Source organism: Lagenorhynchus albirostris, chromosome 8 (genome assembly GCF_949774975.1).
Source record: "Lagenorhynchus albirostris chromosome 8, mLagAlb1.1, whole genome shotgun sequence".
Classification (NCBI taxonomy): Eukaryota; Metazoa; Chordata; class Mammalia; order Artiodactyla; family Delphinidae; genus Lagenorhynchus; species Lagenorhynchus albirostris.
In genome coordinates, this window is record NC_083102.1 from 89,094,768 (window position 1) to 89,166,856 (window position 72,089).

Here is a 72,089-nt window from a genome sequence, read left to right on the forward strand (position 1 = left end):
ATCTATGAGCAGGGATTCTGTGATCACTAGAATGTTATTCCTCCCTTATCAGAGGGACACGCCCAGCTGTGATAATTCTAACACCAGGGGCATATTTTGTGCAAGGAATGATCCCAAGGACTGGACAGTTCAGTCTTATCCTTGGTCATGTAACTACTCTTGGTAACTTGCTTCAAACAGGAGACAAGATGATCCCTTTGCTAGTTGGTTGGTATAACAAAGTGAGCTGGCTATAAACAGGCTGTGAGGCAAGAAAGATAAACCAGGCATTCTAGGAGGGGAGATAAGATATCCCAATAACCACCAGCGCAGTATGGAAAGTGCTAAGTGCCTCAGGGATACAAATACAATACCATACCTTGGAGTTATAAAGAAATCCACTTCAAAGCCAGATTAGTGACAACTGAAGGGGATCAAGGAATATTTCAGCCAAACTATTATAGTTGCGAGGAACAGAGACTCACTTGGTTTACTAAAAGTAGGGCTGCTGTCTTGAAATTCTTAAACATTTTTGAACAAGGAACGTGGCATTTTCATTTTCACCGGGCCCTGTAAATTATGAAGCTGGTCCTCAGTGGGACCTATGGGGTCAGGAAAGTAGGCTGGAAACAGGTTGGGGTTATGGATCTACCAGAGCACAGGTCTGTGTGGTAATTGTTCTTAGGGTCCTGGGTTCCTGAATGTCTCCCTATGATTCCTGCTACCATCAACTAATTTCCTCATGCCTTACTGCCCTTATCTTTTGGATTTTGCTTACTTATGGCTTTTGTTGGCTGGCAGTTTCTCCAGGACCTACTGCCTCAAGGTCTCTTGGCCTGCCTTCTACCACTGTGCATCTGTTTCTCTAGTTTACATTAAAATTGCCTAAGAAGGAATATGATTGGCCCAGTGTACTCAGATCCCTGCTGGGCAAAGCTCTCATCTGTTCATCTAGTTACCTGCTGGCCAGGGCTCCCTGCCACCTCACCCGTCAGCAGTGGCAGAGGGAGAAGGGTCACAAGTTACACAACCAGGAAGTTATGATTAAGGGACCACTTGGGCTACTTCCCTCCAAAGTAGTTATCGGTGGGAATCCCTGTAGGAGGGACTGTGGACGTGCTGGGCATCCTAAGATTGGCGCACCTGGTAAAGGGAATTCACATTTTCGACGACCTTGAAAGCTCAGGAAGGTATAGACACATGCAGATACGGGAAGGGCATTTCAGGGGTGGGCTGTGATGTGGAGACAGGAAGGCACAGGCCTGGAGGACAGGGTGGCTAGAGCCACAGGTATATTCATGAAGGAGGGCCTTGAATATACAGCTAAGGAACCTTCATTCTATATGGTATTGGAATGGTGGAACGAATAGGGACCTACAGTGAGAAGGTTATCTTCATTCCTATTTCACTGCCCCTGGGGCAAGTCTCTACAAAGCAGCCTGACAGATCCCCGTAGTGGAAGCTCACCAGGCTGAGGGTTCACCTCGCCCTGCTTTTCCGACTACCCCCAGCGCAAAGAATACAAGTTGTCCAACAGCTGGGGGCACAGAGACTCGGTGTGGCTGCTTCCTCTTTCCAAACAACGAAGTAGGACGCGCCCATGACAGTGGGAGACTTCCAATCACAGGTACTGACGGATTCCAGGGCTCTTCACTGATGTCCTGTCTGGCAGGAGACTGCAAAGGTCCGAGCTAACAGGTGAGGGTGTTATAGCATCCAGGGCTTTCTCCAAATCTCTTAGCTTCATTCCCACCCAAATATCTGTCAAAATGCTTTGCTCTAGCAGGAAAAGAAGTCTCCTGAATTTCAACCTGTTTCTGTTCCTTCCAACATCTCTGTGCATGAGGTGGCATAGTGAGGGCACTAAATAATTCAGTTCAATTCCATACGCAGTTGCTGGGCTGGGTACTGGGCGTACATGGGTGAATAAGACCTGCCCCTATTCTCAGGGCTCTCACAGTCTGAGTGAGGATGACCACGATGCTAACAGCAATTACCAACATGCGCTATAACAACTATGGACTGGTCACTGCTCTTACAACTTTATGTATATCAACTGATTTAATGCTTACAACAGCCCTAGGAGGTAAATACTATGATTATCTCCATCTTACAGACAAAAACCACTGAAAGATAAGTCAATGATGAGAAAAGCTACACCAGAGATATGGACAAAATGCTCTGAGAGCAAAGATAAGCACTTGACTAATTATAAATTGGGGGGCCAAGTTTATGATTTCAAGGAGGAAGTAACAACCGAGCCGAGGCTTGACAGACCAGAAGGGTCGTACAGGGTAAAAAGGACGAGGGATTATTCCAGACAGAGGGAGTGGCCTGAGGCACAGAGGAACGGAGCATGTTCCTCCTGGACCAGGCATATCTATTCGGGCTGAACCTAGAGGACACACAGGAAGGGCTGGTGCAGGTGAAGAGACTGGGAATACAACCTGAGGTCCCACATAGGAGTTTGGGTTCTACTGTAGAGTCCCATAAAGTATGAGACAGTGGGGTATGAGTGGCCTGAGCAGTGGCTTTTAAGAGAAAACTTCGGCTTAAGAATGGAGAATAGTGGGGAAGTGGGTTGGAGGCAAGGAAACAAAGGATAAAGGGAGAGGCAGTAACGGTTTCAATGGTTTGAACTGGCGCAGGGAGGAAACAGACACAACGGAACCCCAAGGTAATGCCGACGGCAGTTACTGAGGCCTTGTGGAGGTGGGGGGTAAGGCCTAAGGACGACCACTGGAAAGAGAGGCATTGAAATTTGTATTTTTCTGTGTTGAAGACCACAAAAGAATCCTAATCGAAAGGTCCTGCTTTGGCTGCTGGGACAGATGAGACCAAGGCAATGAGGAAATGAGAGAGTTGGGTGATGAAAGGGCGAGGGTGGAACATCTGCTCGGAACAGGATACATGCAAGCGGCTGTGAGAGATGCTGGCAGAGGCCTTGAAGCACACCCCCAGCAGCTCCTTTGACGGCCAGCTGCCACCAGGACCACGGTTGTGTCCTCAAGGGCAGCGGGAATAAGAAAGGAAAAGGAATGGGTGGATAAGATCTTATGCGTTTGATGCTTTGGGACGCAGAACAGTGGGTAAGTTCTCTCCACTCAGCAGAAAGAGTCAGATAGTGTCCCATTTCATTTCACCTCTCCAACCATAACTTACTGCTTGCTTTAGTATTATAAAACGAGTAGCAGGAAAAGAGAACACAAGGAAAAGAGCTTCATTTTTATTGTTATTCCAAGTGGCTGATGTGGCTCTCTTTTAAGTGGAAAAGTAAAAAAGAAAAAAACCCATTTTGAATGGAAATCATTTAAAAACATTACACGGTTGCTTGCCTTCTTAAACGGGACATATACCCATTAATTGAAAAAAATATATATATGTATGTATGTGTGTGGGTATATAGATTTATATATATATATATATACAGTTGACTTTTGCACAACACAGGTTTGAACTGCGTGGGTCCACTGATACATGCATTTTTTTTTCATTAGTAAATACTACAGTACCACATGATCTGAGGCTGGTTGAATCCATTGATACGGAGGGAAGACTGTTAATTATAAGTGGATTTTCAACTGGGCAGGGGGTTGGTGCCCCTAACACCTGTGTTGTTTAAGGGTCAACTATGTATAAACACACACACACACACATATAATTACACATATTATATATATATATATTACATGTATTATAAAGCCCTGATAATCATCCTGACGATGGAAGGTTTTCAATAAATCGGCTAATATTATTACCAACATTTTAACTTTTCTTGATCACTCAGCTGATGACTATGAAGACAAATGCTTCTATCCCATAATGATGCCGCGCATTAAGCTGCGGGGAATCCCGGCACACGCAGGTACTCAGCAGCAGTGGTCAGGATAAGTGGCCTCAAATTGCTGTGCTAACTACAGAGCTTGGGTCTTTTTTAAAAAATACAGCTGCCTTCTCCTACTGTTAGCTCTCTCACTGTTGATGGTACTTAGCACAGCATGACAGGGAAGAAGTACAGCAGAGCTAGAAATAGATGCTACCAGACAATTCTCAGCTCCAGACAGTGCGAGAGCTAGAGAAAATGCCGAGAACTTGTTCACAACCAAACTAGTCCCTTGTTGGTTCTGCCTCTTCCCTAGCGCCAACAGAACTAGGGGTATTAAATTCCTTTTCAGCTTCGACTTTCCTCACGTCCACAGCAGATTGCAGTGTGCAAAGCACAAAGTCGGCAGGTCTGACTTAGGAGAGGCTGGGACACCCTGTTCTATAAACATCTGTCATGAGACCAAAATAACTCATGTATTTGGTGGCCAAATTTAACAGTTATAAACTGTTTCCTGATTTTGGTATAGAAGCACTGGAACAAAATGTTTCTTTTTCAGGTTCTACTGTTTAAAAACATTTAAAAAATACAAATATAAATGTATTATAGAAAATACAAATATGCATAAAGAAGAAATTAAGTCACCTGTCATCTCATCACCCAATGAAAACCACTAATAACATGTTAGGACCATCCTTCTACAGAAATATATTCTTCCTTCTATTTTGCAGTTGTACACTCTCTATACTCTTTTGCAACTTTTTTTCTTATCAATACTTTGTGTCTGCATTAACAAGACAATGAACATGATTTCACATTATTCTTATTAATCATGTAACATCCTCCCATATGGATGTTACAAGTGATTGTCTTAACCTGATTGCATTTGTTTACACTTTTTCCACCTTACATTTGAGTTTCTATATTCTCATCCTCTTATATCCTTCATGTCAATCTTGTGCTTTTATTTGCCAGGTCAATAGGACGTGTATGTTTCATACATGGAGCAGTGTTTCTCCTCATTAGAAAAGTCGAGTCTCACGTTGACCTACCCTGTAGTGTTTAGACCTCCCACCACCTGGCCCACTTCCCTAGACCCTCCCAGCTTCTACCCACAGAATAGGTTTAAGTGCAGTCACCGAGCTCTTTAAGAAGGGTTGCTTGATAAGGGAAATCACCATGTCCTATCCACCCAAGACCTGACAAAGAGAAAAACACTTCTTCCCCAGGGCATACGTCCAAGTCTAATCTTTCCCAGCCATCTGACAGATACATGTTTCTGGGGAAAGAGAACAAAGGAAAGGGACAAGGGAGACAGAAAGAATGGCTGGCTCCTTCACTCCAAGTCTATTGCCACTGTGAGACAGGACATAAAGACCATGGCCTACTGGTGTTCCAGCTGTAATACTGGCCTTATTTTAGACCAAACCCAGCTCTATTTATCGTTAGTTTCAAGTCTTTAATTTTGGGGAAATGGAGAGCATAAAAGTAAGCACTGTGGTGTTAGGTATTGCTGACTAATTGGCAATTTACTGATATCTCAGGATTGACCCCAGTGGGTAAGGAGAGGCACTAAAGAGAAGGCAGCTGACATCATCAAGTGGTGGAAGAGACAGGTAAGGAAAGGTACGTAATCTTGGGTGAGTTATTGGTACCCAACTCTTCTACACATAAATTGCTGGATCTATACAAGTGAGTGGTACACATTAAGTGCTCAATAAACAGTAGCGTTTTTTCCAGCACCTCATGTAGTGTTGGGCTTATAACACTCACTTGATAAACTGTGTAGAATGGGTACTGAATGAATATAATCATTGCTGCTATAGCAGAGGTATGTATTGCAGGTGATACCGTAGTCCGAGGAAATAAACAACAACAAAAAAAGCAGACACAGTCACTGTTCTGATTCCACATTCTCAAAGCAACCTTCTGATAAATTTGGGGTGTCTCAGGGCAAGCATGCCCAAGCATTATGATTATTAGAAAAGACTGTCCCTCTTTAAAAATAAAGGAGTATTCTCTTGCTTGGGTCACTTGTAGTCACTTCTACAGAACCTGTCAAGTCTTGGTAGATCACAGCCTGTGCTCAACTAATATTTGTTGAATAGATGGATGAATGAATAAATAAATAAATAAATGAATTTGAGTCTCAATATCTTGGAAGATAAAATCATGATCTACTGTCGATCCCATATTATTGTGGTTTTCTGTATCTAAATCATAGATAAAGAGTGGTTGCTCCACTAACCAACTCTTTTGGATACAAGAAGCAGCATAAAGGAATCAATTATCAACATCATCCAGTTATAGAGTTGAAAGGAATATTAGAGTAATTCAGCAGAATAAATTATCCCTCATGAAATTTAAAATCTAAAGACACTTTCCAGGTGTTTTTCAACATCATTCTTCTCCCCACACTCTACTTCCAAGCTCTTAAACCGGCTTCTATCCTACCCTTAGCAAAGAGCTCCCATAATAGAGACTTATGTATTTTGGAATAACTTTGGAGACAGTTACAACCTTCATGAGATTCAGAATCCACAGGAATAGTGAGGCACCTAAATTTTAAGACAATTGATGCCAGAAAAACGCTGCTGCCTTTAATCACTTTACCTTGCCTGAAATGGTTTTATAATACAGAACCCCACATCCAGGTGAACCAACACTCTTACTACTGTTATTCCCCAAAAGATCAATGACTGGACTAACATTTCTAAATCTAGACAGCTATTGGCTTGATGGGAATGGCAGGGAGAGAATTACTGGCTGTTCAGGAAACTTTAAAACTGTGTGTAGGATAAATCATGATGTCATGATGAAATGATGCTGGTTGGAGTATTAAAATAATAAATCCTGGGCTTCCCTGGTGGCGCAGTGGTTGAGAGTCCGCCTGCCGATGCAGGGGACGCGGATTCGTGCCCTGGTCCGGGAGGATCCCACATGCCGCGGAGCGGCTGGGCCTGTGAGCCATGGCCGCTGGGCCTGCGCGTCCGGAGCCTGTGCTCCGCAATGGGAGAGGCCACAACAGTGAGAGGCCCGTGTACCGCAGAAAATAAAAAAAATAAAAAAATAAATCCTCACACTCTCCCCCAAAAATGATGGGATGACATGACTTCCAGGCAACTCTAGGTGCTAAAATTTGCTGATACTGTATTTACATTTTTACCTAAGGTGGCTTTGGGTAATACAATAGAATTCTATGTTTATATAATTATATATTTCTATACAGGGAGTGTGGGAGAAGGGGGCAGTGAGGAGAGAGTCATCGACAGGAGCCATTTTCAGGTATGGGTAGAATAAGCGGGTAAAAGAGGTAAGAGAAGAGTAAAATGCATTTAACAAGTCTGGAAACTATGTATACCCTTAGTTATGTTAAAAAACTAAGAACAAGAAAGAAGACTAAAAAAAACTTTAATTCCTTTGGTTGGGGAGGCTATGTACTTTCACCTAATTCAGCTCCGATACCGAAAAATATGGCTGAAGGCTTTACAAACATCACATTTATAGAAGCGTTTGAAAGAAACCTGACACTAAGATATGCAGTTTAGTGGAAAGTCCTAGACTCCAGAGGACTGAGATATAAAAATAATGATAATAATCGTAGCTACTGTTTACTCAGTATTTACTATGCTAAGACACATATGATCTCATTTAATCTTTACAACTATCCTACATTACCCTCTTTTACAGATGAGGGGATAGAGGCCTAGATTTAGTAGACTGCCCCAAATCTCATAGCTGGTAAGTGCTGATACAAGAATCACAACATAAATTCATCTACTTCAAAAAACCCAAGAATTTCTCTATCATAGATGCCTGTGTGTGAGTCTTTGCTTGGCTGCTTCCTGGCTTTTACCTGAAACAAGTAACAGACTCTTCTGACCTGTACAATGATCAAGACTTTCCTACTTCACAAGATTGTTGGGAGGATTAAGTTACCTAACATATTTCAAGTTTTTAAAATATGACTCTGCTGTAACGAGTGATAGCTGTTGCCCATGTGAATGCCACCAGCTTCTTGTGTGGGCAGGGATAACCATTCAAACTTCACGAGCATTTTTTTTTTTTTTCTCGTGGGTAAAATGAAGTTGGGCTATCAGATCTTACAAGTCCTTTCAGTTCCAACCTTCTTTGATCATTTTTCTCTGATAAAGCAACTGTATTGTAGGTAGCCAAGAATAACCCTACCAGCAGCTGGAATGAGGGATGAAGAGCTAGGAAAAGCATGCCTCTCGATGACACCTCAGTCTGGAGAGTGGGTCAGAAAGGAGACCTTTATCATCATTTCTATTTGATTTCGTCTTCACACTGGTTTGGGAGCTGTTCTTATTTCCTTTATAGAATTATAAACCACAAAGACCTTCTTGCTTAACTCAATCTCCTTGATCTCGATCTTACAGAAAAAAAAACCCAAAACAGACTCATAGTTCTACATTCATTGTAGCTAACTCTACAGAAATACATATCCTTCAAGTTGACTGACTCATTTTATCTGAATGACAGCTCTGGGTGGGTGGAGTTAAACGGTTTCCATGGTTTGTTTTATAGCATTTGGTTTATTTTTTTTTTCAGCCATGAAGAATACGTTTGGCAATGCTGGTGCTCTGTCACCATGAAAATTTAATGCCAAAGAAAACCCATGGGAAGAAAAAAGATCTATTAATGTGGTGAGAGTTGACCCACCAGCTTTACAGTTCAAAACATATTATTATAGCAGCTTGTGCTGACATATTTTGACAATTCAGAACTACTATTTACTCCATAGCCTTCACACTTTTATCAACAAGGCTTTTGTAAAACTACTTTTAATCAGCAACATCACGATTTCCAAATTCCCATAGAGTCCTAGAACAGTTGAGGAGAAGCCACAGAGAAAAGCTGAAAGATACAGTTAGCTGAAGGTCACAGGTAGAAGTATACATTTTGATTCCTTGTTTCTTCATTTAAGAAAAGAGGAAAAAAAGTCCAAAGTAAATATCAGTGTTAATAAATGTGGTTTTATTTAATAAGAATGTTGATTCTCTTGCCAGAATGTGTGTTCTGCTGTCCCTGGGTGACTGACAGTTCACCTAAAGTTCCCTGCACCCTGTCCTTCGATGTTGATTTGCTTTAGAGATAAAGGTGTGTTTTCCTGATATTCATAAAGTAATTATGTTACCAAGAGCTTGGAGTGATTCAAGATAAAAATAGAAGCTGACAGTTTGGCTGGAAGCACTGTCCTCATTCTCATGCCTCATACCCCCCCCCCACCCACCATGCCATCCCAGCCCACGCCCCATGTCCCCACTCTGACCTGTCCCCCATCGGGATCCCAAACCATCCGTGCTCACTGAAACATGACTGATTTCCCAAAAGATGGAGAATTGTATGGAATCATAGACTCTTGGTTATACTCTCCAGCTCCATTAATTTATTCATCTAGTCAACAGATACATTTGAAGGCTTACTTTATCAGGCATCCTCCATATGCTTCATTACCCCCTACAACTTACTAGTCATTTATCTACAACTTATTCATCACTTCCCAAGTGTGTATTTGGCCATGTTGACCACCTGCAAGGCTGAGGAGGCCACTGCTCCTTAAGGCAGCCTGTTACAATTTTCCAAGGCTTTGTGAGAAATCACTTGCTTATAATGAGGCAAAGTGTATCTTCCTGAAGTTTCTGCCCATTAGTATTCCTTTTCTTCCTTTTTCATAGGGGTAACTCTTTAAATATTTGAAGATGGATATCGTGCTCCCTTCAAATCATCTCTGTACCAAGTGAATCATCCTTGGTTCCTCCCGACCATTCTTTGTATGACAACACTGTGAATTCCTTTACCTTCATCTGAACAACTCTAAGCCCCTCTGAAAGTACAGTGCCAGAGAAGCCAAAAACAATCACTCCAATATGGCCAAGCTGCCCATCAAGAAGAGCAGAAACATATCTTATTTGACTACTGAGTCCTTAGGACTATGTCCTCTTCTCAGTTGTGAGCTTACAGTCATAAATGTTATAACAGCTACTATTATTGAAGGATAGACATTGTACCCAAAGAGGAAAATACTTTTGCGACATGTTATCACGTGGGATTCTTCCCCATCATCCCACAGCTGGGGCTAAGACCGCAAAGCTGAGTCATACTATGTCAAGTAACCCACCCTGCTGTCTGTGTGCAAGAAGTAGTTTGGTGCAACTATACACAGAGGACTAAGTATGATGAGAGGTGATCAGCCTCTCAAGGAGGTGTGAATATTTCCATCCCTGCCCTCAACAACCTTATGGGGGGGCTCTAAGAGAATTACTAGTAAAGGCTGGGGACGTTTGCAGGAAGAGGGACTGGTAACCCATTCTTCAACTGGACATTTGCTTCCATCCTCCCGTTCATTTCACCGCAATGTGCTTCAGCTCGTTAGAAAAAGCCCTTGCTTTTCCTGTACCTTCCACCACTCTGAAATCCCTTGATTCTACTCACCAAACTCATACTCATTTAGTTATAAAGACTGAAGATGCCTGACTTTATACTCCAGCTTCATCACTATTTATCCAGATGACCTTGGGCAATTCACTCAACCTCTCCCTGCCCCAATTCCTTTAAATCCAGAAAATGAGGGTAATGATAACTAATTCCTAGGGCTGTGGTAGGGATGTATGAGTTATCATATTTAAAGTGATTTACTAAGTGCCTTGCACATAAGAGGAGTGTCCTAAGGGTTCTCTCCTGTATTGCTCTATTATTATTAGAGACATACCTTTGTGAACCCCTTTCAATCTTAGTCTTTTTCATATAACTCTTGTTCTCTTATGGAAATTTTTTTGGACAGTTTTTCCAGCTTTTTTTCCCTTTAATTATTCTTTTTGAAAGTTAATACACAAAGTTAAAGGTGGCTGATAATAGTAGAAGCACTGAGACATCAAAGGAAAGAAAAGCAACACACTTTAAAGAGAAATTAAACAATAAAGAAAAAGGTGCTATGAACTTTAGGGACCCTAGAAATCGCCTATGGAACTATTGTATTCTCATCTTCACTCACTTCTCAAGACACTCTAACCTAACTTCAAGTCCCATCAGTGTCACCAAAACAGCTCCTGCAAGGCTCACCAATGACATCCACTTGCATTCATAAGTCACAGGACATTATATGTATATATCCATTTTTATTTATAAAAAGGTAGTAACTTTTCTACAAAGTATGTTTTTGAAAATAATTGACTATATACTATTAACATTGCTTTTTAAAACTAACTGGATCATTTAAACAAAATTGTAACATTATAAATGGATTATTCAAAATGTTAATTTTGGGGCAATTATCTATTGCTTAAGTTGGAATATCACCTCTTGTTAAAATTTTTTTATTGACGTAGAGTTGATATAAATATGTTATTTAGGTGTACTACATAGTGATCTGACAATCATACACAGTACAAAATGATTACCACAATAAGTCAAGTAACCACGTGTCATACAAAATTATTAGTGTTATTAACTACACTCCTTATGCTATATATCACTTCCCATGACTTATTTTTTAACTGTAGGTTTGTACCTCTTGATCCCCTTCACCTAATTCACCCAACCCCTCCCCTAAGGCAACCAAATGTTTGATCTTTGTATCTATAAACCTGTTTCTGTTTTGCACTGTTTGTTCCTTGGTTTGTTTTTGAGATTCCCATGTGAGACTATACAGTATCTGTCTTTCTATGACTTATTTCACTTAGGATAATACTCACTAGGTCCATTCCTGTTGTTGCCCAGCAAGATTTAATTATTTTTTATGGTTGAATTACATGCCATTTTATATTAGGCATATCTCATCTTACTGTACACTTCACTTTATTGCACTTCGTAGATTTTTTTTCATACAAACTGAAGGTTTGTGGCAACTCTGTGTCAAGCACGTCTACTGCACCATCTTTCCAACAGCGTTGGCTTACTTGGTGTCTCTGTCAATTTTGGTAATCCGTGCAATATTTCAAGCTATTATTATTACATTTGTTATGGTGATCTGTGATCAGTGATCTTTGATGTTATTGGTGCAAAAAGATCACAACTCTCTGAAGATTCAGGTGACGGTTAGCCTTTTTTTGGGGAAGCAATAATGCTCTTGCCCACTTAATAGACCACAGTATAGTGTAACATATATATAATGGGAAACCAAAAAATTCATGTGACCTAGTTTATTGCATATTCACTTTATTGTGGTGGTCTGCAACTGAACCTGCAGTATCTCTGAGGCCTGCCTGTATATAGCACATCTTCTTTATCCATCCACCTATCGAAGGACACTTAGATGCTCCCATATCTTGACTACTGTAAATAATGCTGCAACAAACATAGGGGTGAATATATCTTTTTGAATCAGTGCTTTTATTTTCGTTGGGTAAATACCCAGAACTGAAATTGTTGGATCGTATGGTAGCTCTATTTTTAATTTTGGGAGAAACCTCCATACTGTTCTCCACAGTGGCTGCACCAATTTACATTCTTACCCACAGCGCATGAGGGTTTCCTTTTCTCTACACCCTCGCCAACGCTCATTTTTTATCTTTTTGATGATGGCCATTCTGACAGGTGTCAGGTGATACTGCATTGTAGCTTTGATTTGCACTTCCCTGATAATTAGTGTTGTTGAGCATCTTATCATGTGCCTGTTGGGGTCACGGGTGGTAAGATTTAGGCTTTTGAGAAGGGAGAGACCCCCACCTACCTTCAATCTAATCCTCATAATCCAGCCCAGTTTTCCAGAAAGCTCTTCATTAGAAGATTGATCATGAGCAGTGATAACAGACACTTTGTGACACTTTCGTTTGTGACACTTTCCACTTGTTCTTTGAGATCCTTGCTTCTTCAGGAACTTCAAAGTAAAAATGAGTGGCAGGGCTAATCCAGGAGTTTAGCGTTCCTGGGTCCCATGGTTGTCATCTCAGTTACTATTGGAAAACCTCTCTGACATTGTTTTATTTATCTCATGTTACATGTGGACACCTTCCCACAGTAATGCATAGAGACCTACCCCAGCTAGGAAACTATGACTGCAGGAGACACTGTGAGGCACCCTCCAGATCCGCCCCCAGGAAAGGCTTTATTGCCCAGCCCTGGGAGAGATGTCTGCAGACAGCGTCCAGCTGTCAGTCACTTCAGGGCATGTTGAAGTTGCAGAGCACTGCCTCGCCCAAGGGCACATGCTTCCTAGGGTAGCCCGCACACAATGACTGCTCAAGTGCGGGTATAAAGATCAGGTCATTTTGGCCCTGTGCAGGATAATTCTGACAGGGCTCCCCTTGGAGTCAATCAAAGCCCTCACTGAAGAGTGTTTTGAGCAATAAAACATTGGCACAAGTCCCACAGCGTTTTCTGGGAACTCTCCATTTTCTTGATAGAAACATTACCCTATTCAAGTTGGTTTCTATGGTAAGCAGAATACTCCTCCCCCCGCCCCAATCCAACCCGCATACACACTCAAAAATATCCATATCCTAATCCCTGGAATCCCTGAGTATGTGACGTGACGTGGCAAAAGGGACACTACAGATGCGATTAAGTTACGGTTCTTGAGATGCAGAGATTACCCTGGATTATCTAGGAAAGTCCAACACAATCACAAGGGTCCTTATAAGAGAGAGACAGGAGGGTCAGAATCGGGGAAGATGTGATGACTGAAGCAAGGGTTGCAGTCAGAGAGAGAGATCTGAAGATGCAATGCTGCTCACTTGAAGATGTTGGAAGGGGCGATCAGCTAAGGCATGTCGACAGCCCCTAGTAACTGGAAAAGGCAAGGAATGGATTCTCCTGAGAGCCTCCGGAAGGAACACAGCCAGGCAAACATCTTACTTTTAGCACAGTGAAACTGATTTCAGACTTCTAGAACTGTAAGATTATAAATTTGTGTTGTTTTAAGCCTCTAAGTTTGTGGTAATCCATTACAGCAGTCATGGGAAACTAACAAAGTTCCCTTTCCCCTTTCTCCAATCTGGACTGTGGATAAAATGGAGGGAGCTGCAGCAGCTACTTTGAGACTAGGAGGAAAAAGGCCAAGAGATCCAGAGAACTTGCCTTGACATCTTTGTGCTACCTGCCACTGAACTAATGCCACCAACTGCTTACCTCCAGATTTCCTGTTTCATCAGGAAACAAAACAAAAATAAAAGACCAAAAAACACTGCTTACCTCCTGAAGTCACTTTAATTACATGTGCTTTACCTTACGGTTGAATGCAATTCCTATCTGATGCAGCAGTCAGTAAAATGACGTGGTTGAAATCTGTTTATTGTTATGGAATGATAGCCATGACAAGCATTAAGTGAAAAAAGACATGCTATAGAGTCTGAAGTATGATCCCATGACAAATGCATATATACATATGTGTACACATACATATACATGTATGTGTACACATATTTTAAAAAACTATTTCTAAGGTAATATTCTGAAATGTTAATTGTTTTCGTCATTTCTGTGTGCTTTTTAGCTTCCCTGCTATATTTAGTTTGTGCAGTAAAATTAAAGTAAGGGTTTTTAAGACTTTTTTTGAGGGAAGGAGGTAAGGGCAGAAAAGAGTCATCAGAAGCAGTTCCATGATGAGTAAGAAGTGGCAAGCATCAATGTTTATCTGTAGGTAAATGAGAAAAATTGAAAACGGCTGATAGAGGTTTTGTAATAAGAAGAGGGTGTTGCACAGGCCAGGCTAGAGGGGTGACTGTGCACTATAAATTTATTTTAGTGGAATCTCAGAAATAAAAAAGTGAAAAAGCAACCAGAGACTCCAAAAACAAACTGCTTATGTTGTATCCACAGATAATATAAAACATTTAGTCACAACTACAGACGGCAACGTTTTCTAAATACTAGCCATGCTTTTTAGAAATTATCTCATTTCAGCCGTCCCTGTTCCCCAACTCTGCTTTACTTCTCATCTGACAAGCTATATTTTTTTTACCTTTAAAATCTATCTCCCTCTACTAGAATTTAAGCACATGAAAGAAGGAAGTTTTGCCTTTCTTGTTCACTGCTTTATTCTCACCTAGAACAATGGCTGGTACACAATACTTCTCAGTAAATACTCATCCAGTGAATGAATGAACTACAGCAAGGGTTGCTAAACACTTTCTGTAAAGAGTCAGAAAAATCGTTCAGGCTCTGCAGGCCAAGAGGCAAAATCGAGGATGTTTTCTAGCACCTATTAAAAATGTAAAAACAATTCTCAGCTCACAGTTGCATACAACCAGGCAGCGGGTCAGACTCGGCCTGCAGACCATGGTTTGTCAGCTCCCGAACTGGAGGATTAACAATTCAACAAAAATGAAAACTATCCTTCAACTACCCTTAATCTCACACATCATTTCTGGTAACTTTCAGGGACTCAGCCAATCACACAAATGTGGAAGCAACACCATAGTTCCCAATTCTGTGTCTTTGCAGAACCATGGACATCACTTATGCAGGTCTAAATGTTATGAGATAATTTAAGGGGGGGGGCATTAAGTCAAAGTCGTGTTTAACTATTGGGCTGGCCAAAAAGTTCTTTCAGGTTTTTGACCAACCTGATATTACTAACGGCCTGCCCTGTTCTGTGCATCGGGCCAAGAGCTAGTGGCACACAAAGTTTAAAATCCAGCAATAAAATATATTCTTAATCCTTTGAGAAAAGCAGGCGATCAGAGACCATTCAAATCCTGCACTTAAAACTTTTCCACACAGGGTGCATGTTAAAAAAATGTGTCAGCCCGATTCTAGAATGGTGTAGTGCTAAATCTTATTCTGTTTCTCATCTTTTCCACTTACTAGGATGTTTCTTAAGTGTTACTCATGTTCCTGAATATACATTTATCTCATTGCTTTTACCTACAGCTTAATACTCCACAGGACACCTGGCACAGTTTATTTACTCTCTAGTTTGATGGTGGGCCCTTCGGTTGCTTCTAATCCCCAGAAAACACACACACACTGTAACAAACAGTCTCACACAGTCTACTTTGGGACCTGGAAGCATCAGAATGTTTTCCTCAACTGGGTGCCTCACTGGTAGCCGAGCAGGACCCTATGGGGCCTTCCCAGGACCGACCCCTCTCCCATAGCCTCTGGGGTAGCTCCTCTCTGAAGTACCCAGATAATAGTATCTCATGCATACTTCCTGAGTTTGTCAGATGCTAAAACCACCACCAAATGGAAGAAATTAACCACCTGATGATCACGAGTACGTAGTCCTCAGACCTTCAGCCGCCTAAGGAGTGATCATCAACCAATCAGAATTGTGCAGGATCTGACCACATACCCTGGGACGCCCTTCCCTCACCTTGCCTTTAAAAATTCTTTGCTGAAACCTTTCCGGGAGTACAGAGTTTTTTGGAGCACAAGCCACCCAGTCTCATTGCTCAGCCCTGCAATAAACCTTTCTCTGCTCCAAACTCCGATGTTTCGGTTTGTTTGGCCTCACTGTGCGTATGGCACACGAACTTGCATTCACTAACACCAGAAGCGCGTAAGGGTTCCCATCCCCCCGCCCCACCCACCCCCCCGCCACAAACTCAGTGATGCGTGGCTGTACGTTTCTAGTATCTGCCCTTCTCATGAGGGCAAAGTCATGACACCCTGCTCTAATTTGCTTTTCTCTGATGGCTGATGGAAATTGAGCAATTCTCTGTATTCTTGGCCATTTGGGTTTCCCCTTCTGAGACTGGCTTATTTATAACCTTTGCCCAATTTTCTGATGCTTTTCTTGCCTTGCTGTGGTTTTGTTCTGTGTTGTTTGGTTTTTTTTTTCTTGCTCTTTTAGGCATTCCGTGGCTGATAATCCTTTAGCAGTTTGGGATATTGCACACGTAAAACACATTTCCCAGCTTGTCACTTGTCACTTTCCTGCTACCTCTGTCTGTGATGACCTTCAAACTTAACTCTTGAATTTTGATGTAGTAAAATGTTGTGCTTTTAAGTTTTTTAAAAGAATACCTTCCTTATTCAAAGCTCATAAAAATTCTCCTACCTTCCCACCCCACCTCCCCTGCTTTATCATTTTACTTTGTCATATTTAGGCCTTTAATCCACTGAAGATTGCTTCTATATGTGATATGAGACCCCACCCTGTCCCCACTACTTTGGAAAGCTTCCATTATCCTATGCCAAGTTTATAGAGAGAGAGAGTTTTCGGAGGGAATGGAGGAGAAGGCAGGGAACCTGATAAACTGTGTCTAAAATATGTAAGAAAGCACAAAGGCCCACAATTGGCAAAGGCAATGCTTCAAAGAAAAGCTTAAGAAGGAGAGTTCGTGCTAACACATTTTAAAACATTTTACAATGTCATAGTAAAAAAGAAAAAAGTGGTACCTGCAAGTAGACTAAAGTAAGAAAATAGAGCTGAGAAACAGATATCTGTATTTATATATATATATATATATAGAGAGAGAGAGAGAGAGAGAGCAGATATATATACACACACATATATGTATACATACATATAAATATATATATATATATGCTCTATTTTGTTACCAAAGAACACCCCAAAATGAAAACCAAACCCCTACTGGAATTTTGATTGGAATTTCAACGAAACTGTAGACTAATTAGGGAGGCAACCGATATCTTTAAAATATTCAGTGGTTTCTTCCATGAAAAATGGAGAACCTCTCCACTAACTCAGATCTCCCTTTATCCTCTCAGGCACATTTCCAGGACCAAACAGTCCATGGATCAGGGTTCAGTTAAGAAAACAGAAACCACTAGAGACATTTCAGGTAGGAAGGGATTTAATCTACAGTATTAGAAGCCTACACGATATTTGGAAGGGTAGGAAGATTGCAGATCTTCAGCTGGCTTTCAGGAAATCCAGGAGGGCAGGGACGTTAGGAGTTGCAAGAATCTCAGGAAGAGCAGGGAAGCCACCTGAAGCACCCCGAGCTGCCACCACCTCATGCCTGCCAACTGCCTCCACTTCTGTCTACAGCCATCACCAATGCACTATGGCTTCTCCTACTATTTCTCCTTCCAAATGCCATAGAAATTCTTCTCCTTGGCAGCATCTAACCCAGTCCATCTCAGCACCACCACCCCCAACCAAACGTCTGCCAAGAAATAGAAGTGATATCAAGCTGACCAACAAAAACCCAGCACAAAAGAAAAACAGCAAGTGTCTAATACATGTTAAGCGATTTGTGATAAGTTAAAGTTTAAAATGCACAATACTGGGCTTCCCTGGTGGCGTCGTGGTTGAGAGTCCACCTGCCGATGCAGGGGACACGGGTTCGTGCCCTGGTCCGGGAAGATCCCAGATGCCATGGAGCGGCTGGGCCTGTGAGCCATGGTCGCTGAGCCTGCGCGTCCGGAGTCTGTGCTCCGCAATGGGAGAGGCCACAACAGTGAGAGGCCCGCGTACCGTGAAAAAAAAAAAGGTTCAGCAGCAGAATAGATGAAGCAAATGAAAATATCAGTGAACTGGAAGATAGGGCAGTGAACTTTAAGCAGAGGAGTATGAATGTTTTAAAAATTGAAAAAGACTGAAGAAAGCTTAAAAGACTCATCATAAGGCAGATCAATATTCACATCATAGGACTCTCAGAAGGAGAAGAGAGAACGGGGAAGAAAGCTTGTTCAAAGAAGTAACGGCTGAAAGCTTCTCTAACCTGAGGGAAGGAACAGAAATCCAGATCCAGGAAGCCCAGGAGAGGCTGAGACACAATCTCCTCATAAACTCAACCCCCAGAACAGTGACATACAATATAGGAAGGAAACTCACAACTCCCAGTTTCAAATAAGATGAACCCAAAGAGACCCACACCAAGATACATTATAATTAAAATGTGAAAAGTTAAAGACGAGGAGAGAATCTTAAAAGCATCAAGAGAAAAACAATTTTTTATATACAAGGGAACCCCCATAAGACCATCACCAGATTTTTCAGCAGAAACTTTGCAGACAGTAAAGGAGTGGCATGATATACTCAAAGTGCTGAAAATAAAAACTTACCAACCAAGAATACTCTACCCAGAAAAGTTGTTCTTATGAAATAAAGGAGAAATAAAGAGTTTCCAGACAAGGAAAAGCTGAAGAAGTTCATTACCACAAGACTGACCTTACAAGAAATGTTAAAGGGAATTCCTCAAGCTGAGACAGAAGGGTGACAAGCAGTAACAGGAAAACATATGAAAGCATAAATCTCACCAATAAAAGTAAATATATAATTCAGAATACTCTAATGCTGTAATGGTGGTGGGTAAATCACTTATAAAGCTATTGTGACGGTTAAAAGAAAAAAGTATTAGTTACTATAACTACATAATTTGCTAAGAATACACAAAATAAAAATATGTAAATTATGACATCAAAAAGATAAAACATAGGGAAGGGATTAAAAATGTACAGCTTTTGTATGCATTTGAACTTACATTGTCATCAGCTTAAAAAAGATTCATAAGGGCTTCCCTGGTGGCGCAGTGGTTGAGAGTCTGCCTGCTGATGCAGGGGACACAGGTTCATGTCCCGATCTGGGAAGATCCCACATGCTGTGAAGCGGCTAGGCCCGTGAGCCATGGCTGCTGAGCCTGCGTGTCTGGAGCCTGTGCTCCGCAACGGGAGAGGCCACAACAGTAAGAGGGCCATGTACCGCAAAAAAAAAAAAAAAAAAAGACTCATAAATATGTTTCATATAAGCCTCATGGTAACCACAAAGCAAAAAAACAAAAAAACAAACAAAAAAAAACTGTAGTAGACACAAAAAGAGAAAGAGAAAGAGAAAGGAATCTAAGCATACCACTACAGAACGTCATCAAATCACAAGGGAAGAGAGCAAGAGAAGAACAAAGGAATTACAGAACAGCCAGAAAACATTTTTAAAAATGGCAGCAGTAAATCCATACCTATCAGTAATTACTTTAAATGTAAATGGAATATATACCCTGAGAAAACCATAATTCAAAAAGAGTCATGTACCACAATGTTCACTGCAGCACTATTTACAATAGCCAGGACATGGAAGCAACCTAAGTGTCCATCAACAGATGAATGGATAAAGAAGATGTGGCACATACATACAATGGAATATTACTCAGCCATAAAAAGAAACGCAATTGAGTTATTTGTAGTGAGGTGGATGGACCTAGAGTCTGTCATACAGAGTGAAGTAAGTCAGAAAGAGAAAAACAAATACCATATGCTAACACATATATATGGAATCTAAAAAAAAAAAGGTTCTGAAGAACCCATGGGCAGGACAGGAAAAAATATGCAGAGGTAGAGAATGGACTTGAGGACACGGGGAAGGGGAAGGGTAAGCTGGGACGAAGTGAGAGAATGGCATGGACGTATGTACACTACCAAATGTAAAATAGATAGCTAGTGAGAAGCAGCCGCATAGCACAGGGAGATCAGCTCGGTGCTTTGTGACCACTTAGAGGGGTGGGGTAGGGAGGGTGTGAGGGAGACGCAAGAGGGAGGAGATATGGGGATATATGTATATGTATAGCTGATTCACTTTGTTATAAAGCAGAAACTAACACACCATTGTAAAGCAATTATACTCCAATAAAGATGTTAAAAAAATGTAAATGGAATAAATGCTCTAACTAAAAAACATCAAGTGGCTGAATGGAAAAAAGAACCCCCAAACCCAACTATATGCTGGCAACAAGAGAACTCACTTCAGCTTTAAGGATACACATAGGCTGAAAGTGAAGAGACGGAAAAGATATTGCATGCAAATAGAAACCAAAAGAGAGCAGAGGGAGCTATTCTTATATTAGGCAAAATAGATTTTAAGACTGCATTAAGAGATAAGAAAGGTAATGACATAATGATAAAGGGATCAATCCAACAGAAAGATATAACATTTGTAAATATTTATGCTCCCAACATAAGAGCACCTACATCTATAAAGCAAATATTAACAGACCTAAAGGGAGAAACAGAGAGCAAACAATAATAGTAATAGCAAGGGACTATAATACCCCATTTTCAACAATGGATAGATCATTCAGACAGCAAACCAATAAGGAAACACTGGACTTAAACAAGTTAGACCAGATAGACTTGAGACATTTATAGAACATTCCATCCAAAGGCATTTAGAATACTTATTCTTCTCAAACATACATGGAACATTCTCCAGGATAGATCATATGTTAGGACACAAAACAAGTCTCAATAAATTTAAGGTGACTGAAATTATATCAAGCATCTCTTCTGACCACAATGCTATGAAACTAGAAATAAATTACAAGAAAACTGGAAATTTCACAAATATGTGGTGAGTAAACAACATGCTCCTGAACAACCAATGGGTGAAAGAAAAAAAATCAAAGAGAAATAAAAAAACATTAAGAAACAAATGAGAATGGAAATACAACACACAAAAGCATTTGGAATGCAGCAAAAGCAGTTCTAGAAGCATCTGGAATGCAACGAAAGCAGTATCTTTCCAAGAAAGATACCAGATAAACAACCAAGGAACCAGGGGGAAAAGGAACAAATTAAACCCAAAGTTAATGGTAACCAAAACGGCTAAAATTAAAAACACTAACATCACCAAATGTTGTCAAGGATTTAGAGCAACTGTAACTCATATATAGTTGATGGGAGTGTAAAGTAATACAATCATTTCTTTTAAGTTCTACAAGTCTCTCCTACAACTAAACACACACTTACCCAATGGCTCATTAGTTCTACTTCTGGGTGTTTGCCCAAGAGAATAAACATGTGCCCACAAAAAGACTTTTGTAAGAATTAATAGATTTAATTTTAAGAGCCAAGAACTGAAATCTCGTGTTCATCAACCGGGCAATAGTGATAGTCAGTACAATGGAATATCCACAATAAAAGGCAATTAACTACTAATACTAAAAACAGTCAAAACCAAAACAAAATCTGAAAGAAGCCTTATATAAAAAAGTACATGGTGAGTAATTCCATTTATATGAAGATTCAAAACAGGTAAAACTAATCTATGGTACAAAAAACATGTTTGGGAAAGGGAATCATAGGTGATGTTAATATTCCATTTCTTTTTCATAAGATTCATAAAATTTTTTTTATTGAAGTATAGTTGATTTACTATGTTCTATTAGTTTCAGGTGTTCAAAGTGATTTACCTATACATATATATTCTTTTTCATATTCTTTTCCATTATAGTTTATTACAAGATACTGAATATAGTTCCCTGTGCTGTAGAGTAGGACCTTGCTGTTTATCTATTTTATATATAGTAGTTTGTATCTGGTAATCCCAAACTCCTAATTTATCCCTCCCCTCCTTTGGTAATCATAAGTTTGTTTTTATGTCTGTGAGTCTGTTTCTGTTTTGTAAATAAGTTCATTTGTATCACTTTTCTAGACTCCACATGTAAGTGGATATCAAATGATACTTATCTTTCTCTGACTTGCTTCACTCAGTATGCTAATCTCTAGGTCCATCCATGTTACTGCAAATGGTATTATTTTATTCTTTTTTATGGCTAACTAGTATTCCACTATCTATCTATAGATAGATATATGTTATAAACACACACACACACACACACACACACACACATCTTCTTTATCCATTCATCTGTTGATGGACATTTAGGTTGTTTCCATGTCTTTGCTATTGTAAATAGTGCTGCTATGAACATAGACGCAAAAATTCAACAAAATATAACACATAAAAAAGATCATACACCATGATCAAGCTGGATTCATCCCAGGGTCACAAGGATGGTTCAACATATGCAAATATTCTATTTCTTGATAGGTTTTTGTGTTATACACCTATATGCATTTGTTAAAATTCAGCAAATGTACATTTTAAATTTGTGCATTTTCTTGTATGTATATTTTACCTCAAAAATTTTAAAAACACCGTCAACAAACACTAAACTCCACTTTATGATGTTTATGCTGAAATATTTAGGGCATAGTGTACAGATGTCTGCAATTTACTTTGAAATGCAACAAAAAATAAGATGGATTGATGGACAGATAGTGTTGTATAGGGAAGTAGGTATTTGGTAGAGAAAGTATAATGAGTATTGAAGAGGGCAAAATAATGGTCTACCAGATATATGCACATCCTAATTCCCAGACCTGTGAATATTAAGGTTGCAGGTGGCATTAAGTTGGCTAATCATCTGATCTTGAGATGATTATCCTGGGGAGATTATCCTGGAATCCAGGTGAGCCCACTGTAATCACAAGAGTCATTAAAAGTGGAAGAGGGAAGCAGAAGGGGAGAGTCAGAGGCAGATGTAACTATGGAAGAAGGGTCAGAGAGATGCCAGTTCCTGGCTTTGAAGCTGGAGGAAGGAGGGCATAAGCCAAGGAAGGCAGGCAGTCTTTAAACTTCTGAATATAAAATATATGATTAACAATTAAGGAGAAAGTGACAAACCAGAAAAACAATTTGTAATTTTTTACAAAAATCTAATATTCTTTTTGTTGAATTAAAGTATAGCTGATGTACAATATTATATGTTACAGGTGTAAAATATAGCGATTCTCAATTTGAAAGGTTGTACTCCAGTTAGAGTTATTATAAAATATTGGTTGTATTCCCTGTGTTGTACAATATATCCTTGTAGCTTATTTTATACATAATAGTTTGTACCTCTTAATTCCCTGCCCCTATATTTCCCCTCCCCCTCCCCTCTTCCCATTGGTAATCACTAGTATTGTTCTCTGTATCTATGAGTCTGCTTTTCTGTGTGTTGTATTCACTAAATTTTTAGATTTCACATGTAAGTGACACCATACACTATGTTTTTCTCTGTGTGATTTATTTCACTGAGCATAATACCCTCCAGGTTCACCTATGTTGTGGCAAATAGCAAAATTTCATTTTTTTATGGCTGAGTTGTATTCCATTGTATATATGTACCACATCTTCTTTATCCATTCATCAGTTGATGGACACTTGGGTTGCTTCTGCTAGAACTCAATGAATTCAGTAAAGTTGCAGGTTACAAAATTAATATGCAGATATCTGTTGTGTTTATATATACTTGCAACAAACTATCAGATAGAGAAATTAAGGAAACAATCCCATTTACCATCACAACAAAGAGAATAAAATACCTAGGAATAAACCCACCTAAGGACAAAAGACCTATACTTTGAAAACTATAAGACACTGACAAAAGAAATTGAAGATGACACAAACAGATGGAAAGATATATCACGTTTTTAGACTGGAAGAATATTGTTAAAATGACCATACTACCCAAGGCAATCTACAGATTCAATGCAATCCTTATCAAAATACCAACGGCATTCACAGACCTAAAACAAATCATTTAAAAATTTGTATGGAAACACAAAAGGCCCTGAATAGGAAAACAATCTTAAGCAGAACAGAGCTAGAGGAATCACATTCCCTGGCTTCATACTACTACAAAGCTATAGTAATCAAAACAGTATGGTACTGTCACCAAAAGAGATACATAGATCAATGGAACAGGACAGAGCGCCCAGAAATAAACCCACACACTTATGGTCAATTCACCTACGACAAAGGAGGCAAGAATATACAATGGAGAAAAGACAGTCTCTTCAATAAGTGGTGCTGGGAAAACTGGAAAACTACATGTAAAAGAATGAGAGTAGAACATCTGTAGTACCATATACAAAAATAAGCTCAAAACGGACTAAAGACCTAAAAGTAAGACTGGAAACCATAAAACTTTTAAAGGAAAACATAGGCAGAACGCTCTGACGTAAATCACAGCAATAAATCCAAAAACAGAGGGGATATATGTATACGTACAGCTGATTCACTTCTACTGTATTTTTACTGTACTTTGCTGTACAGTAAAAACTAACACAACATTGTAAAGCAACTATACTCCAACAAAAATGAAAAAAATATACTGTACTGTGTATCTGACATTGCTAAAGAGTAGATCTTAAATGTTCTCACCACAAGAAAAAAAATTGTGTACCTATGTGTGGTGATGGATGTTAACTAAACTTATTGTGGTGACTGTTTTGCAATATATCAAATATTGAATCATTATGTTGTACACCTGACACTAACATAATATTATATGCCAATTATGTATTTTTAAAAACTAGGGAAATCTGAATAAACTATATGGATTTTAGTTAATAATAATAAAAAATTAAATCGAAGCAATATTTTTTGGGGTCTGTCTCCTAAAGCAAAGGAAACAAAAGCAAAAATTAAAAAACGGGACCTACTTAAACTTAAAAGCTTTTACACAGCAAAGGGAACCAGAGACAAAACGTAAAGACAACCTACTAAATGCAAGAAAATATTTGCAAGTGACATGACCGATAAGAGGTTAATATCCAAAATATATAAACAGCTCATACAACTCAACATCAGAAAACAAACAACCCAATTAAAAACTGGGCAGAAGGCCTTGAATAGACATTATTCCAAAGAGGAAATGCAGATGGCCAGCAGGCACATGAAAAGATGCTCAACATTGCTAATCATCAGGGAAATAGAAACCAAAATCACAATGAGGTATCATCTCACACCTGTAAGAATGGCTACCATCACAAAGAACACAAACAACAAACGTTGGTGAGGATGTAGAGAAAAGGCAACCTTCATATGCTCTTGGTGGGAATGTAAATTGGTGCACACTGTGGAAAACAGCATGGAGTTTTCTCAAAAGTCTAATATTTTTAATACATTTTTTAAAATTTCCAATCAGTCTGAGATAAAAACCCTTATAGTAAAAAAGATTGAAAAAACAGAAACAAAATCAAAATCATTTACTAATAGGCAATCATCTTGTAAATAAAATATCTGCCCCTTACCAGTACTTGAGTCTATGCAAATTGAAACGGGAATTAAACAAGGTCTTGGCAAAGACTGACTTTTATCATAATACGCTGTGTTGGTAAAAACACAGTGAGGTATAGCCTCATGTACTCCTGGTGGGAGTGAAAAAATATTCAGCCTTCCTGAAGTATAACTCTAATAAAGGGTCTTAAATGTGTTCATTCTCTATGAACTGAATATTCAACTTTCAAAGATTATTTTATAAGGGATGTGGGGAAAAAAGGTTTTGAGTATATTCATTAAAACATTGTAACTTAAAACACCGGAAACAATCTAAACATTTAACAATAAAAGATTAAATTATGCTTTATACATAAAATCGAAAACTATGCCACCATTGACAGTAAAAGTTTTGACAAACATTTAAGGACAGAAAATGATATTGCTGGGTGAAAAGCAGAAAACAGGGCCATACACAAGGTATTCCCATTTTTGTTTAAAACTATCAATATTTGTATACATAATATATATTTGAAAGGTCAGACACCTAATTTTAAGTTGTGGTTATCTCTGGGTGGTAGGACTAAGAATTTCTTTTTACTTTCTTTTTAACAGTTTATGCGACATTACTACTGCACCAGAGTGTAAGCCCCTGGAGTGTAGCAGCTATGTCTTGTTCACTATTGAGTATCTTCAGCTTCTAACAGTGTCTGTCATAGGAAGGGAGCCCAACAAACCTTAATGGACTTAAAGATTTAATAGTTTTCTCTGTATTGCCAAATTTTCTGTAATCAAAGCTATTTAATTATAAAAATTCTATTTCAATACAAGTATCTTCCTTTTTTAGGAAAAAAAAACAGTAAGACAAAACACAGCTAGATTTATCAGTAAAAATTTAGCACAATTCAAATGCCCAGTATTATGTCTTTTAACTTATGTTTTTAGGAAGTGTTTGGTGACCACTGGAAAATGCTTACTATGTAATGTTAAGGAAAATTAGGAAATGAAATTGTACATGTAATGTGATCTTCATGTGAAAAAAATCTGAGAGACGAGACTTAAAATGTAGGAATATTAACAGTACTTGTTTCTGGGTGCTGGAATTATTGAAATGATTTTTTTCCCTTCTTTATCCTTGACCTCCTTTCCAAATTTCCTAGTGTAAGAATGTATTATTCACATAATCATAAAATGTTTAGGTTAAACTCTTTTCCCTTTCAGGGAGGACATGTATGTAGGGAAGAGAGGGCAACAAATTATCTAAGTTGAAAAAGTAAGACAGCATCAAACACAGAACTTAATGATCAGATTGAAATCAGAAATCCATGCCAACGTTTCTGTGCATGGTTATATGAAGGATTTGGGGGGAGGGACGGAAGGGGATGAGCTAGAAGGTCAGAAGCTCAAGGCTTCACACCTCAACTGCATCCCGCTTCCAGGGTCATCACATGTCCATGGCCTGCGTCACTCCAACTGAAGGTATGAAGGAGCTTGTGAGGAAAGGAAACCTGCCTACTTTCTCTACCAGGAAGTTCCTCAACCAAGAGCAGGTAGTGTGCATGCTGGGGAGACTCTAACTAGTCCCTTCAGCCTACTGGGTTCTACCCTATTTACCAAGTATCTTGAGACGGTTCTCCACCCTACTACAGCTTCCCAGGTCATACCTGGTCTAAGTCAGTGCAGAGAACCCAAGTGTGGCTCCCCATCGGAGCAGCAGCTCCATTATTTTCCCTCTAGGATGGGGCCAGCATTTGGGGGAAAAGAAAAGGAAAACATATGTCTTATGTTGGTTCTGCTTCATTTTTACAATGAATTTCATTTTTCTGCAATTAAGTGTAAGCCAGCTTTACTCCCTATAGTCGTACTTGCTGTGTCTATTTTAAACATTCTCTTTTATTTTATTTATTTATTTATTTTTTGCGGTACGCAGGCCTTTCACTGTCGTGGCCTCTCCCGTTGCGGAGCACAGGCTCCGGACGCGCAAGCTCAGCGGCCATGGCTTACGGGCCCAGCCGCTCCGCGGCACGTGGGATCCTCCCGGACCGGGGCATGAACCCGTGTCCCCTGCATCGGCAGGCGGACTCTCAACCACTGTGCCACCAGGGAAGCCCTAAACATTCTCTTTTAAAGCGTTAACCATAAGTTGATTGAATTAATGGGAAAAAAAGGATGTGAGGTCAGCAATCATACAACTTCTCTAGACAGATCTCAGAAAGCTGGGAATAAGCAATCCAACTTGAAAATCAATTACATGAGAAGCATTAAGACACTTTCTCTTTAATCTTTTCAGAGTATATCAAAACCCTGGCTTCAGGCCAGAACTGGAGAGTGCTTGTACGCTAGTGAGCAGGAAACCTATTCCAAGTAAATTACATCACTCTCTCTCTTAAATGTCAGAACAGTAAGTGCAGCATCTCCTGAGACCCACAAACACTCAGCCTATGGAGACATCCCCAATCCATCCAAAGGCTTTCCAGACAATGTGTCCCACTAGTCCCCTCTTTTCACTGTTTATTAAGGTTATAGGTTGCATCTAATCTGAACACTTACCAGACCATTTTCACCAGAGCTCTTAAACCCACCTTCCTCCAAGTCCTTTCAGGACTTTGGGGCTCATAATGGGATTCACCATATTTGGACCCAAAGAGTGGTAGTCATTGCCCTGCAATCCCTAAGGAGAAGCAGGACACCCATCTGAGATAAGTGAGCAGAGAGCCAACAGAAAGTACCCAGCTTTCTTCAGGCTCAGAGAAATTTCTAAGAAGAGGACAGTCGAGCTCAGTGACATACCCAATGCAGTTCCCAAAAGCAAGGCTCTGGGATAAAAAGGAGAAAGCTGGTATTGAAAGAGCAGGACCTCCCACTGAGTTGGCATAACCATAACTCAGAGTGGACTGGGGAGGCCCAGGCACACAGGGCCAGTGTCAGTGGTACCCAAGAGCAGGTGGACTTTGGTTGTTGAATGGCATCAAAAGCTCTGGGGCTGAGAGATGTTACATGTGTGTGCCAAGCATGTCACAACCAGCAAGGCATGTAGTAGGTGATCACTGCTTTGGGTACATGTATGAACCAATTAAGCTTAATTAACTAAACCTAATTAAGCTGTAATCCAGGCTTTTGATTTTCCAGCAGTGGGTATGGCTCAGGAGATTTGGGTTTTACCTATTTAGGGGAACTCTTATAAACCAATGTATAAATCTGATTCTTAGCCAGTAGGGAGGGTGTTGGTCTGGAGAAAAGATACATTTTATTTTGTTGACCTTCTTGACCCATCCCATTTTAGCTAAAGCCAATAATTAAATGAAGAGTTTTGTTTGGTGACCCACATCATAGTTTTGCATTGTCTACGTACTCAACAATTTTAGATCAAAAGTTGTAGTTGTCACTTGCTGTGTCACTATGTTTGTGTGAAAGCAATACTGAGATTGACAGCCAGAACTCAGGGAGAATTTTGGCTGTTCCCCCCAATATTCTTTCCACAGTTAGTTAATCCATCGTCAGAGCATGGGACCCTAAACATACACACACCCCCACACACACCACCACCACCACCTCCTCCTCCATATCAAGATAACCCTATACAGTTAACCTAGTCTTCCTGCTGGTACTTAATCCCTCATCTGCTGGGTGACAGATTAAACGAGGGTGCACTAGAGCTATTATCTAGGGAAGAGAGCTGGCCAGAAACTCTACATTGCTGTTTTACCTACATGAGTGGACTGAATCACCAAAGACTGACATCAAGTGAAATGTCACTTATTCCTATTCAGAAAAAACACAAGTGCCCAGTGGGCAGGATCCTTATGAGAGCTCAGAGTATTCTCTCTACAAAGAAATCTATTTGCAGAGAAGATTTATAATCAGAAGACTGTTGGATGAGCATCCAGTCTAAGAAAGAGGGGTACCTTTATGGTATTACTGATGGGTGCCCTCAAGTTTTGTTAGATTGCCGTCTCCCTTTCCACTGTGGGCACATTCCAACAATCTCATGGGTGGCCTGGAAAGTCAGGGCTTCCCCCACCCCACCCCACCCCCCACTCAGTGTTGAAGGTACACCAACACATTCTACTCTGTGACCCTCTTCTCCATAGTCCATGGACACCAACCTTCTACTGAGATGTTCTGGCTCATGTAATCTGGCCTCAGCTCCCTTAATTCCTACAACCTTTTAGTCACCAATTTCTTTAGAGAGCTTACTTCTACTGATCATTGATGTCACCTCTTATATATAGGTTCTTCCTAATTTCAGTCTAAAGAATACGTTTAAGTTCTTATTTAATGCTTTGCTCTTTTAATTATCTTTGCATCAAAAACAGATCACAATTTGCTATTACATGATGTGGATGCTTCTCTCAACTGTCAATGGTAGGGCTGTACTGGTTAATTGAAGACAAGAGGGACTCAATCCTTGATTATACAACACCTTAACTCAAAGTTCACCAACCAACAATTTTTCCTTTGGCCACCATGAACTTACTATCATTCTTTCCTTAAGTTTGGTTATGATAAGCAGACATCCATTCAAGTGAGCTTAAGTGAAAAGGGGGGTTTCTCAGAAGGACACCTCTCATAGAAACTAGTATGACCAGGCCAAAACTGGAGGGGAACTAGGACTTGGAAGTGAGTTCTGAGACTGCTCTGAGTGGTTTGATAGTCTTTCATCTCTCTCTGATGATCAAGGGCTATGTGACCACCTCATCCTGCATCTGCATCTTCTCTCACATTGGTCAGTTTCCTTTATGTTGTATGGCCCAACTAGGCTATCAGACCCAAGTCAACAGGATCTAGATAACCCGACAGCCCCATATTCCAAAAATGATTGAAGATGGATGTCAAGATGCTTGTATGCATGAGGGTCAAAATCGGATTCAAGTAAATAAGACAAAACTACTAAATGGGACTGAGGTATAAATATGGCTCTGAACTTATAGGAATTTTTCTTAGATGAGGATTTTTTAAATCTATTTGATTTTTTATACATATACACATTGTATTCATTTCCTATGGCTGCCATAACAAAGTGCCACAAACTGGGTGGATTAAAATAACAAGTTGTTTTTTGTCATACAGTTCTGGAGGCTAGAAGTCTGAAATCAAGGTGCCTACAGGGCCTTGCCCACTCTGAAACCCCTCCTTGCCTATTCCTACCTTTTGGTGGTTTGTCAGCAGTCTTCGGCATTCTTTGGCTTGTAAATGCATCACTCCAATCCTCTGTCTTTACATGGTGTTCTCCCTGTGTGTCTTCATAGCATCTTCCCTCTTTGTCTGAGTGTATTCAAACATCCCCTTTCTATAAGGACACTAGTCATATTGGATTAAGGCCCATCCTAATGACCTCACTTTGATTTGATTATCTCTGTTAAGACCAGATTTCCAAGTAAGGTTACATTCTGGGGTACTGGGGGTTAGAACTTCAACATATCTTCTTTGGGGGAAAATAATTCAATCCATAAAACATATATAATTGTATGACAATGAAAGATCAGATAGAGAAATTAAAGAAACTCCCATTTACCATCACATTAAAAAGAATAAAATACCTAGGAATAAACCCACCTAAGGAGACAAAAGTCCTGTACTCTGAAAACTTCAAGATGCTGATAAAAGCAACTGAAGACAAACAGGTAGAGATATATACCATGTTCTTGGATTGGAAGAATCAATGCTGTAAAAATGACCATACTAGCCAAGGCAATCTACAGATGCAATGCAATCCCTGTCAAATTATCAATGGCATTTTTCACACAACTGGAACAAAAACTTTTAAGCTTTATATAGAAACACAAAAGACCCCAAATAGCTAAAGCAATCTTGAGAAAGAAAAATGGAGCTAGAGGAATCAGGCTCCCTGACTTCAGACTATACAACAAAGTTACAGCAATCAAAATAGTATGGTACTGGTGCAAAAACAGAAATAGTTCAATGGAATAGAATATAAAGTCCAGAGATAAACCCACACACCTATGGTCAATTAATCTATGACAAAGGGGCAAGAATATACAGTGCTGAAAAGACAGCCTCTTCAATAAATGGTGCTGGGAAAACTGGACAGCTACATGTGAGAGAATGAAATTAGAACATTCCCTAACACCATACATTTAGGTCTTTAATCCATTTGGAGTTTATTTTTATGTAAGACTGAACACTATAAAACTTTTAGAAGAAAACATAGGCAGAACACTCTGACATAAATTGTGGCAATATCATTTTGGATCCACTTCAAGAGTAATAAGAATAAACAAATGGGACCTATTTAAACCTAAAAGCTTCTGCACAGCAAAGGAAACCATTAACAAAACAAAAAGACAGCCCACAGAATGGGAGAAAATACTTGCAAACAAAGGGACTGACAAGGGATTAATCTCCAAGATATACCAACAGCTCAAGTAGCTCTACATCAAAACAAACAAACAAACAACAACAAGCACCCAATCAAAAAATGGGCAGTAGATCTAAAGAGACATTTCTCCAAAGAAGACATACAGATCACCAAAAAGCACCTGAAAAGATGCTCAACATCACTAATTATCAGAGAAATGCAAATCAAAGCTACAATGAGGTATCGCCTCACACTGGTCAGAATGCCATCATCAAAAAGTCTACCAACAATAAATGCTGGAGAGGGTGTGGAGAAAACAACTACACTGCTGGGTGGGAATGTGAATTGGTACAATCACTATGGAGAACAGTAGGGAGATTCTTTAAAAAACTAAAAGTAGAACTACCATATGATCCAGCAATCCCACTCCTGGGCATATATCTGGAGAAAACCATAATTTGAAAAGATACATGCACCCCAGCATTCATGGCAGCACTATTTACAATAGCCAAGACATGGAAGCAAGCTAAATATCCATGGGCAGAGAAATAGATAAAGAAGATGTGGTACATATGTAAAAGGGAATATTACTCAGCCATTAAAAAAGAACAAAATAATGTCACTGGCAGTAACATGGATGGATCTAGAGATTATCCTCCTAAGTGAGGTCAGTCAGAGAAAGACAAATATCATATGGTCTCATATGTGGAATCTAATTTTTAAAAATGGTACAAATGAGCTTATTTACAAAACAACCAGACTTACAGATATTGAAAACAAACTTATGGTTACCAAAGGGGAAACATGAGGGGGAGGGATAAATCAGGAGCTTGTGATTAACATACACACATTACTCTATAGAAGATAGATAACCAGCAAGGACCTACTGTATAGCACAGAGAACTCTACTCAGTATGCTGTGATAAGCTAGATGAGAAAAGAATCTGAAAAAGAATGAATACAAGTATAACTGAATCACTTTGTTGTACACCTGAAACTAACACAACATTGTAAGACAACTATATTCCAATAAAATTAAAAAATAATGAAATCAACCCCCCAAAACATATATAATTGTATGTAAAGGCATACATATGATCATATGCATAGACTTATTTCTAGTGAAGTTTTTTTGTTTTGTTTTGTTACCTTGGCTTTGTCTCTCCTTCTCCTCCCTCAACCGAGGTAACCAATTTTTGCAACCTAATACACATCCTTCCATACTGTTCTCTGTACTTACATAAACCCCCTCACACCCACACACACTTTTATTTTCCCCTCAAAAATAGGATCATGTTATATGCACTTTTCCCATCTTTTCCTACTCAAAAGTACCTTTGGGAATTCTCTCCAAATAATCTGGTTTAACTGTAACTCATTTTTTTATTGAGGGAAAAAAAATATTCCTTTGTGGGAGATGTATAGTAAATTATTAAGCTGCTCCTCTGGTGATGGGCATTCTCTTTTTTTCCTGTTTCTTCCCTCTGAATGATGCTGCAGTAAGCCTCCTTGGACACATATCCTCAAAGCTACTGCTTTTATTTCTAGGGGCTACCTTTGCGGGTGTGCAATTGCTGGGTAAAGGGGTACATGTACTTTTAATTTTAATAGATGCTGTCAACTTTCTTTCCCCAAAGATTTCAGCACATCACATTTCATCAGCAAAGTATCAAGAGTACGTCCTCCTCACCCTCGCCAGGCATATGGTATTATGGCTCTTTCTGCCAGTTTAAGCACAAAATGGCTTTATTATTAACTTTACTTTGCCTTTCTGTGACAACTAGTGAATTTGAGCAACTTCTCATATGTTTGTTGGCTTGTTGGCCATTCGAATTTATTCAGTAAATTGTTCATCTGTATCCTCTGAGCATCTTTCTCCCATCTTGTCTTTTTCTCAAATTTAAAAGTTTAAATTTTTATATATGTTTTGTCACTTGCATTACACATGTACTGTCACTTACCTATTGATGTAGATAAATCACATATATTTTCCTTTATAGCTTCTGGTTCTCGTTTTACAAAGGTCTCTTCCATCCCTAGAGTATATATGTAGCCTACCAGATTTTTAAACAATCCCTTCATTGTTTTTATTACATTTAAATATTTAATCTATTTGAGATGGATTTTTCCATAGAGCATAAGGGAGGAGTCTGTTTATTTTCTTCCAAATGAAGAGCCAGCATTATCTATTATATATTACATCTTTTCTTCTTTGTTATATGTTAAATTCTCATTCAAATTGAGATTTGTATCTGGCTCTTTCTAGCAGCCAATTCGAACAGGAAACACAAAAGCCTGGGAAGGTAGCCAACATTGTAGCTATGGTAGTTTTGGGGTGGTGGGAATTTAGATAACTTATTATTCTTCATTTGGCTTAGCTGTATATTCCAATTTTTCCTATAATGAGCATGCAATACTGGTTTAACAAAAGTAAATAAAGGAAAAGAATACAGTAAACAGAACTAGTTTCATCATCCGTAGCGTCCTAGGACAGAAACTAACTAGGGAGCCGCATGACTATTCCTGGAACGGACGCCTGAGAAGGGTTTCTGCCTGGGGGGAGGGGAGAAGAGACACGTAATAGGGGTGTTCCTAGGAGACCCTGGAAAATCTCTTTAAAGGCCAGTTGGCCCCGGAGGTGAGGGTTGATTAAGTTTTGGGAAGGCATTTCCTTCAGCCAATGAGCTCATTGTGAAATAGGTTGTCAGGTGGGGATTTAAAGTGCGATTAGAATCAGGCATCAAGTGTTCAAGTGATGAGTTTAATTGATTGGAAGAGCAGATTGCTCTGAGCTGATGCAATAACTAATGGGGCTGAGTGTTCTGTTTCACACTGGGGCTGAAAGTGTGAAATGATGCAATTATTGCCTGTGTCAAACAGCAGTTCAAGTACTGGCAGGAATTTACATGCTTCCAACAGTACCTTGAACTGGAGATTAAAGGGCACATATCAAATTATGTGAAAGTGACCAGAGTCTCCTAACCCCAGGGTGCAGCCTCTGCCCCTAAGTGATAAGGTCAAAGCCCTCAAGTCTCCATAAAACTCCAACGGCACAAGTGAAAGCCCTGCAGACACCTGCAGCGTCAGGGCTGTCGGTTCCCCGGGCAAAACGACCACCAGCCGCACAGACTCCCCGGGCTCCTCCGCTCGGCGGTCATCCCAGGGAAGGTCAAAGCGTGAGGGCTGGCCCCAAACCTTCTACACCTCCCTGCAAGGCCTGAGACTGGGGGTGGAGGTGGGAGTGTCTGCAAATCAAAGTGCATACTGGACTTCCAGTTCCTGCAGGAGGAACCCTGGAAGAGTCAGGAATCGCTTCTCCGAAACCACCTATAACGAGCGCAGCAACACGTTTCTCGGCACTGCTTGTGGCGATGCCCCTCAGAGAAGCACGTGGCAGAATGCCAAGGCTGGGCTCAGTACAACCGGGTAGGAAGTTAGAACTCAGTGGTCCGGGGAGGCTACTCTCCAAAGGTCTACCAGGCCAAGGATAAAGCTTAGTGTTGGGAGGACGTTGCCGTTAGGTAATCCTCCTTATAATAGGAGTTCTATTCCCGGGACTTCCCTGGCAGTCCAGTGGTGAGGGCTCCACGCTTCCACTGAAAGGGGCTCGGGTTTAATCCCTGGTTGGGGAACTAAGATCCCGCGAGCTGCCCGGCAAGGCAAAAAAAAAAAAAAAAAAAAAAAAAAAAAATCACCTTCCTAGAACAGTATTCCTCACCACTGAGTCCTTGGTAATTATTTATCCAACTGATGATTCTTTGGAATAGAGCTACACTGCGATGGTGAAATAGAAAACTATACGCATGGGCAGTCAGCCAAGCTGGGGGTTGGGATGACACCCTCTTAATGGCAGCTGAAGGGCCTCATGAGACCTGAATGAAGGCTTCCCAACTTCCTGTGGGAAAGGGGCTTGGTGACAGAGCGACTTTGGTCTTCTCCATTACCCAACAGATCCTGAGGCCCTAGTGTTTTCTGTTTCGTCCTCATAATCATTTCAGTCTTGAATATTTTAAAGCAGGTGTTCTCACGTAACCACCTCGGGCATTAAACGATAAAAGTCGCAATAAAGCTCCCATCTCTCTTTTAACTTAGAGAAATAAAATAGACTTTCCTGGTGTGCCTTCCAAGACACATTGGCCAGGAGATAAGTGCCTCATTAAATATTGGGAGGTATCTTCCAACAATTTTAACTTTGCTCTTGGAATCCTTTGTAGTGAATCCACTATTTATCTCAGCAATGGATAAGACAAAAAGGGCTTCAGTTTCTCTTCTAAGGTGGTTCCTATCATTTTTACTTCCCATCACTTGCGGAGGCTGGCCAGGTTTTTTCACTTGTTTATTGGTGTTTGCCCTTTTACTATTTTTCCCCTCTATCAGGGGTGTTTGTTACTCGTCTCTATCAGATATGGCACTTAAAGCTTGAGTCCCAGATGTGCGAGACCATAATTCAGATGCAACTAGCTCTGAATTCTCAGCAGCACCCGTAATGATAGCAGGTGAGAAATTTCCTCAAGACACACGCAGCGGACTGTATGAAGTCCTGTAACACGAGTGTTTCTACAGACTAACTTAAGCTGCACGAAGCCTAGCGTTCTAACATCCAGGGGATGTAGAGGCCTATCTGTCTGCATGGAAAGACTTGGCCCAATATGAGATCTATCTGGGTGTTTGTTACAAGCTGTATGAAAGAAAATCTGGGCACAGTGTTCTTTTAGTAACCGGAACTTATATCCAACGTGTGACGCATATAGTGAATTGTTTAACAGACCCAGATGTACCAGACCATAATTCATCATAAAAAAATTTAGCTTTAAATCATTAACACACCCTTGATAGCAGGTGAGAAGAGAAACTGCCTCTTTGAGACACACAAAGTAGACTTGTCTAAAGTTCAAATGTGGTCACAGGGCACCGAGGGTGTTTATAAACCTCCGAGTCCTTCCTTCCTAAGATCACGGCCTAGCCTCCAGGGGTGGGAGCTCAGTGTCTTGCAAGGTCGATCTTCCCACTTGGGAAAACTTGGGTTTTCCTGACGTGACGGGACAGAGCAATGCAATGGCCCGTGTTCTCTGTTCCCCTACCCCTACCCCACCCAGACTCGCCCTGTCTCCTCCACAGCTCCACCCATCAGACCAGTTCTCCAGCTTTGTGTAAGAGTATCCACTGGAGGGGTTGAGAAGGAGGGGGGGGAGCCTTAAAGCTGGGCAGTCTGGTGCTGAATGCAGCTGGGTGGAACCAGACAGAACAGTAGGGCATCTTAAGAAGGGCTGCTCTACGGCCCTCGTGTGGATCAAGAGAAACAAGCGAAGGGCTTCATTTATTCTGACCCGTCTTGGAGACAGAAAGTATCTCCTCTTACCACCTGTGTATCCCCCATTTCCCCTTTGTCAGGCAGTTAAGCAGCCTGCTTTTCTTGGGGGTGAGGGGTCACCTCAACCTCAATTTTGAGGTTTCAGTGGGGAACTCCTACCCCCTCCTTCCCCACTCCTCTGTGAGGCTCAGTGGTCAGCACCACTGTCCAAGTCAGAGTCTGGCTCTGGGAAAGCCGATCCCTGGAGTGTGCTGGGGCCGCTACGAGGGAGGCTGCTGTTAGCCAAGCCGGCGGCTAAGCTGCGGAGTGTGACGTGGGATGCGAACCATGTGGCCCTCAGGGGCTGCCATGTGATGGGAATCCAGGGGTGACTGGTTTCAGTCATTATTAAGTTCCTTAGTATCTCTGACTTGCTCATTTGTGCTAGGGTTTTGGCCCCTTGCCACCAAGAGTTTCCTAATTCAGTGCTATTTCAACCACAGTCGCTTTGGGGACTGAGTCATGTGACTGAAATATACCTCTCGCAGCTTCCTCTCATTGATGCTATGCTCTTGGAACCAACAGAAAAAATCTCTCCCCTCAGACCCATGGCTCCTGTCAGTTTCTCTCTCTCCCTCTTCTCCAGCCAACCCCTGCCAGTTCCTTTAGGCTCTGCTGGTGTCTACTCAAAGAACACACAAAGTCAACGATCAGGTGTCAATTTCCGTCCTGAGAAGGGTATGGGGTTCCTTTCTTGAGTTGATTTCTTCCCTTTGGGATAAAGACTAGTTGAAGCTCCTCAGTATTCACTTAAATTAAAAAAGGCCCCGAGCAAGCAGGGCCACATGAACCACTCAAAGGGCTGTTCCTACCTGCAAGTCATAGCAGCGTGACCCAAGTCATTTACTATTCACTTACGTGTAAGTTTGCAGATAACGTACTTTAATCTTTTCTTAAGTTACAGGAAACTGTTTTTCCAGTGTTCTCTTGAATAAGATTGCTCTTGCCCACTTCTCACTGGCCTTCTGCTCTGCTTTTAAGAGGGGAAGGAAGGCGAGGGTGTACCAGGGCGCTGACCAACGCATCATTAGTGCCACGACAGAACAAGCATAGGGACCACCGGACTGGACGAGAAGCCCCTGGAGGACACGATTGGGTCTTATCTGCCCTCGTGTTTGCAGAGCCTGGTTCAGAGCCTGGCAAGGTAGGTGCTCAATATATGAGTCACGAATGAATGATGAACAAACGGATGAATGACGAGTGTACATTCTTGGGGCAACAAGGAGGGTAACCTGACAAGGGTATGGGCACCTTGGGTCATGTGAGAAGGTGGCAGTAGACGATACTGTGGAGTCACAGAATGAAGAGCCCTGTGTGTCAGGCAAGAGCGTTGGTCAGGATGAGCCTGTACGGGGGCAGGAGAACTGAGCCGCGGCATTAAGACCCCAGAACCCTAACTCCAGTTCTACCACTAACTCAGTCTGTCACTTCCCCCCTCAAAGGATTCAGTTCCCTCTCAGATAAGATGAGTCAATCAGAACGTGATCTAAGAATTGATCACATCTAGAATTGAGATCTAAGACTTCCAAGCATCTAGTAGGACACACGGCACCATTGGCGGCATCACATCAGCCTGTGTGCCAGGCTCCCTGTACACTATCTGGAACATCAGGCCCCATTGCCTTGTGTGTTCATCTTCCTCCTCCAGCCTGACCATTCTCCAAGTGGAAGACTATCATATTGTTTACGTACCTCTATGGCAGCTTAGTCTATCAATAAATTGAGGATTATAAACTGGCAGCCTATGGACTCCATCCAGCCTGTAGAAGTATTTAGTTTGGCTGTTTTCATAAAGGATGTTGCAGGCAGCATAATGACATCCCACAGACGTTCACATCCTAATGCCTAGAATCTGTAACCTAACACCTTACGAGGCAAAGGGGATTTTGCAGATGTGATTAATTTTTTTAAATAGCAAGATTATCCTGGATTATTTGGGTGGTCCCAATGTAATCACAAGGCATGGAAAATGGAAGGGGAAGACAGAATCAGAACCAGAGAGATGGCCTCATGAGAGACTCGATCGTCCATCACTGGCTTTGAAGATGGAGGAAGGGGCCATGGGCCAAGGAATACAGGTGGCCCCTAGAAACTGAAAACAAATTCTCTCCTAGAGGCTCCACAAGGGACACAGCCCTGATAACACGCCGATTTTAGCTCAGCGAGACCCATTTCAGACTTCTGACCTTTAGATAATAAATCTATATTGTTTTAAGCCACTAAGTCTGTAGCAATTTGTTACAGAAAACCAACACAGGAGAAAAATTTGAAAGCCTTAGGCAAGGCAGACACCCCCTCCCCAGTCAGGCCTATTACTTCTGATTGTTCACCACTAGGCTTAATTTGCTTGTTTCTGCTACATGTGTGACCCCTGCTTGAGCCGCTCTCATCATTCAAGTTACTAATTGAAGAGTAAGAACACATGTCTGGATATCAGAAGATTGTGGGTCCTCAATTCTTCCAATAACCAGCGAAAGGACTGTGGACTGGTTGGTTGACCTCATTTGGTCCCCCTTTCCTTGTCAACAGAATCAAGGGGTGATACTAGACCATCTCCAAGGACTCATACTCTAGTGGATCATGGTTCTATCACTGCTTAGTGATGGTTCGCTACCCTATCACCAGCATGTCATTTGGGTTTCGATGCTGCAGTGACTACTGCTGTCCTGGTGACGGGGATACGAGTGGTTCCCGGCATCTTCTCTGGCCACTCTGGGTGGTGGCAGTCACAGACATTCACTGAGTGTCTGCCCCAGCAGCACCTGCACAGCCTGGGAAAAACAAGGACTCAGACCCCGATCCCTGAACTTGTTGTATGGATGTAGTGACCGAAGAGGCCAACGACCATAAATTCTCTGTAGCACCAGAGGCATTACATTGGTTAAAGGCAATTAAATAATTGAGCAATCTATCATTAACAAATTCCGTCTGCTGTTCTATACACAGGCAAGGAATGGAAGCTCTTCCACGGTCTGCCCCTTGGCTTTCCTATCTCCCCTATTCCCTGACATCCCAAGGTATGGACATTGATCCTATACCTTGGTCTTCACTGCTGTTTGATCCTATACTTGTCGTTATTGCTTCTCTTCCTTCCTAGTAGAAAGAGCAGTATGTATTAAAGAGGAGCAACGGGTTTTTTTCTCCACTGGACTTAGACCAGGGAAGGAAGGTTGAGAGAGAGACGCAGAACACAGACTACTCTAGGTGGTGGGAAATGTGGGTAAGAATGTCCCCAACCTCAGTTCAAAGCATCGACTTGACATTTTCCCACTCGGAGGGAATTTCTACCTTAGGCGGCTTGATCAGCTGTGCTGGGGGTGGGGCTTGATTGTCTTGCCAAGTAAGAGTCTTTCCCAGTAAAGGTTTCTTATTTTTTAACGGCCTTGATTTTTTGATAGGTAAAATCCTATCTTATAAAAAGGGAAAATGTCCCTTACTGTCATTTACAGGCAGTAAAATGAGTGAGATTCTAGTTCAATGGCCATCACCCCTTCAGGATGCAGCTCCCCAGCCCATTCTGAAGGGCTACCAGATTTCCTGCCAAGAGTAGATTGTGAAGGATAGGAAATTCCAGGTTTCTAGAGGTACAACTCACAGCATCCATGGAAAAGACAATCTCATCTTCTTACCCTGGGACCCTACGTGCTTATATACTGAGAAGGGAATCTACAGAGAGAAAATCTACAAGAGAGAAGAGGAGTTCATAGCCCCAAGCTTTTTTCATCACTGCTGCAGTAGGGGGTGACTCTCCTGTCTGTGAACGGATTGTAAAATAGACATCACTGGCTTTACGGTTTCTGATTTGAATTCATTTCTGACTGAAGCCCACATTCCACTATACCAGGAGGAAATGTAACCTTAGGGCTCCTTCTCTAACCTGCGATGTGCCTTCATTCTAGATTCCAGCAAAATCTAGAGTGGGAGTGAGACACCTACTGTCCAGGTCCACCTGGGGCCACGGTCTGGTGGTCTCTGCCGCTTGTGTCCCACGCTTGCGGCACAGAATTTTTTGACAAGGGTGCCCGTGGCCCTTTTGCCTAAATACACCCCTCTGGAGTCCTGCTGCCCCCAAGGTATTTCCCAGGGCTTTGTTCCTGCAGTGCCTGGACCCACCGTCCTCTCTCCTCTCACTCCTACTCCGAGAGAGTAGCCTTTCTCCAGTGTGACAGTGAAACTCTAAGCTAACCGACTCCAAGATACCCTCTTCGTATCAGCAAATCCTCTTCTCCCTCTTAACTCTTCTCAGACCCCCCCCGGAATCAGACTTTTGGCAAACAAAAGCTAGAAAGACTTCTAAGTCACCTTCACTTTCCAGCCCGCCTTATACCTCCTAAGGACCATGGAATAGACTCTCAGTTTGTGTGAAGGAAGGAGAAAAAAACATGGAGGAAAAAAAAAGCCGAATACCATAAAACAGTATCTAGCCACAGTAGGCACTCTTTATAACTGGTAACCCCAGAAAAGGTTGCCAACTCTCACCTCTTGAAAGGCGAGTGTGCTGTGAACACACCTTCCCAGAGCCTCATTGCTTTCCCAGCACCAAGAACACAAAAGAGGGACTCAGTACGTGTTTGCTCTTTCTTCTCTCCTACTGGCATTATAACTCAAAAGATTGAATTTAAAAGTTTTCTGTTCAAAGAACTAAATTTCTCCTCTCCTGTTTCTTACTGTTTTACTGTGTAACACAACACCCCTCAGCTTTGTCAAGTTTCAAAATTCTATACACTACGTCAAGAATTCATCTCCTTTGCTTTGAGCTAAAAATATCTGTTCATCATGTTCCACTTTTTGCATTTTAATAATGCTCTTATTTAACCCAGTATTATTAAAAGTTATCATTTCAACATGTAATCAATATAAAATTATTAAAGAGATTTTACCTTTTTCTTGGTATTATGTCTTTGTAATCCGGTGTGCATTCTAGCTTATGACACATCTCCATCTGGACTAGCTACTTGTAGTTAGTGGCTATTTCAAATGTTAGAAAAACAAAAAACCACTGACAGCCCGAGAAATTGATCTGGGTTATCTTGCTTAACCTAATGTACTAGGTACAGTGCTCAGAATGGAAGCACAATGGCTCAGAAATAGAATTAATAAGCTACTGGGCACGGACACATCAGTGAGATACCTGTTACAGAAACAGTAAGATAGAGGAGGGATACAGTAAGTAAAAATAAGAATTTCTAACCGAAAGACCTCCATTTGTGATTTACATAGAGATTTCAGAGTATCATGTAGAAGGTGTCAGGGAATTCAGAGTTCAGTCAGAGAGAAGGTTCAAACTCTGAAGTTTTGCACAGAAAGACAAATGGATTGTTTCAACACTACAGTCAGTCAGTTGTTTGGAATTTGAAATAGATTTTCGTAAAAACTTTATCAACGACAGTTTGCTTCCCAGGCGAGCCCAGAGATAATATGATTTTAATAGAGAAGAAAACCTAAGCAAGCGGTCAGCTTCATTCCTGTTTGTTAAGCTTTGAGATCTGAAAAAATGTTGGGCTTTCAGAGGCTTGAGACATTTAGGGAATTGGCTTTTTGTTACGTCCATTTTTACTTCCTTCTTTGTTCTTAATGCTGTAGCATTATTGCCAATACTCTGAGGGGTTATCAGCCACAATCACAGCCAGTGGAATAGGGCTCAAAACAGAAGAAAAGAGGACAATTTTTAAAGAAACTGAGGTAATCTGACAGGCAGTCAAAGAGAAATGGGAAAGAACAAAGGAATAAAAGAGAGAGACATGTTTGTGCTAAAGAGGTTTCCCAAGGTATCGCTAGTAGAGCTGAGAAATGAGGAGAATGTGCAGAATTACCCCAAAAAGGAGGCAGGACAGACGTATGCAGAAATCAAAATCAAAATGTCTCCCGGGAGGTGAGTGAAAGAAGCAGGTTGGGTACAAAAGAATAGGAAATACTAGAGACTGAGGCAAACTACAGAGTTCAGGAAATGCTCATTTAATTTTTTTCGAAGTATCAGGGAGTCAAAGCAAATCCAAATGTAAGCTGAGTTTTGTCTGCTGGCCACCTTTCGGGATCTTTGCACAGATAATAAACGCAGGACATCTGGAGTCAAGCTGTATGGTTTCACCTCCCTGCTTCATCACTTAGTGGTTCTGTGATCTGTTTTCCTTGTCTAGACTGTTCCTACTTCACAGGATTGTTGTGAGAATTACGTAAGCTACCATAGGTAAGGGGCTCTGTACAGGGCCCAGCAGGCCTCTAGTAAGTGCTCAGTAAGCGTCCTCTAGAATGTAATCCCCTCGTCAATCCGTCTGTTGCTGTATCCCCAGTGCCTACCGTAGCGTCTGGCACACAGCGGGTACTCAATACTTATGAGATGACTGAACAGTTAGATGACTGAGTAGATGCAGGGAAGAGAAGTGATGATAGGGAAGGGATGCAGAGTTATAAAGTTCTCCCCACAGACGATGAGGCACTTCAGGTTAGAGTGATTCCTAGGCTCTAACCTGACTACACAGTATAATGACTTCATGAATCCCCAAACATTTAGAACTAGAATGCAGTGCATCTGACTTCTGGTCTGTGATGGTTAGCTTTAGGTGTCAAATTGACCAAGTCATGAGATGACTAGATATGTGATTAAACATTATTTCTTAGTGCATCTGCAGAGGGTGTTTCTGGAGAGATTAGCGTTGGACTGAGTCAGTTGGGCTGAGTAATGTAAATTGCCCTCCCCAATGTTGGAGGTGGGAGGGGCCATCATCCGATCTGTCAAGGGTCTGAATAGAACGAAAAGGCAGAGGAAGGTTGAACTTGTTCTCTGCCTGACTGCCTGAGCCGGGACATCAATCTTCTCCTGCCCTCAGCACTCCTGCTTCTCAGGCCTTTAGACTCCGACTGGAAGCTACACCATTGGCTCTCTGGCTCTCAAGCCTTGAACTACACCACCAGCTCTCCTCAGCCTCCAACTTGCACATGGCAGATCATGGGACCTCTCAGCATCCTTAATCACATGAACCAATATGTTATAATACATAACTTCCTGAATTTTTACAGATCGATAATCTACTGGTTGTTTCTCTGGAGAACCCTGACTAATACATAGTCCAACACTTTCATTTTAGAAATAAGGAAACCGAGACCCAAAGAGACTAAACCAGGTGTGCAAACCAGGTAGCCATGATGAGGAAGTAACTTTTTGTATTTCTGTGTGCTTCAAAATGCTCTTTGGCGTCAGGGAGATGCAAATAAAAACCACAATGAGCAATCATCTCACACCTGTCCGAATGGCTATCAACAAAAAGACAAGTGTTGGCAAGAATGTGGGGAAAAAGGGTACGCTTGTGCACTGTTGGTGGGAATGTAAATTGGCGCAGCCACTATGGAGAACAGCACGGAGTTTCCTCAAAAAACAAACAGAACTACCATATGATGCAGCAGTCCACATCTGGGCGTTTATCCCAAGCAAGGGAAAACTCCAACTCAACAAGATATGCAGCCCCACATTCACTGAAACATTATTTACGATGGCCAAGGTATGAACACCACCGACATGTTCATCAGCGGGTGAATAAAGAAATCTGGCAGCTATATATATATATATATATATATATATATATATATATACATATACACACACACATATACATACACACACACACACACAATGGAATATTATTCAGCCATAAAGAGAAGGAAATCATAGCATTTGCAACAACATGGATGGACTTTGAGGGCATTACGCTAAGTGAAGTCAGACGAGACAAATACCCTATGATCTCTCTTATGTGCGATCTAAAAAAAAAACCCACAAAACAGAAACCCAACCTCAAGCTCACAGATATGGAGAAGAGACTGGTGGTCGCCAGAGGTTGGGGGGAGGCGGTAATGCATGAAGGGAGTCAAAAGGTAAAAATAAAGAAAAAAAACTTGGAGTATGATTAATCCAGAGACTATCAGGTCCTGGAAAATTTGATTTATGGAGATAAGACTCATGGTAGGTTGGGGTCTACTGGAAGTTAATAGTAAGTACTGGTACCGTGTAATAACCATTTTTTTCAGAGCCACTGACATACATTCTGTGATCTGATATGATCCTTCCATCAATAAATACATATAGCATATTTTTATCTGGCCTAAAAAATGTTATCAACAAATTTGTGTATTCTTTGAGCATTTCCCCCAAGATCACAGTTGCCAGGGCTTTTTTTTTGCATGATTAGTGACTTCACTTGGCAATTGTTTTCCATTATATTGCACTGTGTTGTCAGTTACTTGGGGGAAAAAATGCTCTTATAGGAACTTGGCCTCTGAACAACATAAGCAACACGGACCAGATTTACCCTCCCACCTGATAAAACTAAAAAAGTAAAGTATGTATCACAGTGGTTTCCAAGACTTGGACATCAGGCAAGTAAGCACAGTGACCTAAAGAGGTTGGGGAGGAGGGGTATGAGGGGAGCCCTACAACTGTCCGGGTTTACTGCCGTGAGTTTAAGGCCACGGCACAGGGAGAGGGAACCCAGACAGAGCCCAGTAGACTCCCTGGGTGGAGAAAACAGAGCGGAGTCTGGGGAGACCAAGGCAGTTCAACTTTGCTGGATAGAGTGCTGGAGAGGAGAATGTTCCAAGAGAGAGGGCTGACGAGGGTCCTCCTCGCGTATTCAGCTCACTACTCACATGCATGTGATGAAATTGTTGGAGGCTGAGAAAAGAACCACCTGAAAGAATTAGAGTAATATTCCTACAAGCCAGACTGGAAAAAAATCTCAAAATTCATGGGGCACTGAGTAGAGTACTGAAAAAGTCTGCCTCGATAATAATAAATAATTGACTCTAGACAAAACACTGCTTCGGTCTTGCCTAAAAAAGCTTAAGAGCCATGGATGGACCTTGAGGGCATGATGATAAATGAAATAAGACAGAGAAAGACAAATAACACATGATATCAGTTTAAAAAATTATTCCACATATAAGTCAAACATATAAGAAACAGTAGACAAGTGGCTGGCAGGGAGTGGGGTGGGACAGAGGTAAAGGAAATAGGGGTTGCTAAAAGGATACAAATTTTCAGCTGTAAGCGGAATCAGTTTTACAGATCTAAAGTGAAGCATGGTGACTATTTGGCTGATTATATGAGGTAATAAATGTGTTAACTAGATGGTAGGAATTCTTTCACAACGTATATGTTTATCAAATATTTAAATATATTACAATTTCATTTGTCAATTATATCTCAAAGCTGAAAAGAAAGGAGAAAGAAAGAAAGAAGGACAAAGAAAGGAAAGAAAAGCTTAAGAGTAAAATGTGAAAGGCTAAAATTGTCTCCCAATAACTTTGATCCCAGCACAAAACATCAAAAATATTTATAGAGGGACTTCCCTGGTGGTCCAGTGGTAAAGAATCCACCTTCCAGGGCTTCACCTGGTGGTGTAGTGGTTAAGAATCCGCCTGCCAATGCAGGGGACACGGGTTCGAGCCCTGGTCCAGGAAGATCCCACATGCCGTGGAGCAACGAAGCATGTGCACCACAACTACTGAGCTTGCGCTCTAGAGCCATGAGCCACAACTACTGAGCCTGCGTGCCGCAACTACTGAAGCTTGCACACCTAGAGCCCGTGGTCTCCAAGAGAGGCGACCGCAATGAGAAGCCCACTCACCACGACGAAGAGTAGCCCCCGCTCGCCACAACTAGAGAAAGCCCACGCACAACAATGAAGACCCAATGCAGCCAAAAATAAATTAATTAATTAAATTTAAAAAAAAAAAGAATCCACCTTCCAGTGCAGGGGACGCGGGTCAGATCCCTGGTCAAGGAACTAAGATCCCGCCTGACACACGAGAAGCCAAAACAAACAAAAACAACTGAAAAATGGATCACAGACCTAAACGTAAAATGCCAAACTGTAAAACTCCTAGAATATAGAATAAAACCTAGATGATCTTGGGTATGGCAATGAATTTTTAGATACAACACCAAAGACACAATCCATGAAAAACAGGTAATGAGATGTACACAAAGGATATAAAGAACACCAAAAATGGGTTGAATTCCTTCTCTGTAACTTGGGTTTAGCATTTGTGGATTTGAAGTTTTGTCGTCATTCCTTATCTCCAGAATATGTATGTTTGTATAGGCTGTACATTACACATTTATATGATTCCAGACTTCAAAGACTCTTATGGGGGTAATCCCAAGGAAAGTCCCTGGGAAGTGTGCACAGTGTAGAAGGCGGTCTTCTTTGATTTGTTGTTCTAGTAGGAGTAGTGTATTGACTGAACGAACATATAAACTTAGGTATCTAGACAGAGATAGGTTTGATTAGGTTTGGGAGGGTTTATTTCACTCAAAAAAATATAAGCCTGACCAGCCATTGGATCAAGTCAACATATTTAAGTGTTTGTTACATTCAGGGCACCATGCCCAGTATTTTAAGTGCTGTCATTCTTTATTCACTAAAACGTAGCATATGGGCAACCAAAAACCCCTGCACTTCAGTTTCTTCATCTCTCAAATACAGATAACGTTGCCTATTTTACAGAGTTGTAACCAGAGTAAGATAGTACACAGAAAACCCTGGGCACATTTCCTGACACAGAGTAGGTATTTCACAAGAAAGTGCTCTTTCTAATACCAACCCACTGGGCTACCATTCAGACTCTTCTCCAGGGAAATGGTGGTAGAAGGGGAGACAGATGAGTCTAGGATGTTGCTATCAAAGTGTGGTACCAAGACCCCCAGCATTACCACCTGGAAGCTTTATGGAAATGCAGAATTTCAAAACTCAACCCAGATCTACTGAATCAGATTACTTGTATACACACTCATGTTTGACCTCTGTTCTAGAAAATTGCCCTATCCAGCACCTACCTTTCCAGCCCAGCATCTCTAGAGCTCCAAAGTTAACTCTACCCAGATAATTTGCCATCCCCCTTTCACCGTACCTTCTCAGATCTTCATGTTCCTTCCCAGTCGTTTTCTCCAGAAGAGTAGCAAACATGTGCTCAGACAAGCCTCAGTACTGATGTCTAACTCCCGTATCTTTAAAACCTGTTGGGAAAGGATCAAGTGTGATGTACCTGATTTTCATGTGCTTGAGGGCTTCCTTGCTTGTTTTTCAGTAAGTCACCAGGCCCAGTTCTCTGTATTTATGTAACAAAAGAAGCTACAATGATGGTTCCTTATCAAGGAAACAGTGTGGGGTGGGAAACTGTGGACCACATGATAAATGCTTCCAACCTATCAAGAAAAGTATCTACTTAACAAAAACTTTGTACATAAGACTGCATTACTAGTTCTTAGAATCTCCACGATACTGGATTTAACCTCCATCTATAGAATCAGAGGACACCAGCTCCAAGCAGATCCCACTATGAACAGAAAGTATTCACCTGTGGCTGGCTATTAGAAGGGGGAGAGCTTCTGGTTCAAACAGAGAGCCTGCATTTAAAAATTGCAATTACAGGGCTTCCCTGGTGGCGCAGCGGTTGAGAGTCCACCTGCCAACGCAGGGGACGCGGGTTCGTGTCCCGGTCCGTAAGGATCCCACACGCCGCGGAGCGGCTGGGCCCGTGAGCCATGGCCGCTGAGCCTGCGCGTCCGGAGCCTGTGCTCTGCAACGGGAGAGGCCGCGACGGTGAGAGGCCCGCGTACCACAAAAAAAAAAAAAAAAAAAAAAAAAAAAAAAAAATTGCAATTACATGAACAACTAGAAATCGAACTACACAATAAGTGTGATGAGTGCCCCAAGGGGCAACCTATCCAGGAGCTATGGCCTGGTCATATTGTTACAATAGCACAAGAGTCTGAGGGCTCCCTGGAAGAGAGGAAGGTCAAGAATTTGGGAGAGGACTCTTGGGCCAATAAGGACTCTTGAAAAACAGTGACAAAGGACGCTCCAGCCATGGAGAGATCTCAGCGTGAGGCTGATGTCTGTCTTCATCCTGCGTCACCGAATGCTTGTTAAGAAGAGTTACTTTGGGGAGTGGCATTAAGACTCTCTCAAATGTCCTCCCATCTTCAGAGGAGCTTCCCCTAATCCTCCGCCCCACCCCCACCCCCACATCTGAGAGAGAAAGGGAGTATCAAAGTACTGATGGATTTAAAGACTGGAAACATCAGGGCTGCTGAAAAACACTTCCAAGACAAGCCTATCCTGGATTGGAACCTTGTAACTCTGATCAGAGTGGATCTTCCATCAGCCGAGGGTGAACAGCCACAGGACCGAGAGCGGCCTAGACAGAGGTGCCTGATGGTTTGGTCTCAACTGCAATTCGGGGACAGAATGTGGTCTAGACTGAGAAAATTACCGGGGGCCACGAGGACTGTCAGGAAAGCAAGCATATGTGTAGGAGCACTGAGAATGTTGTCCCTTATCTGCTTCCAGGGAGAAACGTCCCGTGTCATTTTTGTTTCTAGACACAATTATTCTAGGTTGTTTCCATGTTTCTCTGACTAGACTATGGCTCCATCAGTGGTTGGACTGAGTCTGGATCTTACTCATTTTGCATCCCTACCCGCTAGCCAAGAACCTAGAACTTTATAAAGTTTAGTTAAATGAATAGTGTGGTTCAGGGGCAAAGGCTACTTTAATTACTATTTCCACTGGTACACAGACCCCCTGACTATCATCACCTGGCTGGTGTGGTCTAAAGTAAGAGATTAGAAACCGTTACTAAATGATTACAGTGCTTTGGTTGAAAACCTGAGAACTAAAGCTATAATCCCCTGATTCTCAACTAAGGAATTCCAACTACTCTACTGACATGGTCTAAATGCTTACATTCCTCCCAGATTCATATGTTGAGATCTAACCCCCAAGGTGATGGTATTAGGAGGCGGGGCTTTTAGAAGTTAATTAGGATTAGGAGGGCTCTGCCTTCGTGACGGAGGTTAGTGTCCTTACAAAAGACTCCAGAGAGCCCCCTTGCCCTCTTCCAGCAAGTGAGGTCACAGTGAAAAGACTCATCTGCGAACCAGGAAGTGGACTCTCACCCGACACTGAATCTGCTAGTGCATTGATCTTCTAGTCTGCAGAACTGCGATAAATTAGTTTACTAGCCATCTAGTCTATGGTATTCTGTTACAGCAGCCCAAATTGACTAAGACAATCCATGAGGAAAGTGATCTGCCTTCTTGGGAGTGCCCTGTTTAGCTGTGCTAATCAAAGAGTTTTTATGCCAAAAAAAAAAAAAACCCAAAAAACTCAGAGTGTCTTAGATTGATTACAAAACCAGCTACAATTCTTAACCCCGCCCTGTAACTGTAACTGTGGCAATGTGACTCTGTGGCCCCTCCCATCAAGAAGTGGAGTCTATTTCCCCCCGCCCCTTGACTCTGGACTGGCCTTGGCACTTAATTTGGCACAGAATGCAATGGAAGCGATGGTGTGCTGGTTCTGAGCTCAGACCTCTAGAGACTCTGCACATTTCCACACTCTTTCAGAATCCTGCCACCACTATGTAAACAAACCCAGGCTAGCCTGTTAAATAATGAAAGACACGTGGCCTGGTCACACATTGACTCAGCTGACAGCCAGCCAACTGCCAGATGTGTGAGGCCATCCTAGACCAGCAGCTCCAGAAATAGCTAACTGATACATGTAGAATGTTTTAAAACAGTTTCACTGTCACTAACGCTGCTAGTCACAATCTACCTTCAATCAGACCAGAATCTCGATTGTTTTAGAAGCGTCAAAGGGGAAAATAATCAAGTCCTCATAGTTTTCCTTGACACAGACCTCAGGGATGAGTTCAGAAGTATCAATCCACTTGAAAATTTGATTTTTTTTCCAGGTTTACTGGCAATTGGAAGCAATTGATAATAGTTGCATGCTCAGAGACCTTACTAACCTGAGCTGCTTTATACGGAACAGAGTACGCACGCTTGCAAGGCTCATTTACAAAAGCAACTTAATCCAGGTGCCGACTGTTCACCAAAATGGCAGAGACAAGAGTGTCACTATTTAAGAGTTACGCTAGGGAATTCCTTGGCGGTCCAGTGGTTAGGACTCTGCACTTCCACTTCAGGGGCCACAGGTTCGATCTCTGGTCAGGGAAGTAAGATCCTGCATGTGGCACAGCCAAAAATAAATAAATAATTTTGTTTACAAAAAGTTATGATAAATGTTTGTCAGAATTTGGTTCAGCTCTGAGCAACAGAAATCCCCAAATGATAATAGCTTAAACTGGATTGCACTTTCCCTTACACAAACATCTAGGAAAGAAAATCAGGATTTCATAGGGCCGGGGGCCCAGGCTTCTATCTGGTTGCACTGCCATGGATGGCCTTGACTCCAAGATGGCAGCCTGTGCTTCCCAAGCAAAACGATAAAGGGAGGGGGAAAAAAAGGCAAAGGCAGAGTAGGAGGATGCAGAACCTGCCTACCCCCATGAACACATCAAAAATACATCTACATGTGGAACAATCCTGAAAACTCACTAGAGACTGGCAGAAAGACTCCTGTACAACCAAGGCTGCAAGAAAGAACCACATGGAATCAGGTAAGAGGGAAGAGAAGAGAAGCCATCATGTTGGGACCTGTGTCCCTGGGAGGGGACTCAGAGGGAAAAGATCCTCCCTGGGGAGGGAACAGTTTGAGCCACATATTGGGTGGTCCAGCCGTGGGGGGTGACACAGGGAAGATGAGCCCCTTGGCTAGTTGGAGGGTCAGTGGAATGAACAGGTGGGCTGTGGGAAGCCTGGACCCCACTCATGAGGGGCATGCAGTTGCTTACTTGCTCCCAAAGAAGGGTGGACTGAAAACTGCACAGCCACCCCGGCATGTGCCTCAGCCTGAGCAGAGCAAACACGCCAGCTTGGTTTGCTTCAGGACACAGCACACACTGGAGCATGAGTTGCCACAGCTGACGAGAAAGGTCAGCTGGGAGACACAGGGGCGGCTCAAACCAGAAGCAGCTTCTGAGTCAGGCAGAGGCATCTATTCCCGGCACTTACAAAGGCAACATACGAGAGGCCCCAACCTTGGTCTGAGGCCGGACCACCAGAGCCCACAGCCCTACCCATGCCGAGATCCCACACAGGCCCCACCTGCCCTGCAGCACAGCTCCACACCAGGGTGAGGGCAGCAGAGGCCAAGGGGAGCGCTCAGCTGTGAGGGACAAAGGGGGCTCAGACCTGAGGCAGTGTCTAAACAGGGTGGGAGCAGCCATTATGGGTGCCAATATGGGCAGCCCATCAGAAGTGGGCTAGGGCTCTGACCCCAGCTGGACCACTACAGACCATACCCCAACCAGCCCCTCTTGCTGTAGCACTGATCCCTTCTGGGATGAGGGTGCCAGTGCTGGGAGAGGAGAGTGCATACACTTAAAGGGAATGGAGCCAGCTCAAACCCAACCCTTGGATCTCTGCTCCAGCAACTTGGGACCCAACGCTGCCCCCAGTAGTGTGGTAAAGGCCACTGAGCACAGTGGAGGCCCTGGCTCACACCTGGCTCCAGCCCTAGGCCCTCCAACCCCAACTCTGACCAAGGTGATAGCTGCCAGCAAATCCTGTGTAAAGACGTGACCTGTGTTCATGTCAAATCCAGCTCTCCTACCAAAGGAGATGGCACGTGCAGTCTGCATGGCGATGTTCCCACATAAGGGCACCCCTTCAAGGCCACAAGAGCTAACTCTTTCATTCATTTCTGAGACAGAAAGTTAAGCAAAATAAGAGGATTTTGTTTCAAATGAAAGAACAGCAACAACAACAACAAAAAAACCTGAGAAAAACAATTAATGAAACAATTTACCAAAGAATTCAAAGCATTAGTAGTAAGAATGCTAACTGAGTTAAGGAATAGAATAGATTAACACAGTGAGAAAATTAACAAGGAACTAGAATATATAAAAAAGAACCAGTTAGAACGGAGTCATATTGATACAATAACTGAAATGAAAAACACACTAGAAGGAATAGACTAGGTGATACAGAAGAAAGCATTAAGTGATCTGGAAGATAGAATAATGGGAATCACCCAATCAGAACAGTAAAAACAAAAAAATTGAGAACAGTTTAAAGGATCTCTGGGACATCAAGTGTACCAACATTTGCATTATAGCGGTCCCAGAAGGACAAGAGGGAAGGAGGTCAAAAATGTAATAGATGAAATTATGGCTGAAAACTTCCCAAACCTGAAGAAGAAAACAGATACACAGGTACAGAAAGCACAGAGGGTCCCAAACAAGATGAACCCAAAGAGACCCACACCAAGACATATCATAATTAAAACGGCAAACATTAAACAGAATTCAAAAGGCAGCAAGAGGAAAAGAGTCACACACAAGGGAATCCCCATAATGCTATGAGCAGCATCCTCTGCAGAAACTTTGCAAGACGGAAGGGACTGGCATAATAGACTCAAAGTGCTTAGAAGGAAAAACCTGCACCTAGGATACTCTACCCAGCAAGATTATCATTTAGAATTGATGGACAGAGAAAAAACTTCACAGACAAGCCAAACAAACAAACAAACAAAAAGTCATCAGTAGTAAACCTACCCTAAAAAAAAAAAGGTTAAAGGGTTTTCTCTAAGTGGAAAAGAAAGGCTGTAAAAGAAGTAAGAATCTACAGGAAAGGAAAAAAAGTCCCACTAGTAAAGACAAATACATAGTAAATGCTGAGGATCAAACACTTATATACACTACTACGAAATTAAAAAAATGTACAATCAACTACAATAATCAGTAAATGGATCAACATGAAAATATAAGATACGACATCAAAAACAAAACGTGGGGGAGGGCAGTAAAAAAGATGTAGATCTTTTAGAGTGTTTAAACTTAAAGGACTCCCTGTTGAAAACAAATACATCTAGTTATGGGTCAATATATGTGAAACTCATGGTAACCACAAATCAAAAAGCTAAATAAAAATGAGAGAAAGGAACATAAGCATACCACTAAAGAAAAAAAAACCCACAAGGGAAAAACCACAAGAAGAACACAGGAGAACTGTTAAACTAGAAAACAAGTAATAAAATGGCAATATGTACATACCTACCAATAATTATTTTAAATGTCAATGGACTAAATGTTCCACTCAGAAGGACATAGGGTGGCTAACTGGATAAAAAGAAGACCCACCTATCCATGCTGCTTACAACAGGCACACCTCAGAGCTCAAGACACACAGACTGAAAGTGACGGGACAGAAAAAGGTGTTTCATGAAAATGGAAACAAGAAGCCGGAGTAGCAATACTCATGTCAGAAAATCTGAACTTCAAAACAAAGTCTGTAACAATAGACAAAGAAGGGCATTATATAATGATAAAGGGATCCATACAAGAAGAAGACATTATACTCATTAACATATATGTACCCAACACAGCAGCACCAAATATATAAAGCAAATATTAACAAAGAAATTAACAGTTATACAGTAATAGCAGGGGACTTTCACACCCCACTTACATCGATGCAGTAATCATCCAGACAGAAAATCAGTAAGGCAACCAGTGGTCTTAAGTGACAGAGCAGGTGGACTTAGATATCTATAGGACAGTCCATCAAAAACAAACAAACAAACACAACCAAGCAGAATACAGTCTTTTCAAGAGCACATGGAGTGTTCTCCACAAGAGATCACATGCTATGCCACAAAACAAGTCTCAACAAATTTAAGAGGATACAAGTATTATGCATTTTTTTCTGACTATGATGGTATGAAACTAGAATTGTAGACAGAAAAATGGGAAACACACACATGGAGACTAAGCAATATGCTACTAAAAAAACCAATAGGTTAATGAAGAAATCAAAGAGGAAATCAGAAATATCTCAAGACAAATGAAAGTGGAAACAACTCACCAAAAAACTATGGGATGCAGCAAAAGAAGTTCTAAGAGGGTAGCTTATAGCAATACAAGCCTACCTCAAGAAACCAAAAAAATCTCAAACAACCTAACTTACCATCCAAAAGGAATTAGAAAAAGAACAAAGAAAGCCCAAAGTCAACAGAAGGAAATGAAGATCAGAGAGGAAATAAAACAGACCACGCCCCCAAAAAAGTTAATGATCCATGAAACCAAGAGCTGTTTTTTTTTTTAGTATTAAAAAAATAGACAAGACTGTAGCCAGTTTTGTTGAGAGAGGACCTGGATAAAACAAAAAAATGGAGGAGAACTAATACTACAGAGACACAAAACATCATATTACTATAGCCTAATAGTTATACACCAACAAAGTGGACAACCTAGAAGATATGGCCAAGTTTCTAGAAATTTACAACTTGCCAAGACTGAATCAGGAAGAAATAAACAGTCTGAACATACCAATAACTAGTAGTGAAATTGAATTTGTAATAAAAAACTTGCAAAGAGAAGTCCAGGACCAGACAGCTTCACAGGAGAATTCTACGTAACATATAAAGAGTTAATACCTATCCTTCTCAAACTAGTCCAAAAAATTGAGGAGGGAACACTCCCAAATTCATTCCACAAGGCCACCATTACACTGACACCAAAACCAGACAAAGACACTACAAAAAGAAAGTTACAGGCCAGTACCTTTGATGAATATAGATGTAAAACTTCTCAACAAAATATTAGCAAATCAAATTCAATAATATATAAAAAGATCATAGATTACGAGCAAGTGGAATTTACTCTGTGGATGTAAGGAAGGTTCAATATTCACAAATCCATCTATTTGACATACCACATTAACAAAGCCAAGAATAAAAATCACACGCACATCTCAATAGACACAAAAAACATTTTACAAAATTCAACAACCGTTTGTGACAAAAACTCAAAGTTGGTATAGAGGGAACACGTCTCAATGTATAAAAGACCATTTACAACAAATCCACAGCTAACAACACACTCAATGGTGAAAAGCTGAAATCCTTTTGTCTAAATTCAGGAATAAGACAAGGATGCCCACTCTCACCACTTCTATTTAACCCAATATTGAAAGTCCTAGCCACAACAATCAAACAAGAAAAATAAAAGGCATCCAAATTGGAAAAAATGCAGTAAAGCTGTCACTATTTGCAGCTGACATGATACTATATAGAAACCCCTGAAGTCTCCACCACACCCCAAAATATTAGAATAAATGAATTCAGTAATGTTTTAGGGTACAAGACTTACAGAAAAATCTATTGCTTTTCTATACACTAATAATGAACAATCAAAAAGAAAACAAGGGGCTTCCCTGGTGGTGCAGTGGTTGAGAGTCCGCCTGCTGATGCAAGGGACACAGGTCCATGCCCTGGTCTGGGAAGATCCCGCATGCTGTGGAGCGGCTGGGCCCGTGAGCCATGGCCGCTGAGCCTGTGCGTCCGGAGCCTGTGCTCCGCAACGGGAGAGGCCACAACAGTGAGAGGCCCGAGTACCGCAAAAAAATAAATAAATAAATAAAGTTAAAAAAAGAAAGAAAGAAAGAAAGAAAAACAAGAAAACAATCCCATTTAAAATTGCATCAAAAAAGAATGAACTACCTAGGCGTAAACTTAACCAACCAAGGAGATGAAAGATCTATACTCTCAAAACCATAAATCACTTATGAAGGAATGTGAAAATGTGACAAAGAAATTTGAAGATACCCTGTGTTCTTGGATTGCAAAAATAAGATGGTCATACTACCAAAAGTAATCTACAGATTTAAGGCAACCCCTATCAAAATACCAATGATATTTTTCACAGAACTAAAACAATCCTAAAATTCATATGGAACCACAAAAACTGCCAAACTGCCAAAGCAAACTTGAGAAAAAAGAACAAAGCTGGCGGTAACATGCTGCCTGACCTCAGATTATACAAAGCTACAGTAATCAAAACAGCATGGTACTGGCACAAAAGCAGACCCATAGATTGGTGGAATAGAATTGCGAACTCAGAAATAAATCCATGCACTTATGGTCAATCAATCTACAACAAAGGAGGCAAGAATATACACTGGAGTAAAGACAGTCTCTTCAACAAGTGGTACTGGGAAAACTGGACAGCTACATATCAAAGAATGAGATTAGTACATTTCCTCACACTATAAACAAAAATAAACTCAAAGGATTAAAAGACCTAAAACACCTGAAGCCATAAAACTCCTAGAACATAGGCAGAACACTGACATAAATCATAGCAATATTTTTTTGGATTTGTCTCCTCAAACAAAAGCGGAAATAAATGGGACTTAATTAAACTAAAAGCTTCTGCACAGCAAAGGAAAATATTGACAAAAGACAACTTATTGAATGGGAGAAAATATTTGCAATCTTGTATGACTAAGGGGTTAATATCCAGAATATAAAAACAGCTCTTACGACTTAATATCAAAAACCCCAATTTTAAAAATGAGAAGATCTGAACAGACATTTTTTCAAAGATGACATATAGATGGCCAACAAGTACATGAAGAGTTGCTCAACATTGCTAACCAGAGAAATGCAAATCAAAACCACAATGAGATTATCACCTCACACTAGTCAGAATGGCCAACATCAAAAAGAACACAAATAACAAATGTTGGAGAGGATTGGAGAAAAGGGCATCCTCCTACACTGTTAGTGGGAATGTAAACTGGTGCAGCCACTATGGGAAAAAAAATGGAGGTTTCTCAATAAACTAAAAATACAACTACCATATGATACATCACTTCTACTCTGGGTATATATCCAAAGAAAAAAAATACTTATTGGAAAAGATACAGGCACCCCAATGTTCACAGAAGCATTATTCACAATAGCCAAGATATGGAACCAACCTCAGTGTCTATCAACAGATGAATGGATAAAGAAGATGTGCTATATGTAAACCCACACACAATGGAGTATTAGTCATCCATAAAAAATAAAATTCTACCATTTACAACAATGTGGATGGACCTATAGAGTATTATGATTAGTAAAGTTAAGTCAGACAGAAAAAGACAAATATTCTATGTTATCACTTACAGGTGGAATCTAAAAACTAAAACAAATGAATGAATAAAACAGAAAAGAAACAGACTCACAGATACAGAGAACCAACTAGTGGTTACCAGTGGGGAGAGGGAAGATTGGAGGGGCAATATAGGGGTATGGAATTAAGTGACACAAACTAGTACATATAAAATTGACAAGCAACAAGGATATATTGTACAGTACAGAGAAATATAGCCATTATTTTGTAGTAACTTTAAATGGAGTATCATCTACAAAATTATCCAATCACTAGGTTGCGAACCTGAAACTATATAACGCCATCATCTTATTACCCTCTTGCCAGCCACACCTAGCTGCAAGGAAGACTCAGAAAGGGAATCCTTACTTTGACAGGCCTAGTACTTAGCTACAAATTGGATTACTACTGAATTTGGAAGACAGACACAAAGAATGTTTAACACCTTGTTACGTATTTCTACTCAGTGTCAGTAAGGGCATCCTTTAACTTTCAAATGAGTTGTGCTCTCAATTTTATTTACATGCTCAATTGTTTGTAACCTGGAAAGCAATTCCTCACAGAAACAATATTGTTTCTGAGGATTATGTTCCCAGACCAATAAACAAAATCTGTTTTAGCCTACAGTGTCTTTGAAATATGGTTTTTCATCTATACTCCATAACCCTTTATTCCATCATTTCAAGGGATAAAGTATACACCAAAAGACTGCAGACTGTATCTTAGGAACAGAAAGGGACCTCCTGAAACAGCAAATGTTGAAGGGAAAGGGGGCCCCTCTTGAGCCATGTGGGTGCCCTACATTTGCATCAGAAAAAAAGTCTTCCTGTCTAAGGTAATAGTCATACTATAAGGCTGTGACTTGGAGAACACGGCGCCCCAGAGGGGGACGACCCCATTCCATCCCATTTTAGCCTTTTCATCTTTTATTTGTTGCTGGAACTGTGCTCCTGGAGACTATGTGGTCCCGGTTATGTTTACAAGATACATGAAGATGGATGCAGTGCTATCCTGAGCTTGAGGCAGTCTGTTGCCTTCACTCTGCCCCAGTTTCAGGCTTCACCTGCAACTGCAGGTACAATCAGCCTCCCTTGATGGCTAGTCTTTGACCAAGTGCACTATTGGCTTCATCAGAGGAGACACTCACTGTGTCTATGTGTGGTAAACATATCCACAGCGTCAGAAACACAGGGACCAAGTAGTAGAGAACAGGGTAAAAGAAAGAGTAAAACGTGAGAATTCATGCCAGTTGATCTGTCATTTTCTAGACATGTAAATTGTGGGGGACATGGAACATGAGGCCTTTCCAATGCACAGATGTCTGGAATGACTTAGTTTGGCAGTTTGTCGTTTTCTGCTCCCATCAAGCAGTTCACCATGGCTGATAGACATCTTTCCTGATTATCACTGGCAGCCTTGCTACTCTGAAACCTATTGATTAATGCATCCATCTTCCCAGCCTTGGAAACCTTTCCACTAGGCTGCTTAGGAGAGTTGATTCAGAAGTCTTCGTATTTTCAAGCCCTCTGAAAATTCTTATGGACCATATGGGGAAGAGAAATCAAGGTTTCCAAGGACGAGTTTCAAATGCGCTTAACTTCTTTTGTGGGCTACTCTTCAGAAATTTGCTTTGCTAACTTGTCAAAGGGCTTGCCTAATGATAACATAGCCTCCTCTTAACTTACTTTCCAGCAGAGAGAGGCTGAGTGGCTTTTTCTTTTTTCCTTAAGTGGACTGAGTTTCTTTCAAGAGGTTCAGTTTTAACTCGACTTCAATCACAACAAAGGTCCCATAACTCTCCTTTGAGTACATGCAAGATTACTTTTTCTATTGAGTTACACTAAATTGGTGGTCAGTGGGAGAATTAAAGCCCTTCTGCCACTTCCTGTGAGGAAGCCAGAACACTGCAGACACTACCGCAAGTTTCCAAGAATAGGAACGATATGTAGATTAATGACTAACCCACACAGAGGGCTCAGAGCAACTGAGATTCACAGTGAGATCCATGCCGCTGCCAGCGGAGCTAGACCTCCCTTCTCTTCCAGTAACCAAATAAGCCCTATGACCCTACACAAGATACCTCTGCACTTTTTTTCCTGGGCATTTAATACCATCCAGCAAGATTCTGTCCTTAGATTCTGGTGCCTAACCTTCCTTTCCTCCCAAGGATTTAGGGATATTCGAGAAGATGTTTTCCAATGAGTAACTAACGATTCAGGATGTAATATATCTTCATGTAGCACACCAATAAAGTAGGTTGGCTGGTTTACCGACTCAGTGGAAAAGCAGGGGTGATGATCAGAGTATCTGACAACACAAAGCACGGCAGTCAGCAATCCAAATGAATGTTGGCCATTGTGTCAGCTAAGTACCTACTGCAGAACGTCAGCCCCATCATGCGTTCGGAGACGTCCCCTGGTGACCAGTGTCCAGATTGGAAGATTCCTCCCTTGTTACCGTCTTTCTTGAAGACAGAGCATAGCTCTTTGTGGCCTGGGGTTCTTTCAGAGGATTCACCTTTCCCTCTTCTGCAAGTTTGTGTGACAGTCTCTTTAGACTCGGTGAAGGCTGAGAATCTATTCGTAGATTCCAAACACGATTATCATTTGTAGAATGCCCCTTGCTCCCAAATCCGTCACCAAGGTCTGTCAATTCTACTTCCTAAGCAGTCCCAAATCATTCCTGCCTCTGTCCCCTCTGAGACATAGGTCAGGCACACATTATGCCCCATCTGGATTCCATGTACCTAGTCCCCCAGGCATGTCCTTGTAATCCAGCCTGCAAACACGTACAGGGAGGGTGTTCTAAGCACAGACCTGACTGGGTCACTTCAGTGCTTAAAATAATTAAACACTGCTCTGTAGGAGTGTAAACCTCAGTAATATTTCCAGGCACATTGTGAGGTACCCCTACAATATTCCCCCACTCCCCGGTCAAAGGCCGATGTTCTAACCAAACGCAGCTATCTCAAGTTCCTGACGGCACGATTCTTCATGTCTGAGACAGCAGGAGCTGCTCCCTGCATCTGGAACGTGGGCTGCAAGCCGGCCCTGCCCTCTCTAGGACTTCGTTCTCTGTGATCTCAGAGCCTCAGCTAAAGACTTCTACTGACAGACTCTTACAAACCCTGTATCTTAGTCGTGACATCTGGGCCTACAAAGTGGGCAGACCTCAAAGGCTGACAACCTTCAGTCATTTGGGAGTAAACTAGTCAGTTGCTCCCAGACTGAGTGCAGTAGTAGAAAGACTGTGGGTTTAGGGTCTTAGGAGGACACACTTCCTGGCTAATTCACTTAGTCTCTTTCAGGTTGCAGGATATGGCACTGTCCTTTTTGTAAGTTAAAAATGAAAAAATCGGCAATTTCATATAGTTTAACCTCCTTTAAAGTCTCCTGCTCTGTGAAATGCAGCTACTGCTCTCCACCTGCCAAGTCTGCTGTGAGGAAGTTTAGCATCACGGTTTAAAGCTTGTGGGGGTTATAACTGGGTGAGAGTTCCAGCTCTGACTACCAGCTGTGTGGACCTTGTACAAGTTATTTAACCTTAGCGGGCCTCAGTTTACTCACCTATAAAGTTGGGGATAATTTTCTTTGTAAAGAAGCTGTGAAAATTGAATGAGAATTTGCACTGAAGGCTGAGTTCACAGTCAACATTCTCTAAAGGGCAGTTATCTTGAGCAAATGGTAAGTGGAGCCCACTTTGTAAAATGCTCTCATTTTAATCGCTCTGCAAATAGCTTAACAGTGTAACTAATTTGCAACCTGACTGCTTGGTGGATGAACTCTATCTTTAGATCCAGAGTACCTTCCTCACCATTTAAAAGCCTCCATTCTCCCTCAGTATTGATCAGGATCCTGAGTGCATGTGCCTACATCCACTTTCTTCTCTTTCCTTCCCTCCTACGTGGTCCAATGTGTCACCATTTTGAGTTTAAAAGGTTGAAAAAGAATTACTGGGGACCCCAGCACCTGCCCCATCCCCTTCCTCAGACTCCCATTAACTCCTGAAAAAGTCAAAGTAGTGGTCAAGAAACGATGCTTGCTTCCCTGGTGGCGCAGTGGTTGAGAGTCTGCCTGCTGATGTAGGGGACGCGGGTTCGTGCCCCGGTCTGGGAAGATCCCACATGCCGCGGAGCGGCTGGGCCCGTGAGCCATGGCCGCTGAGCCTGTGCGTCCGGAGCCTGTGCTCCGCAACAGGAAGGGCCCCAACAGTGACAGGCCCACGAACCGAAAAAAAAAAAAAAAAAGAAACGATGCTTGTGCAGGTGTGTTATGAGGCTATTTAATACCAAGATTGCAATGAAACCATCCCTGTTTGCAAGAGTAACTCAAAAGATGATGATGCTTCTCTGTGGGGTGACTCCTGGCTTGGCCTTGTGTTCACAGGGAGCCCCAAGCCTGAGTTCATTACCTACCTCACCCACTGGCCCTGCTCAGTACTCCAGAGAAAGGTGCCCATGCGACAACCTGGGCATCTCCACCAGGCCAGCACCCCAAGGCACTCACCTCACCCCCTTCTACTATTCCCTCTTTGCTGGCCCTTTGGCAAATGCCCACACGGCTCACCTCTTCTTTTCTCCAGAAATGGCCTGGTGAGATCTAGGTCTTTGACTTTGGGGAGAAGCTGTTATCTTTCTGAAAGGCTTTACGTTGAAGTTCTTCGGAAAGAAAGACACACATTCCCCGAGGTGATCCAAAGCCCAAGTGAAGGGAACCACTGTGGCAGCCAAGCTGAGCTTCCCCACGCCCACCCCTTCTGGCCTTCCTCTGACTCTGGTTTAGAGGAGCTGCTTAAGAGGAGGAACAAGGCCTCTGCTCCTTGCTTAACCAAGGCCCCAGCCAGAGGCCCTTGGGAGTGGCCTCCCAGCCCGAGTTCTGCATCCCCCCTCCTGGTCATCACTGCTGTCCGCTAGGGGCCAGTCCTATACCTGGGCAAGGAAACCCAAGCAGCCTGTGCCCCAGCTGGAGTGACCAGCTCCTTGTTCTTACTCCTCTGACCTTGTTTCCTCATTCTGATAACTGACCTCCTCAGGGTTACAAGGCCCACCTGTTCCCCACTGGCATGCCCTTTTGATCATTTTTCTGATTCCTCGTGCCCCCAGCCCTCCCGGGGACCACAGCCTCCATCTTAAAACCCAGCCAGAACTTGATGTATGATGTGTTGCGGGGTGAGGAGAGGCTGGTGTTCCCTGTTGGAGACCGGGGTGGTGGTGAGGGGAACGGTCAGCAGAGAAGGGACAAGAAAAGAAAGAGCAGCAAAGGACAGAGTGGCAAAGTGCATCCACGGGGGAAAAAGAGAGCTGGGGAGACGCCAAATAGCACAGCTGTTGGGAATCCAGTCCTTAGCTCTTCTGCCTCAAGTAGTTTTGAGGGACTGGATACAACTTGATTTTACCCACCTGATTCATCAGGGGAATCCCAGGGCTTTGAGAGCCAGCAAGGTCAGCAGGAAACACACAGAAAGCTACCCTTTCGCAGCTATTAATTTAACACAGGTGTGTACCTGTGCGGCAGCAAGGACACTCCTAATTACTGCCTTAAAAAATGCCTAGCTTTTAAAAATTTCCTTGCTCCTGTTTTCAACTTTGCCAAAGTGTGATCCTGGGAGAAGTGTGTCTTCAGCCTGGCCACAGACACTGTGACATCTCAGTCTACAAATGGTTCCCCAAGAGTTCTGCCTGCTGAACCCCAGCAGCTGTGGACAGGACCCTGAACTGGATTCCAGATTTCTCCCTCTGTATAAGGCTTGGAGCACATTATGCCAAGTGAAATTACATCACACAGAGAAAGAGAAATGCCGTATGGTATCACTTACATGTGGAATCTAAAAGATACAACAAACCAGTGAATATAACAAAAAAGAAGCAAATTCACAGATAAATAGGAAACAAGCTAGTGGGGACCAGTGGGAAGAAGGAAGGGGAGAGGGGCAAGATAGGGGTAGGGGAGTAAGAGACAAACTATTAGGTCTAAAATAAGTTACAAGGATATATATAACAAAAAGAATATAGCCAATATTTTGTAATAATTATAAGTGGAATATAACCTTCAAAATAGTGACTCACTATATTGTATACCTAAGATATTATACAGCCACTATAAACATAAACATTTTTTGTTTATGTTTATAAACAAAACATAAACATGTTAAAAACATAAACATGTTTTTCAATGAACTTTTTTTTGAAAAATAAAGTTTTTCTCTTGATCGGGTCAGTTTTCTGGGTCTATTCATAAGTCACATACATGTTCTATAAATACCAAAATATTTCCCCAAAAAGTCATATATATCCTTAATCAGTTATCATAATCTTGTCCAAATTTGATGTTACATGATCACTCCTCCCTCCATCACCATTTCTACAGGATTTGCTTCCTGCAGCACTAAGTTTTTGTACCTCTGCCACTAGTTACCCACAGAGATCTACGTATACTACTACTAATAAAAGCAGCTAATATTTACCAAGATCTTCTTATTTAGCAGGCACTAATTTACGGGTACTTCTTATTTAGCAGGCACTTATTTACAGGTACTATTATCTCATTTTATTCTCAGTCTGTAGCTGTTGTTATCTCTAGACGTCAGTATGATGCACTATGACAGAATGGAGGTCCTGAAAAGCCTCTTACTGCAGGACACCTAGAGATGACTCAAACTATAACAAAACAGCTTGTCAATGCAAATCTGAGCTGGTAAGAAACAGACAAAATTCCCTAGGACGGCAAACAACAGCATAGAAGAAGCTAAAGGCCAGGGTGGTAAGCAAGCCCAAAGGGCTTTGGCTGCCCTAGGATGTTGGCTGGTTTTCCTAACCAAGGGGCTTGGATTTTAATAGTCACTTGGTAAAGGAAGGCCAAGCCTTAGAACTCACTCCAGGTAGAAAGTTGGAACTTAAATGCCTGTATTAGGGGGAAAAAAAAAAAAAAGCTGGAAAGAAAAAAAAAAAAATCAATGATCTAAGCATCCATGTTGAAAATTAACCACGAATTAAATCGTAAGAAAGTAACAAAGAAGCGGAAATTAACATAAAACAAAACACACGCAGGCCCGCTGAAGCTAGAGCCCTGGAAGACGTACAGCTTCGGTGGAGAGAGGGGACTAGAAAAAAATTCCATCCACAAGCAAAGGGAGACCGCAAAGAAACTTGCCTGTCTTGTCCTGGTTCTGAATTGAGGACCAAAAGGCTCTGGGAATTCATAAACATGGGCCTCCCCAGCTCAGGTTAGAGCAGGCAAACAACAAGCAAATAAACAAGCATAAAAAGGAGTCCCTGGTGGACAAATCCCGCAGAACACCTCGCAGCCTCAAAGGCAAGGCCTCTGCCGCGAGACATACCCTCCACACAAGCTGCCCACACTCACCGTCCGGAGAAGGGGAGCCCAAAAGCCGTGGACACCACTCACACGCGCAGCCCTCAGCGTCTAACTCACCTCCGTCCTTTATAAGTGCTGACTCTCAAAGCGTAATGCTGGAGTCACCTGGAACTCCTCAGAAATGCAAATCACTGGGGCCCAGCTGGACCCACTGAAATCAGGCGCTCTGGGGTGGATCCCAACAATCTGTTTCACAAGCCCTGTAAGCGATTCTGATGCGCTCAGTTTGAGAATTTTATACCCATTCTTCCTCCTGTTGGGGAAGAAGAAAACTTTCTTCTACCCTTCTAGGTTTTTCTGACTGGTCTAAGAATTAAAGTGACATGAGACAGATTAACAGGCGAAAATCAAATGTGAACGAGAGGTTCAAGAAAGATAAAATGAGGTCTATATGCCATCCTAAGCTAAGGAACAGAACAGGGTTCTGGGGCTTCCAAGGCCAGGGAGGGTCCTTCACAGGATAAGAAGAGCACATGTTTGGTAATTAGATGTTTGCCCTGCCATATACATGGGACCACTTCGATAAAATTTATCTTTGGTAATGACTCCTTTTCTGGGAAAAGAAAACCTACAAACAGGTTAAATTCCTTTAGGTAGTTAAGGGAGAGGCAGTAGTTTTCTCTTGAGTCCACAGGGTCTTCACTACCTTCAGATAATAGTAATCCACGTGCCCAAAGAGCAAAAATTGGGGAGGCCTGTTCTGAACCCCTACATTCGCAAGGACTGCCACCAAGACAAAAATATTCAATAAAGTCCAATAAGATTGGGAATTATCACTCCAGAACACAAGTATATATTATGCCTACCAAACCTTAAATATAATTTTTAGACCACCAAAGAGAAATTTTATTTTTAAAGCACTGGAACACATATGAGTCATTCTTTTCACATTTTATATAATAAAATAGTAGACCCTTTAAACAAGTAGGGTTTCAGCTTTAAAAATGAAGTCTTCTCACATGATTATTTATAACCTATTTTTGTAATAATTAAAATATGACTGAAAGATACCAATTACTTTCACATGAATAGAACGCCATTTACATAAATTACACTGCTAATAATCTTCTATTTTCAATCTAGAATTTGGGTGTATGTGCTGTGTTTTTCCTTGGGTAGAAAGAACGACTCTTAAACAGAGTATTTATTCTGTTGCTTTGAATACACGAATAGTTTTGAAATTAGGACATCTTGCTTGGGACACAACTAAATCATCTGGTCACCTCCAATTACACTTTCAGTTGTGAGTTCTTACACACTGCTGTTCAGAGTGTTTGTTTATTTCAAATTCATGCAGGTCTGAAATGCTGATAGACTTCATTAACAATGAGAACTTTTATTTCATAGAGTCTATGACCTCATGTTTTCTATTTCATATTGTTGTTTCATCAGAAAATATGTTCTATGAGTTTCCTTGGGTCATACTGTAATAAAGACAGAGTGGACTTTTTGCTTTAAGCAGGATGTTAGGATCCTGGGGGTGGGGCGCTCTGCATTGGTAGAGCTACTACAACCTGAAGTTTATTTGCTCACTTCTACGAATCTAGAATTTAAGTGGATATTTTATTTAAAAATGATCAGTTCCTGGTACAAGCTGTACACCAGTAATTATTCACAACAAAATATCCCATTCAAGTGATAAGAACCTTTATGTCTACCATGCAAAGCATGTCTTACCTAATTTCAAGATTTCAGACTGACACAATCAGTGATGAGAATGACCATTTTTTAAATTGAAGTATAGTTGATTTACAATGTTGTGTTAGTTTCTGGTATACAGCAAAGTAATTCAGATATACATGTCTGTGTGTGTGTATTTATATATATATATATATATATATTCTTTTTCAGATTCTGTTCCATTACAGGTTACTACAAGACATTGAATATATTGATAGTTCCCTGTGCCACACAGTGTGTCCTTGTTGTTTATTTTATATACAGTAGGGTGTATCTGCAAATCCTGAACTCCTAATTATCCTCCCTACCCTTTCCCCTTTGGTAATGATAAGTCTGTTTTCTATATCTGTGGTCCGTTTCTGTTTTGTAAATAAGTTCATTTGTATCATTTTTTTAGATCCCACATATAAGTGATATCATATGATATTTGTCTTTCTCTGTCTGATTTACTTCACTTAGTATGATCATCTTTAGGTGCATCCATGTTGCTGCAAATGACATTATTTCATTCCTTCTTTATGGCTGAGTAATATTCCATTATATATATGTACCACATCTTCTTTATCCATTCACCTGTCCATGGACATTCAGGTTGCTTCCATGTCTTGGCTACTGTAAATAGTGCTGCTATGAACACAGGGGTGCATGTATCTTTTTGAATTAGAGTTCAAATATGGATATGTGCCCAGGAGTGGGATTGCTGGGTCCTATGGTAATTCTATTTTTAGTTTTTTAAGGAACTTACATACTGTTCTTGATAGTGGCTGCACCAATTTACATTCCCACCAACAGTGCAGGAGGGTTCCCTTTTCTCCACACCCTCTCTAGCATTTATTGTTTGTAGGCTTTTTGATGATGGCCATTCTGACCAGTGTGAGGTAGTACCTCACTGTAGTTCTGATTTGTATTTCTCTTGATGATTAGTGATGTTGAGTATCTTTTCATGTGCCTATTGATCATCTGTATGTCTTCTTTGGAGAAATGCAGAATGACCTTTTATACCATGTGCTTCCCTTCCTTGTACATAAGCACAGGGGCAGGGTCTATTGGCACATGTGCAATAGATGTAAGAGCAAAGTAATTCTGAGAATTGCCCCAGGTGGAGAAAGTTTTTCTAGGCAAGCTACCTGCGCTGCCCAAGCAGTCTTTGCTGGTGATTGTTTTGACCTGAGTCCCTCACCCCACATCTCCTCTCCTTTACTCTCTCAGTTGCCTCAAATATATGTACTCAACTCTCCAGACCCAAGAGTCAGGACTTGTGTTCTTGACAGAAGGTGTTTGACCCAGTCCCCTGTCATTCCATCTCAATTGACACAAGGATGAGTCATCATAGAGAACAGCTCCAGCTCCACCACCAGAAGCTTACTCATCCCATACACATCACCCTCCCTAATAGCAACATCGCCTTCATTGCCTTTTCCATACCCACCAACATGAACCTCCACATCAATATTCCAATGGGTCACAAACATCAACACAATCATTATCACTGGGACTTCCCTGGTGGTGCAGTGGTTAAGAATTTGCCTGCCAATGCAGGGGACACGGGTCCAGGAAGATCCCACATGCCAGCGGAGCAACTAAGCCTGTGCGCCAGGACTACAGAGCCTGCGCTCTAGAGCCCGCAAGCCAAATCTACCGAGCCTGCATGCCACAATTACTGAAGCCCGCACACTGAGAGCCCGTGCTCCACAACAAGAGAAGCCACCGCAATGAGAAGACCGTGCACCACAATGAAGAGTAGCCCTCACTCGCGGCAACTAGAGAAAGCCTGCGCGCAGCAACAACGACCTAATGCAGCCCAAAATAAATAAATTAATTAATTAAATTTTTTTAAAAAATCAGGGCTTCCCTGGTGGCACAGTGGTTGAGAATCTGCCTGCCAATGCAGGGGAGACGGGTTCGAGCCCTGGTCTGGGAAGATCCCACATGCTGTGGAGCAACTAGGCCCGTGAGCCACAATTACAGGACCTGTGCGTCTGGAGCCTCTGCTCCGCAACAAGAGAGGCTGCGATAGTGAGAGGCCCGTGCACTGCGATGAAGAGTGGCCCCCACTTGCCGCAACTAGAGAAAGCCCTCGCACAGAAACGAAGACCCAACACAGCCATAAATAAATAAATAAAATTTTTAAAAAAATTCATTAGCATTATCTCAAATGCCATCACTATTTTAGGAAGTTGCGTGATATGTTGGAAAAAGAAAAGGAGCCCTGAAGCCAGGCTGAAATACTTTGAAATTACAGCTGTATCTCTCACCATTTATGGGAGCTTGGGCAAGTTCCTCATCTTGAATGTTTTTTCTCATCTGTAAATAATAGAGATCCTACCTTCCTCACATGGTGTTTGCAAAGATGAAGTGAGGTCAAGTATGTACACCATCTTGTACAGTAGTGGCTCCTAGTAGGTGCCCAACAACTGTTGGTATTTTGGGTATATTGTGGTACTCAATAAACACTGAACACGTGACAATGAATAAATGAATAAACAAACTTTCCTTGGAGAACAAAAGGAGCCGGATATTCTCAAGGAATACGTTATTTAGGCTGGAGGTTTTCAAACCTTTAGTTGTTGTTGTTAGTGGCAAAAACCTTTCCTCAGGCAAAATCATACGCAAAAAAGTCAACACTGAAAATAAGACAAACAGAGCTGCTTCAATTAGAGCAGGGCTGAGGGTCTGTGGCCGCCTTACTCAGGTGCATTTGCTCAATTCATTACATGCCAGCTCACCTTTGCCCTGAGACTCCAAAAAGTGCAGCTTGAAACCATAGATCTAGACTATATTCTCAAAACTAAATTTTATTATATCCTTTATCTAGGTTCCACATATTTTTGTTCTATTTTCTGTTTGTTAACAACATAAATGAAATCTTTGTCATTACATCTTCTGACTTGTTTTGCTGTTGATTACGTAGGAAAGCTGCCTTTGTAGATAAGTAAATTCTCTTAAAAATTCTTCAGGTGTATCAGTTTACTCTCCTAGGGTTTTCCAAGTACATAATCATGTTGGTTACAAAAGATAACTTTATCTCATCCTAGCCAATATTTTAATCTCTTATTTGTTTCATGTTTTAGTGTATGCACTGGACCTGAAAATAATGTAATTTAAAAATGGTCCTGGTATACATCCTTGTTTAGGTCTTGATTTTAATTAGCTTTCTTCTAGACCAGTTATTCTCTACTATTTTGCTGGAGTCCCAACCCCCTGAGATTCTGATTTAATTGGTCTGGGGCAGATCTCAGGCTTCAGTAGGTTTTAAAAGATCTCCAGGTGATTCTTATGTTCAGAGAATTGAGACCCCGGAGCTCCAGGTAATTCACCATGAAGTATGTTAGCTGCTTATTTAATATATATATTCCTTATCATGTTTAGGAAGGATTTGCTGTCCTACAAGCCTAAGATTTGGTTTTTTGTTTGTTTGGGGTTTTTTTGTTTGTTTGTTTAGAAAGTGTTGCAATTATCTATTGAGATACATATATATACACATATATATTCTTATTGGATATATTAAAGTGAATGAATAAAACATCCTTGTATCTATTCCTAGGTTAAAGTTGGCCATGGTGGGTAATCCCTTTATTGTTTTACTGAGTTCAGTTTGCATTTACAGTTATCATTTAGAATGATGTATTTCTATGTACTCTCTGTCCTACTTTAGTAATGACAACAAAAATGACAGCATTATGTTTAAGAAGTGTTTATCTTCCAGATACTGTTCGAAGTCCCTTATATGATTATTTCATTTATTTCTCAGTCTTACACATAATGGGAATTGAAGCACAAAAGGCTTAAACATCCTGCCCGCAGTCACAGAGCTAGGGCACGGGAGAGACAGGATCTGAAGTCCAGTAACTGGCGCTGGAGGACACGTTGGGAGCACCATTTCATCCCACCCCGCTGCTCTCAGTCCCATCACGTGCCCCTGTGTGACCCTGGGTAGCAGACAAATAAGTTCCTTAACCTCTGATTTCTTCAGTTTGCTCACTGGTAAAATGAGGATAATAGTTATCCCTCCCTTGTAGGGTTGTCAGAAGAATTGCCTGAATTAATATTTGTGAAGTGCTCAGAACCATGCCTGACACTAAGGACCACATAAGTGTGTCTTAAATAGATCCTAGCCAGGCTATCCGGTTGCGGGTCTTATCCATTACCTCTTTGGAGTCAGGGTTATGCCAGTTTAAAAAATGACCTGACTAGCTTTTATTCTCTTGCTAGTTTTTCTTAAATCAATTTTAGTCATTTCTATTTTCTCCCAGTCGTTCATTTTCTTTTTTATTAGCATAGGCACACAGAATTTTTTTTTAATAATAGAAAGTTCTATACTGTTATCACCTTTTACTTTCCTCATTTTTTTGAATTTTCTCTGTTTACAAAAAACACACACTAGCTTTGATTTTTTTTATTTTGTTTTGGTTATTTAAAAAGAAACCAATCCTTGAACTTATCTCTTAATGGTATTTATTTTCTGTTTTATAAATAATTGATTTCTGGGGTTTTATATCTATCTTGAATAAAAGGCTTCATTTATCTCGTTTTAATCCAGCATCACAACCTTTCCTGTGTATGCCTTTGATCAGATAAACATTTTTTTTATTTGTGCTATTCCTAATCAACCTGCTTTTTTGTTTGTTTGTTTGTTTTTTTTTGCGGTACACTGGGCCTCTCACTGCTGTGGCCTCTCCCGTTGCGGAGCACAGGCTCCGGACGCGCAGGCTCAGCGGCCATGGCTCACGGGCCCAGCCGCTCCGCGGCATGTGGGATCTTCCCGGACCGGGGCACGAACCCGTGTCCCCTGCATCGGCAGGCGGACTCCCAACCACTGTGCCACCAGGGAAGCCCTCAACCTGCTTTTGAGGTGTTACCCCAATCACTTTGTTCACCCTTCGTCAGCCCCTTTTTCAGTCACATTTATTTCCTCTGCATTTGCTCCCTCAGGCTACTGTCTCCTCTGGGGCCTCTCTTATAAAACAGGTATTCTCTTGACTCAGTTTATCTCCTTCCAGCATCGGGTGATTAGATATAATTAC